The 60,948-nt window shown below is 48.2% G+C and overlaps 1 protein-coding gene and 1 long non-coding RNA gene across 3 annotated transcripts; one reads left to right on the plus strand and one right to left on the minus strand.

The window, feature by feature from the left end:
• Positions 1 to 23,925: 23,925 nt before the first annotated feature.
• On the minus strand, positions 23,926 to 48,751 carry LOC147341443 (uncharacterized). The gene is made up of 2 exons (XR_015158712.1): positions 48,611 to 48,751; positions 23,926 to 24,445 (listed from the first exon to the last, which is right to left on the minus strand). It is a non-coding gene; the product is annotated as an uncharacterized LOC147341443 (long non-coding RNA).
• Positions 47,845 to 57,078, plus strand: APLN (apelin). Of its 2 annotated transcripts, none has more exons than XM_086387205.1 (3): positions 47,845 to 48,245; positions 53,868 to 54,039; positions 54,636 to 57,078. In XM_086387205.1, the coding sequence occupies exons 1-2, from the start codon at positions 48,179 to 48,181 to the stop codon at positions 54,032 to 54,034; spliced, it is 234 nt and encodes a 77-aa protein (XP_086243331.1). In that variant the 5' UTR covers positions 47,845 to 48,178; the 3' UTR covers positions 54,035 to 54,039; positions 54,636 to 57,078. The 2 variants fall into 2 exon arrangements, with proteins under 2 accessions (XP_086243331.1, XP_086243332.1); XM_086387206.1 differs by having other exon boundaries at positions 53,868 to 54,054; positions 54,636 to 56,622.
• The last annotated feature ends 3,870 nt before the right edge of the window (positions 57,079 to 60,948 follow it).

The raw sequence follows: 60,948 nt of genomic DNA on the forward strand, positions 1-60,948 counted from the left end.
GCTTATCCTTATTGCTAAGGTATGATGTGTCTTGGGGTTTCTACTGAATGCCCTGGATTTTCAAAAGGTTTCTTTATGCTGGCTGGTGGGAAATTGAATGTCTTTCAAACCTGTGAGAACTCTGGGAATGTCAGCTTATAGCTTCGTGGTAGTTCTTTGCCTGACTTTTTGGCATTCTATCCTATGTGTGAATAGCTTAGTGTCAAGCAATCCAATCAAGTCCCCATGCAGAAATCTAGAACTCTTTCTCTGTGTTGCTCCCTCCTTTCCAGTAGTCTGCCTTGCAAATTCCAGATTCCTCAGTCTCCCAAACTCTAATGTCTTTCTCTTTAACTCACAGAGACCACTGTGCTCTTCGAGGGTTTTTCCTTCTCACTGCACGGTCCAGAAAGTGCCTCCAGACAGAAACCAAGGGCTGTCATAGACTTCATCTTATTTATTTTCCTTCTCTCAGGGATCACTGCCTGTTGTCCAATATCTAGAAACAGCTGTTTCATATAATTCAGTTTTCTAGGTGTTTTTTTTTAATGGCAGGAGAAAAAGTTTGATACGATTTGCTCCAACACGGTTGGCATCAGAAGTCACAGGAGAGATTTTTAAGCAGGGATATGATCGTATTTGTTTTGAAGGAAAACCTGGTGGCCATCTGAGAGTCTCTTGAATGGACAAGAGGTAAATACCTAGACAGAAAGACAGAAAAGGAGATTATTTAAGCTGTCTGTGAAGGAGCTGATGGTGGTCTGGATGGGAAGAGCAGCAGGGGAACTGGAGAGGTGTGAAGACATGTGAGAGCTCTTTAGGAGGTGGGACTGGCAAGAGTTGCTGATAGATTGCATGTACATGACAGGTGAAATAAGGGGTTCAAGATGACCCCCACTTATGGTAGTGCCATTTACTGAGACTGAGGAAGAAGCAGCTTTGTTTTTCTTTTTTTAAAGGAGTCTATTGTCTGTAGTGAGTTCAGTTGTGGACATATGGAATTTGAGTCGCTGGTGAGCTGCCCTACCAGAGGAGGCAGTTAGATATGTAAAGCTGGGATTCACAGGAGAGCTGGTGGCTAAAAAAAAATCAATTTGGGGTTTATGGCATATACATGACATGGTAAGTGAGGCCACGGGAATGGGTGAAATTGTCCAGGGAGAGGGTGTCCAGTGACCAGAGAGGGCAGCCCTAGACAGAGTGAATGTCTGCATTTCTACTGGAGAGCTGGATGCTGAGAGGACGGGCCACAGCTCAGAGAAGTTGTGATGGGGAGGAAATGGGATTAAGTGGGAGCCCTGCTCATCCTGTCCCTGGAGAAGAAGCCCTGGGGGTAGGGGGCTCAGGGCCCAAGGATGGGAGTAGGGGTGCTAGGGGAGAAGTCACCAGGTCCCAAGGCACATTCTGCTCACTTCAGTGTTCCTTTGGTTTCTGTCTGGCCCTGCCTGTCTCACCTCCAGGCACTACCATTAACAGTAGGACAAAGAAATGGAAAACTAGGGCAAAGAAATGCATAATAGAAATAGAAATAGTTTCTAAACCCCAAAGTAGGAGAAAACCTCAACTGGTACTTTGGAGGCGACAGGCAGCAGTTGCCACTCCGTCTCCACAGGCCAGCATTGTCAACTTGGCCCTGTGCCCTGCAGCTGGGCCCTGCGGGCTGGCCACACTCCAACCCACCCACATATCTTCCCCCCACTTCTGGCACTGGGAACCATGCCAGCGCCTCCCCAGGCAGCCCGCCGTGTGGCCAAGCCTAGGGAGCGAGTAGGAGGACTCCAGAGCGACCGGGACAGGGAGCAGCAGAAAGGCTGCCGCTCTGTGTGGTGCTGGCAGGGATGGTGAGCCCAATCCTGTGTGCCCACCCTCAGTGGTCTCCCTGACTCTTCTTTCCTAACCTCACTCATGCCTCCTGGAACTAAGGAACTAGCCATGGTGTCACCACCCAACTCTGACTTGAATTCATTCTCTGTTGGCCTATTCTTCCATTGGCTCTTGTCTGTCTCCTCAATGGGCTGGGGGGCCCTCCCAGACCCTGGACCTGCCAGCAGTTGCTGTTTCTTTGATTTCTCCACAGTACACCTAGCTTGGAAACACGCCAGGGCCACGCTGAAGGGACCCTTCTTCATCAGCTTTGCCGTCAACTTTGCAGTCAACTCAGATATGTGGCCTGCTGACTGACTTGTGATGAACGGCAGCGTTCCTTTAAACTTGGGAGCCTCTTGGGGCACGTACAATAGGACCTGGCTCCCCCTGGTTTCATTTGCATTCAACTTCTCAAGGGCATGGCTTTTGGGTAGAGCGAGGTACAGCTGGATTTCTTTTTTTTTTTTTTAGGTCCTGCTGTGGGTCATGTGGGATCTTAGTTCTCCAACCAGGGATTGAACCTGTGCCCCCTGCATTGGGAGCACAGAGTCTTAACCACTGGACTTCCAGGAAAGTCCCTGGATTTCTTTTTTTGAATTAAAATAAATAATTGGCATTGAAACATGTATATTACTATATGTGAAATAGATCGCCAGTCCAGGTTCAATGCATGAGACAGTGTGCTCAGGGCCAGTGTACTGGGATGACCCTGAGGGATGGGGAGGGAGGTGGGAGGGGGGTTCAGGATGTGGAACACATGTACACCCATGGCTGATTCACGTCAATGTATGGCAAAACCCACTACAATATTGTAAAGTAATTAGCCTCCAATTAAAATAAATAAATTAATTTAAATAAATAAATAAATAGTTGGGGGCCCTTCCAGACCATCAGCAGTAAGCCCATACTCATCCCCTCCCCCAGACCTGGGAAAACAATGCTCTCTCTCCAGTGGGTGCTGGACCTTCTGGGCTGCAGGGGGCATGTGTATCCACAAGGCTACTCATCTTGACCCACTGCATCTTTGACTTCTGTCAGTGGAGGTCCTTGGAGAAGCAGACATCAAGACAAGATTAAATGTGCAAGTGCTGTCTTGGGGGAGACCCCTATGAAGGATGCAGGGGAAGAAGTAGAAGCAGGCAGGGAGCATCTTCCCATCCCAGTGCAGGACTGATCCCTGAGAAAGGAGAGGAGGAAGGAAGGAAGCACCATGTGAGGCTGCTCACATCACAGCCTGGTTCTGAGAAAGTTTAGATTACTGGGAATTACCTTAGCAAGGCTTGCTTATTGGAGGAGTCTCGTCCCAGGGATGGGCTGGGATTGGCATCCTCACTGGACTTAGTCATTGGCTGGGAGCAGCCTGGGGGGAATTTGGCCTTGATATAAACACCACCGTGGATCCCAAAGTGGAATCCCTGGGGCTGTTGGTGACCTCTGCTTCCCACAGCAGCAGGTTTTCTTGAGGGAAACTCTGAGCAGCACATATCCATGCCCACCTCACCCTCCCTGCAGCCTCCTGGGCTTCTCCACTCTGCCACCTTGCCTGGGACCAGTCTTCACTGGTTTGTTCCCAAGGCAATCGTTTCTTCCCTTCCAGCCAGACTCGGGGCCAGACGATCTGCCTGGGCCTCCTCAAGCTCCTCAAGCAGGGCCCAGGCCCCCAATCCCTGCCTGGGTGGAGAGCTGCTTGGAGCAGGCTGGGAGCAGGGGCCAGCGGGAAGGGGCTGGGTGCTTTGGTTCACCCACCGGCCAGGTAGTCAGTGCAGAGACGTTAACAACAGCTCCCAAAGGAAGGCTGCTGCTACTTCTGTCCTTGGTCTGTGCCCTCTGTTTTCAGGTAGATCTGGAAACCCAATCCTTCTTCCCTAGGCCTTCAAGGAAGCCATGACCGGTTCCTCAGGGAAGTACAGATGAACAGCTCTCTGAGTGCTCTTGGCCCACCTGTGTTGCTTGTGGTGGAAAAGGGTAAAGGGATGGGCCAGTGGGCAGCGGCAGCTGACCAGAGCCAATGGAAGATCCAACCAGGATCCTGAGAGAAAATATTTCCTCTGGAAGGATGGCCATGACGCTAGCCCAGCTGGTGGTTTCTCCTGGCCCAAATACCAGTCTGCTTTGGTTGTAGGCCCCCAGGATCTGGTCTAATGCCTGGGACACAGTGGGTGCCCAGAACCTGTGGGTGGAACAAGTGTCTTCTCCTGGTTTGCCCTCCAGTGATCCCCTTTACCCTCCACTAGAACGTCAAGTTCATGAGAGCAGGAACTTCGTGTTTTCCCTGCAATATCCTAGCTCAGAGCTGGCACTCAACAAAGAGTGTCCATTGGGTGCCAGAGCCCTTCTTCCAGGGGCACAAGAAGAAGGAAAGTGTAGGCCCAGTCCATGAGAACTCACAGTCTTCTGGGGAAACACAGCCTTGCAGGCAGCAGATGGTGAGCCTGGATTTACTCTGAAGCAGCTAGACATAAGGACTGATTTAAAAGAAAGCTCTGAACAAGAACATAGCTGACCACAGCTGGTTGGCGGAGACTTTGGTGTGGAGGGGGACACTGGAATGACTGAGGTGAAAAGAGCTGGCTGAAGCCAGCTGCCGTACATTTCTTTTCTAGGCTTCTTATTTAAGGGGAACACATGTGCTGACCCAGAGCGCTGGACACATGGCTTGGATGTGGGAAAGTGGGACTGGCCTGGAAAATCAGATAGGATGCTTCCTAGTCTTGTGCTGGAACCGCTCATGGTAAAGAAGAGCCCAGAGGGAGGCCTGTCTCTCTGCTGGTGGCTAGGCCAAATTCCCAGGCAATGGGTCTCACCCGTAGGCCTGTCTATGGCTCTCTTGCTGGACGTTGGCAGAAGTCAAGTGTATTGAGGAAAGAGAAAGGCTTCTTGGACCCATGAGAGGGCAGCAATACAGTCTCTGCCCCTGCCACCCCTCAGAGGTGCATCCTCAACGTGACAGCACATCCCTTCAAGTCCTTCAGCCTTGATCCGTCAAGAGAGAACACCTTATTCATTCGCACATTGCCTTTGGACTCCAAATTGTCACTGCCAGCCTGAGACTGTAAAGTGCCCAGAGCGCAGGTTCCAATGTCCTGTCATTTGCTGGGAGATTATGCTATGCAACTTCAGATTCACTAAGGGCTCTAACTGAATGAGAAGGAATTAATGAACAAATGCCACTCCCCTGAGGTATCATAAGGCTTTTCTTCCTATGTTGGGAATGGTATGGACCTGAACCTTTCACACTCCATCTCAGCAGGCAGACTAGGGTTGGGGTTCAGGCTGACGTTAGGGTTATGGTTGGAATAGGGCTTAGTCCATGGCTAGGGCTAGAATAAAAGAAGTAGTCCCCACTGGGATGGAATCCAGTCTTTCCCCCTCCTCCCCACCCCACTGGGCCATATCACCCAAGGCTGCTTCATGAATCTTTGAGGAAAAGCTCAAAGTTCAAATTTTTAGCTGGAATTAAAGGTATGGCAGTCTCCATTAATGCAAGAGTTACAGGTTGAGCAAGATTCAACCAAGTCATGGGGTCACAAAGAGTCAGACACGACTGAGCGACTGAGCAACAACAGCAACGAAGATTCAGCCACGATTGGCTGTGAATGTGGCGGTGGTAGTTCTTTCAGGAGCTGAGGCTTGGCAGAGAGCAATGTTTGGAGGAGGGAATGGATTCGCCTGGAGCAGGCAGGTTCTGAGGGGGAGACCTACGGAGAGACACCTTGGTGAGGGCTCCAGCAGACAGTCTTTGGTTTCCTCCTCCTCTTCCTCTTGGCTGACACCATGTGATAAGAATTGTGCTTATTCCTTCGCAGACATCTTATTTTGTCCGCAGGACACTCTACAAGGAAAATCTGATATCATCCCATTTTACAGATGAGGAAACTGAGGCTGAAGAATGTTAGATAACTAGTCTACCAGTTCAAATGGGGCTAGGGGTGGGACCTGGCTCTGACTGACTCCAGAGACTTTATTACTGCCATCTGCTCACTCAAGTTTTTCTTGGGGTCTAGGCTTGCTGTGGGTGTTCATGGGACAGGTGATACTTCTGATGCAGAACTGTCCCAAGCCTGACTCATACATAACACCCTTCTGTCCAGTGTCCCTACAGCTCTATTCCCCTGGAGCCCTTTGGTCCTCCTGGGCCTCCTGGGAATTCCAGCAGGTCCACGTGAGCAGAAGCTTGCTCCCCAGGGTATGTGATATCTCTACAGACTCACCCCAAAACGACTGGGGTGGGACCAGCCTCCAACCCCTGCCCTATCCTGCTCCTCTGCCTCTCTTAGCCCTGCTGTTCTCGGCAGTCTTCCTGCCTCCTGATAACTGTGGGAGGATCTAGCAGCTTGTGCATGAGGTTAGCTGGCCCCCGTCCAGGCTGAATTTCACTTGGTTATTTCCTAACCATATTTCTAACCTCCTCTAGAGACTCAATCTCAGTCTTGGCTGATTCTGAGCAGTCCAGTTGTTAGCTTCTCTGTGGATTTCATTAGTATCTTGTTTATTGGCATCTTACAAAGTTTTTAACGAAGGTGTTCCTGGAGAGTGAGCCTGGAGTGGGTCACTCTGGTTGGTCAGAGTTTGGTGTTAATAAAGCCAAGCATGTGGGTTCAGGCACACCAGGCCTGCTGAGCTGAGTGGCGCTGGGCTGCTAACCATAGGCTGAGGCTGAGCCCACAGGCTGACTTTGGGGACCTGAACCCCGGGTGACAGTGGGTGTGGAAAGTCATACTAATAAACAAACCAGAGTACCTGTAGAGATGCTGCCTTAGAAGTGTGGCCCCAGGTGTCTGCCTCCTCCCTCAGCTCCCTGCCATCATCACACAGGCTTTAACGCAGGCCTGCACCCTCCTGCGTTGGGAAGATGGTGTAGTGATGGTGTGCAGAGGGGAACTGGTCTGGACCCTGCTCCCTGCCCTGGCACTGGCAAGGCCCTGTGGCTTCAGTGTCATAGTATCTCACAGGGGGAGGGCTTTGCTGCCAGACCTGCATGGGAACTTTCTTCTCTGCCCCTCCTTCTCCTTCTCCCCTCTGGACTGACCCAAACTGGACCCTCAAGGAGTACATATGGCTCACCTGTGGTGTTGATGGCTCCTCTGGTTGGAAAGGGCCACATCTGCCTCATTTCCAAGACGGTACAGAAAAGTGGGATGGGACCCTGGTGACCTTGTTGCCCTGTGTGCCCAGCCCTCTCTGCTCCAGTGGTGCAAATGGCTGGGCGGGCACTGAGGGGCCATGATCCCTCCCCAGGAGCCTCTGGGCCCATTTACAAGGCCCCACAGGGTAAAGCTTGTAGCTGGAAAACAGTGGCAAGCACCCTGGCTGCTGGGAGGCTGGGTCCACACTGTCACCCTTGTTAGCCTGGATTCTCCCCTAATAAAAGGGCCCCTGTATTCTGGGACAGTAAATTTATTTTGCAGCCTCTGTAAGTTTGTACACTATGGCTTCTATTCTGTTTATGATTTTTCTATTACTATTTCTCCCTGCCTCCTAGGGGCTGAGTATAAGGGAGACAGATAGCAGAGTCCAGGGGCCACTCCTCCAAAGGCTGCCAGCATCACCTTTGCTTCATCTGTGGTGCCAGGCTGCTGTGTCACCCAACTCCAGGGGTGGGGGGCATGATATGTGCAACATGATGGGTGCTATGGACTGTATGTTTGTGTCCCCCAGAAATTCATATGTTGAAACTCGAATCCCCAGTGTGATGTTATGAGGAGGTGGGACCTTTGGGAGGTGATTAGGTCATGAGGGTGGAATCCACATGAATGTGATTAGTGTCCTCATAGGAGACAGAAGAAGGGAGCTTGTTTCTTGTTTCTCTCTCTGTTCTCTGTTGTGTGAGGATATAATGAGAAGAAAGCCAACTGAAAATCAGGAACAGGACCTTTACGAAGAACTAGACCATGATGGCACTGTGACCTCGAACTTCTGGCCTCCAGGACTGTGAGGGAAAAAATTGTTGAAGTCACCTAGCCTCTGGTATGCTGTTATAGCATCCTGGGCTGATAAAATAGGAATCTTCACGAAGGAGGTGATTCCTGGCCAGGAAGCTGAAGGGTCCATCCTTTTTCCAGATGGCCAAAATCAGGAGGGTGATGCTGGGGGATAAATGCAGAGGGAGATGCTGGGGGATGCATGAACAGCACGAGCAAAGGTGCGCAAGCAAGAGCAGCTGGGTGGGCTTGGGGACCTGCAGTTATTTCAGCACAGCTCTTGACTTTGGCCTCCCGGTGCCTGGCGCTTGGCTGGTGCTCAGAAGACACTGGGTGAATGAATCCATCTCCATGACCAGGGGTACCACATGCATCTGTAGAACTCCTGAGGCTGTATCCCCCGCTAGACTGAAAGCTGGTCAAGGATGGGTCTGTGAGGGAGTAGATGCTTAGGGTGGCACAGAGGGTTGAACTGGGACTCTAGAACCCAGCTCTCCTGACTCTCACCTCGGTGCCCTTTTCATTTCGTCTAGTTTCCTTTCAGTCCACATCCATCTCTTCCTTCTGCAGCCCCTTCTGTACTCTCAGGAAGAGCCCCTTACACTCACATAACTCCTCAGCTCTTGTCTTGCACAAGAGCTATTTCTAGCTCATGTGTTCCACCTGTCTCTTCAACTAGACTGTCAGCAACTTCAAGGTAGAGATTGGGCCTCTTCTGTGTTCTCTTCTGTGAGCTACACACTTCCTACACCACACTCTCTTGCCTCCTTCCCCAAGAGCTTTGTGGGCTCATCTTTCAAGGGCTGGCTAACCCAAACTTAAGAGTTCCAGACCTTTCCATGTACACACCTGTGGCCCTGTCCATGCCATGTACAGGGAAACCACCTTAGTAAGGAACCTCCGCTGTCCCCTCCTTTCGGGAGTTTGCAGTCAGGACAGGGAGGGAAAATGGCCTCCAACATAGCAGAAAGGTGGACCTCTCTTATTTTGTGAATGTGTTCTTGAAATGTATGTGGGAGCTGACTCCGCCATTGGATGCGATGGGAAAAAACCACTAATTGAGGAAATCTGATGGTGAAATTTTTTAAGCTAATGACATTGAATTTATTTCACATTTCCATGGCATCGTTGGCTTATTAGGGTTTGAGTCTATTCATTTACCAGTTATCTAATAAAAATCCATCCATCCCAATAAATCTGTCCATCCCAGTGAATTCCAATATACAGGAATTCATTTTATCAAAAGGAATACTTGTATTTTACTTGCAGTAACTTCTTTTTCAAAGTGACAAATACCCTAACAGACCCACTCTGTGATATTATGACTAGAAGCTGAATACAAATGAAAGTGGGCCTTACTGTTCTTGTCCAATAGATGGTTATTGAAGTGTGTTTAGATTTGTATATAAATGTCACTGGGGCCTACAACCTAATTTCTCCAATGGACTCTACCCATAGAGTACAGGGAATCCGATAGGCTGTCCCTGCAACCACCTCTGCCTCTTACTTAGTGATGTCAGGCACATGAGCTAGCTTTTCCGGTCCTCAGTTTCCTTGGCTATAAAATGGGGACAATCAAAGCAACTGCCTTGTAGGGTTGTGATCCAGGTGAACATGGTGCTGAACGTCAAGGGCATGGAACACCTCAACTGGGCAAAGGTAGGGACTGAGAAAGGTAAGTAGCTCCCTCCTAAGGTGATCCTGAAGCATAAACACACTACCCTAAGGGCAGTTCTCCCCACCATGCCCCCACAGGGGAAATGATTGTACTCATTCTGAGGCAAGGTGGGAGTAGGGGGAGCAGTAAGGGCCAGATTCTTCTGTGACACCCTATGGGCAGGGTGTACACTGGCGCTGGATGCAACCATATAAACATAAGTATTAGCGAGAGCTTGCTTTCAGAGCTCATGCACTTAAAATAGAATGGTAGAGACACAGATGACATTCAGACCTGGAAAGCTTCTGGAGTCCATGAGGCCCTCCCCTATCCCGGGCTTGCTGAGGTCGCCAGCAGCGGTACCAGAAGGCTCTTCCCAGTGGGCCTGCCTTCCCACTTGCAGTGCCTGCAGCTTCTCTGATGGAGGGAGGGCTTTCTCCAGCACCCTGGTGCTTGCCCAGACCGACCCAGGGCACGCCCCCCTCCCCAACCCCAGGGCCAGCATCAACTGCTGGGGGATGGGAATCGGTGGGAAAATGCTCCACCCTCCTCCCATCTCAGCTATCAAGTGCAGCACTTCTCGGGAGGGTCCCCACTCTCTCTGTCAGTCCCCAGCTGGTTGTGCCTGAGGCCACTGGCTATTTAATGCCCCCCTTTGTGGCTTCTCTCCCTTTCTTACTTTCTCTGTTTCCAAATATGTACTTCCTGTGACCACCTCCCCAATCAACTCCCTCAGCCCTACTCTTTGTCTCTGGGTCCGCTTTGAGAGGGAATCCAAACTAAACCCCTTTTTCTGTCTTCTGCAATTCTTGAGTGAGCCAGATGGGCGGTGAGACAGGAACCTGAGGAAAGCTCCTTACAAAAGAAATAAAATCAGCCTACTGGACATTTGTTTTCCAAGCACTTTCTTTCACCTCCATCCTTCTTATCCAAAGTGCAGAGGAGCAGCCAGGGCATCACCTGGGAGCTCGAGAGAAATGCAGACCCACCCCAGGCTGGCTGAATCCGAACCTGCATTTTGAACAAGATCCCTAGGTGGTTCGCGTGCCCCTTAGTTGGAGAAGCCGTGTACTGCATCTTTCTCCAGTCACATGAAGATCCTGTGACAAAGCATTACCATTTGTAGTATGTAGTGTCCCCCCAAATTCATGTTCACCAGAACTTTAGGATGTGATCCTATTTGGGGCCTCCCTGGTGGCTCAGTGGTAAAGAATCTGCCTGCCAATGTAGGAGACACAGGTTCGTTCCCTGGTCCAGGAAAATTCCACATGCCCTGGAGCAACTAAGCCCATGGGCCACAACTACAGAGCCTGTGCTCTAGAGCCCACGCTCTGCAACAAGAGAAACCAGCGCAGTGAGAAGCCCACGCACCACTAGAAAGTAGCCCCTGCTCACTGAAACTAGAGAAAAACTTGCAAACCAAAGAAGACCTGGCACCGCCAAAAAGTAAAAATAAATACATAAAATTAAGAACATGATCTTATTTGAACTTGGGGTATTTGCAGATGTAATTAGTTAAGATGAGCTCATACTAGATGGGGTGGACCCTAAATTTGATGACTAGTGTCCATATGAGAAGAAGACAGGATGCACAGAGACACACACAGAAGCAGGGCACATTTCAGAGGCTGTTGTTACGGTTACGCTGCCATAAGCCACGGAACACCGGGAGCCACCGGGAGCTGGAAGAGGCAAGGAAGGCTATGCACTAGAATCTTCGGCCCAGAGGACAACTTGATTTTGGGCTTCTAGCCTTGAGAGCTGTAAGAGAAGAAGTTTCTGTTGTGGGAAGCCACCACATTTGTGGTGCTACATTACAGCAGCCCCAGGAAACTAATAGACTATTCTTTCCAATTTCACAGCCACAGAGGTGGTAAAGTCAGGACTTGACCGAGGCCCAGTTTATGTTGCTGAGTCAGTGTGCTGTGGTAGGTGCCAGGCCCGGGGGGCCCCAGGAGCACTTCCAGGGCCATGTTCTTAGACCGGGCCTGCTCCATGTGGTCGCCCAGGACTTGGAGGCAGCCACAGGGACATATGACTCAGGGGTGCAAATGACATGAGGTTGGGAGTGATGGCTGAACCAGGACTCAGAAAGATTTAGGCAGGTTGGAACAAGGGTCCCAACACTAGATGATGAAACCCCACCAAGATGAGAGGAAAGCTCAACGCTTAGGTGACAAAGAACAACCATACAGAAATAGGATAGGGAGAGCTAGCTTGACAGATGCTCTGATGGAAACAAAAACTAGAGCAGGAGTGTGGGTGGTTTATGTGACCTCAAGCTCAGCTGGAGCTGAGAGGGTGATGCAGTTAGTGGAGTGGGACCGAAGCCCTCAGCTGCATCAATGGAAGCGGGATGCCTGCCCCCAGCGGGTGGGGGCAGCATCTTCTGCTTCCGCTCTGTGTTGCTCTTGCCACCCCTGGAGGACCAGGTCAAGGCAGGGGCACCACTTTTAAAAAGGACTGCAAACTACAGTGTTTGTGGGGCAACCAGAATGGTGAAGATTCAAAAACAAAACAGTGATAAGAGCTGCCATTTATTGAATACTCCTTATGTGCCAGAAACTGGGCTAGGTGAGTGAGATAGGCACTGTCTTGGCCCCAGGGGATGCTTACAGCCTGCTGACCAAGAAACCTGGAAGCTGATAAATACATGTATTTATTTAGAAATGTATACATGCTACAGAGGAGTGCAGGGTGCTCCGAGAGCACTAACCCAGAGAACCTGACACAGACTGGGGATTCAGGTTTTCATCTTTGAGCCCGTTTATGAACGCTGACTAAGTGTTACCCAGGGGAGCATGGTACCTTTGAAACAAAACAGCAGGTTCAAAGGCCCTGGGGCACATTTGAAAACCAGAGAGAAGAGTTGTATTGAGGGATGTGGCTTGGTTAGATGAGGGTCTTGGAAACACTGTTTTGGCCATGTTGTGAGGAATGGATTGGAGAGAGGCAAGAGTGGAGACCAGTCAGGGAAGGGTTGGAGTCAGCCTGGGTTAGTGTCCTATCACTGCTGTAACAAATCATCACAAACTTAGTGGTTTAAAATAACACAAATGTCTCCTCTTACAGTTCTGGAGGTCAGAAGTCTGAAAGGAGTCTCACTGGGCTAAAATCAAGGTGTCAGCAGGGCTGTGTTCTTCTGGAGGTTCCAAGGAGAATGCATTTCCTCCACCTCTTCAGGCTTCAACAGGCTGGCCACATTCCCTGGCTCATGACGCCTTTCTATCTTCCCAGCCAGCAATGGCCAATGAAGACTTTTTCATCAGTTGGGAATCTGCCTCCCTCTTTTATGTCTAAGGACCCTCATTATAATGGACCCATCCACATAACCTGAGATAATTCCTTAATCTCCCTGTTTTAAAGGCAGCTGATTAGCAACTGTAATTCCTTCTTGCCATATAACATAGCACATTCATTGGTTCTGGGGATGGAGATGGAGATGTCTTCAGGAGGCCATTATTCAGCCAACCACACATTCTGATTTACATACATCACCTCATTTATTTCCCATGACTCCTCCCATGAAGTTGGTACTATTATTACACCCCTCCCCCATCAAAAAGAATTTTTTTTTTGAGGGAACCACACAGCATATGGGACCTTAGTTCCCCAGTCAGGCATTCGAAACAAGGAGTCTTAACCACTGGACCAACAGGAGAGTCCCCTATTAGTCCCTTTTTATGGACAGGATACCGAAGCTTACAGAGGTGACCTGCATAAGGTCACACAGTTGGGAAGTGGCAGAGTCCAGAGTCAGATGCCAGGCTGATGTTGCAGATCCTGTGACCTTAGTCCCTGCCCCACACTGCCTCTCTACGCAGAGGGCACAGGGGAGCTGACTTCTGGTGTGCAGTGGGCTAGCTCTTACCCAGAGTCAAGTTTTGGGTGACTCCAGAAGGCAGAGCCAGGCCAATACTTATAAGTTGTGTGTGTGTCAGTCACTCAGTCATGTTTGACTCTTTGCAACCCCACGGACTGTAGCCTGCCAGGCTTCTCTGTCCATGGGATTCTTCAGGCAAGAATATTGGAGTGGATTGCCATTCCCTTCTCCAGAGGATCTGGAGAAAGACTTTTTGTATTTCTAAAAAGTTCTTTGTGGTGATAAGCCTCAAAGAAGTTGGAAGTTGATCCTTTAGCAATGGAGAGTCACTGAAGACATGCTGAGAGAGGGTTCTAGAGACAAGAATGTGTGGGTGAAGTCTTTCTTCTTTCTCAGGTGAGAGGAAGGTGAGCATTGAGGTGACAAGAAACTCCCAGGCAGATAACCAATCAGAGGAGGAGGGAAATCAAAGGTAGCCTCATAACCAGATTCAGAGTCAGAATCTGCAAGAGTACCAAAGAGGCCCCCTCTCATTTGGGGAAAGGAGCACCCCACACCTTTCCCCCTCAGATCCATCCATCTCCATCTGCCTGAAGGACCATCTGTTCATGAAATCTCTCTGTCTCTTCCAGGTGGGATATTTTATGTTTTCCCACCTGTGGGAGAAACCTGCAAGGCTCACATTGCTCAAATGGAGCTGAGATTAGACTCTAACCTTGTGCCTATTGCTTGGATGTCAGGGCCCTGAGCAGTCATCACCACAGGTAGCCCAGTGCAGGGGAAGAACCAGGCCAAATGTTTTCAGTGACTTTGGGGGGCCCATTTGGGGTCTGCCCAACAACACTTGCCCTTGGGCCCTGTTCTAGAGTCTTGAGCTGTGGGGAGTCGGGTTATATGACACCCCCACTGCAACAGCCTCTCCAGGCTGCCACTTCTGTAAGGCGGAGGTAGCCCTGGCTCTTGGCTTGGGATGGTCTCTTAGGAGAACAATGGGCAGGCTGGTGCCAGTGGGGATGGGGAAGTTTTGCTTCTTAGCAACAAAGGGAGCATTGGAATGGAAAAGAAGCCCGGGGGCTGCTGGGACTCTCTAGTTGGTTATTTCTCTCTGCTCCTAGACAACTCCAGGCAGCATGGGGACCTGGACTCCCTCTGCCTAGCCTGTGGCTAACGTGCCTCCCCCGGAGTGAAGGGGGGTGGCCCGTGTGTCCACCACCCTGTGGCGAGGATCCAGCCCTTTCCACACCAGCGCGCTGCCGAAGGCTTGCAAGCTATTTGGGGAGTTGCACAAACTGGAAGAGGGCTGCTGGGGAGGGGTCGGAGGAAGGGTGTTGGGAGAACTTAGCTGTACTGCTGGCAGCTGCAGGGTGGGTGGCTGAGCACTGTCTTCTCTGGAGGGAGGTCAAGGACACAGCTGGAGCCTATTCTCAGCTCCCTCCCTCCTTCCTACAGCGCCGTGATAATAGCTCCTAACACTTACTGAGCCCTTAGAACAGGGTCTTAGCCAGACTCTGTTCTCAGCCTTTTCCATGGATCATCTCATTTAATCCTTCACAACAGTCGTGTGAGATAGGGCTATTATTATCTCTATTTTAGAGATTAAATAATAATACTTTTAAAACACCCTGAGGCACACAGAGGTTAAGTAAGCTATTAAGTGCCTCAGCCAGGATTATGAACTCAGAGTTTGGCTCCAGAGGGTGAAACTAACCAGGCCTTGCTGCCTGTCATGTGACAGGCTGGCTACATGGTCCCACCTTTTGGGGCTGCCCTGTGAAGTGTCCCTTCGAGGCCGGCCCTCTTCGGGCCTTCCTCATGCTTTGAACATTATAATAGCCACCAACGTACTGCGCGCTTACTATGCACCAAGGATTGTGCCCTTTACAGGACTGATTTTTATAATCTTCACCACAACCCTGTGGAACAGATATTGTTGCTGCCTCCATTCTACAAGGTGTGGAAACCGAGGATACCGAAGGTTTGATAACTTGTTCAAGGTCAAGTTAGGATGTAGCAGAACTAGGATTTAAATTTGAACCAAAGTCTGACTCTGCAGCTTTTTATTCATTCATTTATTCAACCAATCAGCCTTTCATAGACTGACATATGCCAGGCAGTGTGCTTGGCATCAGTGGGTATACACAAGAGCAACAGTTCTATATGTCTGATTCTATCTCTCTAGCTTAGACTGCTCTCTAGAACTGTGGATTTATGAATCCAACTGGCCACGTGACATCATTCTGAGACTAATGTACTCAAAACAGGACTCTTGACCCTTCCTCCAAAGTTGCTTGTGCAAAGCTTTCCTTAATTCTGCAAATAGCATCATTATCCAGGCAGTCGCTCAATCCAGGGCTTGAAAATTGAGACGCTATCATTTTTTTCCTCCCTTTTTGGCTATGCTGCACGGCACTACGATCTTAGTTCCCTGACCAGGGATCAAACCCATGACCCCTGCATCGGAAGCTCGGAGTCTTAACCAGTGTATACTGCCAGGGAAGTCCAAGAAGCCAACTTTGAATGCTTTCTTTCCTTGACCCCTGACATTTAATCTAGTGTCTGGTTGACTTGATCTCAAACATATCCTAAATCTTTTCATGTTTCTCCCTCCCTTCTCCCCTCACCAATCCATATCCAGAGGGAAGTCAGCATGAACATTAATACATCAATCACATCATTTCATTCCCCTGCAGATTGCCACGTGCTCTGACCTACATGGCACTGCCTGAACTGAGTACTCTGTTGCCACCCTGGTTCCCTGCCCTCTCCCTCCTCTAACAAGCTGAGCTCTTTCCTACCTTTGCCTTTGCTCACATACCCCTCTCTGCCTAGACTGTTCTCCCATTAGATCTCAAATTATTATTATTTTTTGGCCGCACCATGAGGCATGTGAGATGTTAGTTCACTGACCAGGGATCAAACCCGTAGCCCCTGCATTGAGAGTCTTAGCCACTGGACCACCAGGGAAGTCCCTAGGTCTCAATTTAAACGTCACCTCTTCAGAGAGGCCTTCCCTACCCAGTTTCTAAAAAGTAGTCACTCTCTTCTCTCTGCATGGCTCTTATTACTAAAGAATATTTTCTTTAAAAAAATTTTTTTTCTCCTTGCCTATCTCCCTCACCCACTACAATAAAAGCTCCATGAGAGCAAGGTTGGCCCTGAGCATCTGAAAGAGTATGTGGCAATAGCAGGTGCTCATTAAGTATGGTGGCAGAGTTGGGGGGTACAGCAAGGTGGGGGGCACACAGAGCGGTGGAAAATCCCTGGGAAATGACAGAGGAACAGCAGCCAAGAAGCAGCAGAAGGACTAAAGAACCTTCTGTGAGCCCGGGCTAGGGGGCAGGGAGGCCTGAGGCTTCTAAGTTTCCACTCTGCCAGTCACTAGCCAAAGGCACTGAGCTTCTCTGAGCCAAAGCTCCCCTAGTTGACAACAGGAATAATGGTATTGTCACCTAATAGGGTTGTTGGGGGGTGTGGGGGACTCTGCTCAAACCCTCCAGTGGCGTCCCAGCTCGCTCCGGGTAAAAGCCAAGGTCACTGTAATGGCCTCCACGTGCCACACACACCCTCCCCCCTCCTCCCTCTCCACTTCCCCTTTGCCCTCATCTCCTACTACGTCCTCTCACGCCTTTCTTCCAGCCCCAACGGCCCCTCCACTTCCCAGCTGCAGGGGCTTCAGCTTGATGTTCTCTCTGCCCAGAAAGCTCTTTCTCCAAATACCTGTGGAGACTCAGCCCTCACTTCCTCCAGGTCTAGTCTCAAAGGTTCACCTCCTCGGTGAGACCACCAAGGGTAACCCTGTTTGACACTGTGCCCTCTCTGCCTTCTCTCACTTCCCACAGGCTGGCATGATGTGAAAGTGAAAGTGAAAGTGAAAGTCAGTCAGTTGTGTCCGACTCTTTGCGACCCCATTGATTATACAGTCCATAGAATTCTCCTGGCAAGAATACTGGAGTGGGTAGGCTTTCCCTTCTCCAGGGGATCTTCCTGACCCAGGGATCGAACCCAGGTCTCCCGCATTGCAGGTGAATTCTTTACCAGCTGAGCCACAAGGGAAGCCCAAGAATACTGGAGTGGGTAGCCTATCCCTTCTGCAGGGGATCTTCCCGACCCAGGAATCAAACCGGGGTCTACTGCACTGCAGATGGATTTTTTTTACCAACTGAGCTATCACTTCTTTCCCTCATGTAACCATTTGTCCTCCCTGTTAGAATGTAAGCTTCATGAGAGCAGGGAGTTTAGCTGTCTTATTCACTGCATCCCCACAGCCCTCAGGATATAGTAGGCATCCAGTCAGTCTGGATTGAATGAATCAATGAAGAGCTGGCATAGTGCCCAGCATATAAAAAATGTGTGGTAAGTGGCAGTTATTATTACAAATGACTATGTGTGGTCCCCCTTCCTGTGTCCGTGGCTTAGCACAGAGCCCTGCACTCAGTTGGCATGAGTTGAAAGAAGAACTCTACTTGAGGTAGAAAGTCCTCTCTACTTGCCACAAGAGAAAATACATAGACACGTGCTCTAAGAGTGCAGAGGAGGGAGGGCAGGACCGCAGGCAGTTTCTAAAAACCTGATCTCCAGACTCATTCCTGCCCCCAAAAAGGAAACAGGGGACTTCAAGCAAAGGGCAAGTCCCACAAAGGAGCACCAGGGAGGCTGCATGGCTCCTCTACCTGGGCCCCTGGTCTTGGAAGGGGTCTGTCACTAGAATTCAGAGGGCTCATGAACTTGGATGGGGAAAGCTGCATCTTTATTTCTGCTCTCTCTCAACTCCATTTTAGCAGTTCCTTCAATCATGAATGCAGGCAAAAACCCACCATGATCTCAGAGGGCCTGTGACTCGGCCACCAACAGGAATCACATATATTTTCATATCATAGTGAGTGAATCTTAAAATATCAATATGCTCATCACTACTGTGAAATTATGATAATTGTAAGGCTCACTGCTGGATCTTGTTATTTAATCTGCTGAAAATGAGGCACATATATCACAAATTTTAAAAATATGTTGGCTGTATTTCAGTCTCATGGGTTTCCATTATAATCCTCTGTATTTTATTTTATGTATTTAAAAACATTATTCTGAGAAGGGAGGAGGGTTCAGGCTTCACCAGACTGCTAAGGGGTCTGTGGCACAAAAAAATGCCAAGAGCTCCGGGTTAGAGCATGAGCAGTGTGGTTGCAATTGGCCCCAGCTCTCTGGTGACTTCTTCCAATGGGAACCTACACACTCGAATGTGCTAAGTGGATTGGGGCAGACTCTTTCCATTCCTGGATGGGGGAATCCCCTTCCCCCACTGTCTCAGCTTCTGTCATTATGTCTGTGAACTGACTTGTCAAATGACTGGTAGGCCTAGGGTCTCAAACTCCTTCCTGGGAGTTTGATCAGGGCAGGCATTGGGTCTCTAACTGCTTCCTGGACACACTGTACCATCCAAACTAGATTGCTCACTGTTCCTTGGGAGAGCTTCACACATCCTACCGTCTTACCATCGCCTCTGCCATTCTCTCTGGCTAGAATGCTGGCCCAAGGTCATGCTACTCAAACAGCAGTTCTTCCAACCATACGGGCAAATAACATATTTTCATGCCCTCAAGGGGCTTCTCAGGTGGCTCAGTGGTAAAGAATCCGCCTGTCAATGCAGGAGATGCAGGTATGATCCCTGGGTCAGGAAGAGCCCCTAGAGAAGGAAATGGCAACCCACTCACTCCAGTATTCTTGTCTGGAGAATCTCATGGAAAGAGGAGCCTGGTGCCAGTCTTTGGGGGTGAACTGCAGTCCATGGAGTGGCAAAGAGTTGGACATGACTGAGCACGCAGCACTTTCACAGAATCATCTTTCAGGATTTGAAATAGCTCAACTGGAATTCCATCACCTCCACTAGCTTTGTTCGTAGTGACGCTTTCTAAGGCCCACTTGACTTCACATTCCAGGATGTCTGGCTCTAGGTGAGTGATCACACCATCGTGATTATCTGGGTCGTGCAGATCTTTTTTGTACAGTCCTTCTGTGTATTCTTGCCATCTCTTGTTAATATCTTCTGCTTCTGTTAGGTCCCTACCATTTTTGTCCTTTATCGAGCCCACCTTTGCGTGAAATATTCCCTCGGTATCTCTAATTTTCTTGAAGAGATCTCTAGTCTTTCCCATTCTGTTGTTTTCCTCTATTTCTTTGCATTGATCACTGAGGAAGGCTTTCATATCTCTTCTTGCTATTCTTTGGAACTCTGCATTCAGATGCTTATATCTTTCCTTTTCTCCTTTGCGAACAACAGACTGGTTCCAAATAGGAAAAGGAGTACGTCAAGGCTGTATATTGTCACCCTGCTTATTTAACTTCTATGCAGAGTACATCATGAGAAACGCTGGGCTGGATGAAGCACAAGCCAGAATCAAGAATGTTGGGAGAAATATCAATAACCTCAGATATGCAGATGACACTACCCTTATGGCAGAGAGTGAAGAGGAACTAAAAAGCCTCTTGATGAAAGTGAAAGTGGAGAGTGAAAAAGTTGGCTTAAAGCTCAACATTCAGAAAACGAAGATCATGGCATCTGGTCCCATCACTTCCTGGGAAATAGATGGGGAAACAGTGGAAACAGTGTCAGACTTTATTTTTTTGGGCTCCAAAATCACTGCAGATGGTGACTGCAGCCATGAAATCAAAAGATACTTACTCCTTGGAAGGAAAGTTATGACCAACCTAGACAGCATATTGAAAAGCAGAGACGTTACTTTGCCAAAAAAGGTCCATCTAGTCAAGGCTATGGTTTTTCTGGTAGTCATGTATGGATGTGAGAGTTGGACTGTGAAGAAAGCTGGGTGCTGAAGAATTGATGCTTTTGAACTGTGGTGCTGGAGAAGACTCTTGAGAGTCCCTTGGACTGCAAGGAGATCCAACCAGTCCATTCTGAAGGAGATCAGCCGTGGGATTTCTTTGGAAGGAATGATGCTAAAGCTGAAACTCTAGTACTTTGGCCACCTCATGCGAAGAGTTGACTCATTGGAAAAGACTCTGATGCTGGGAGGGATTGGGGGCAGGAGGAGAAGGGGACGACAGAGGATGAAATGGCTGGATGGCATCACTGACTCGATGGACGTGAGTCTGAGTGAACTCCGGTAGCTGGTGATGGACAGGGAGGCCTGGCGTGCTGTGATTCATGGGGTCGCAAAGAGTCGGACACGACTGAGTGACTGAACTGAACTGAACTGAGCATGCACTCATGCCCTCAAAACCCAATGTTCTGGAACCCCACTGAATACTTGCTCAAACACTTGAGGTGATCCTCAGCCACTTCTCTGAGGAACATATTGGTTTTGCCCTCAAGCATTTTAGCAGCTTGAGGTAGGCAGTGGCCTTCTGTCGAGGCAAGAATGAAAGGACAGCATATTCATTTTCAAAACAAAATGGCAACTCCTCTACCTGGGTCACCATTCCTGGTATGCATAGCACCCAGGTCTGAGTTTTAATCTGCAGCAAAGAAGCAAATACTCACCAAAGAGCTCAGCCTTGACCCCATGTACCCAGCATCTGGTTCCCAACACTAATCTTTGGAGAAAGCTCAGTCACCATGGTAATAAAATGACAGACCATAGACTCCAGGCTGGATAATAAAGAAGTGAAGAAAGCAGAGGGCTGATAAAGTAGGGGAAATAGAAGCATCAATGGATTGGACACCCAAAAAGATAGAAGAACAGTTCTGGTAACAAACAAGCAAACTGGAGGATGTGGAGGTAGCAGAGAGCTGAGGCTTGAAAGTGAATTTTATTTATTTTTTTAAAAAATTCTTGGAGTACAGTTGATTTACAATGTTGTGTTAGTTTCTGCTGTACAGCAAGGTGACTCAGTTATACACATACACAGATCCCCTCTTTTTTAGATTCTTTTCCTATACAGGTCATTACACAGCATTGAGTAGAGTTCCCTGTGCTATACAGTAGGTCCTTATTAGTTACCTATTTTTTATACGAAAGTCTTAGTCGCTCAGTCATGTCCAACTGTTTGCAACCCCATGGACCATAGCCCTCCCGGCTCCTCTGTCCATGGGATTTCCCAGGCAAGAATACTGGAATGGGTTGCCATTCCCTTCTCCAGGGGATCTTCCTGACCCAGGGATTGAACCCAGGTCTCCTGCCTTGCAGGCAGATTCTTTACCATCTGAGCCACCAGGGAAATGTGTACCTGCTAATCCTAAACTCCTAATTTATCCTTCCCTCACGTCTTTCCCCTTTGGTACCCATAAATTTGTTTCCTGTGTTTATGTATCTACATCTATGTGTTTTTTTTTTTTCTGTGAGTCTGTTTACGTTTTATAAATAGAGTCATTTGTACCATTGCTTTTACATTCCACATATAAGCAATATCATATATTTGTTATTCTCTGTATGACTTCACACAGTATGATAATATCTAGGTCCATTCACGTCGCTGCAAATGGCATTATTTCATTCTTTCTATGGCAGGGTAATATTACATCGTATATATGTATCACATCTTGGAAGAGTGATTTTTATTAAAGTGGCATAGTTGAGAGCAATGTCAGGGCTTAAGTGTGGCTGGGTAAGTGTAGCTTGAGAAGGAGTGCAGAAGAGATAAAGGTGAGGAAGTTAAGGAACGCAGAGATGGAGGCATTGAAAGGCATGTTCATATGGACATGTCATCCGTGATAGTGGGGGCGCTTCTGGAGGAGAAGAAAATCATGAACTGTTTTCCCAAAAGTCTTTAATGAATGAGAGGGAGTGGGGAGAGATGACAGGGATTGGGAAGGGGAAAGGTTAGTACAACCTTATAGTATGGATCTTGGGAGAGCAAGCCATTAAACATCCTTCAAGGTCTCTCCTAATTTTTGCCATTCTCTGATCTTTCCCCAGCTGACCAGGTAACTGCCCAGCTTCAAATACCTCTCCTGATGGCTCCCAAATGAATATCTCTAGCTCTGATCTCTCTTCTGAGCTTTAAACAGCCTATCCCACTGCCTACTTGATAGCTGCTCTGCTTGGACCAAATCTATGACCTTCCTTCCAAATGTGGTTCACTTCCCATCTTCTGCATGCTGCGTGTGTGTGTGTTCAGTCATGTCTGACTCTTTGCGACTCTATAGACTGTAGCTCGCCAGGATCATCTGTCTATGGGATTCTCCAGGCAGGAATAGTGGAGTGGGTTGTCATTTCTTTCTCCAGGGGATCCCCTATCTCCATGCTACCAATATCAATTGTCTAAGTCAGAAACTTGGAAATTATCCTTGACAGTTATTCCCCCTCTCCATTTCCCATGTCCAATAGATTATTGAGTCCTGCTGATTTCCCCTCCTAAGTAACTCTTGAGTTCATCCAATTCTTTCCAGTACCATCCTGGCCCCAGTTATCATCATTTCTTACCTGGTCTAATGTATTAGTTCTCCACACATCTGCCCCCTCTGGTCTGTTCACTCTGCAGCCAGAGTGTTTTGAATGCAAATCCAATCATGTTACCTGCCTGCTTAAACTTATCAATGCCTTTCCATGCTTCTTAAGATAAAGGTCAAAAGACTTATGGCTCTATGTTCATCATAAGATTCTTATCCTTAATTCAACATTAGAGCCACCTGTGGAGACTTTAAGCCATTGATACCTAGGAGAATTCCTGGTGGTCCAGTGGTTTGGGCTCTGTGCCATGGGTTCAATCCCTGGTAGGGGAACAAAGGGAACTAAGGTCCCACATGCTGCAGTACGGTCAAAAAAAAAAAAAAAAAAAAAGGATATTGATGCCTAGGTCCAAACCCAGACCACTAAATCTGAATTTTCAGGAAGCCAAACTTGGGTATATTTCTCTGAGGATTTTAATTTTCAGCCAGAACTGGGAACCTCTGCTCTACATAGGTACCTCCCTACCACTCCAGTTTCTTGATGGCACACATGGCCATCTTGACTCTGTTCCAGCCACACTGCCTTGCTATTAGTCTCTTGGACTGGAACATTCTTCTCCAGCCCACCCCTTTCACCTAGAGAGTGACAATTCATCTTTCAGATTAATGGGTAATTAACTGTCATTTTCTAGCCCCCTCCCCAGGTACACATTAAATCAGATTCTTTCTAGCAGTCATCCAATCATATATTTGCATTTTATTTCGGTGGTTACTTGATTACTAAACTGTCAGCTCCGTATCTGTCACTCACTGCTGAATTCTTATTAGCTAGCACAGTGGCCACCACAATATAATGGCTCAATAAATATTTGATGGTTGAATGAATGAGAGGTAAGATGAGGTATATGAAACCATATGAGCCAATTATATTCTTTGATCACAACTGAATTCTTAATCTAGGTCACATACTGAACCCCTGTGGTTGGGCCCAGTATGGAATCAATGTCCTTGATTACAGCCTAAGTCCCTTTTCACAGTTGCTTCCACCACTGGCTCTCAATCCTGGCTGCCCATTACCATCACCAGAGAAGCCTAATGAAAAACAAAAAAAAAGCTGGCCCCACCCCAGACTATTTAAATCAGAACATCTTGGGGTGGGGCCTGGCCTGATTAGTTTTTTTTTCTCCTAGCTTTACTGCGGTATGATCAACAAATTAAAAGTGTGTATTAACATATTTTGGTTGTACAATATGATGTTTTCTTAAAGGTGTGCCTCATGATGATTTGATCTATGTGTACATTGTGAAATGATTACACAGTGGAATTGACAAATCCATCACTTCACATAGTATCTTTTTATTTTTTTATGGCAAGAACACTTAAGATGACTCAACCAAATTCAAGTGTATTGGGCTCCCCAGGTTATTTGAACTGGCATAGCTGCAGTCAAGAGCAATGCTGTGCCCCTTGCCCCTCCAGGTGTGGTCTAGGGCAGCAGCTGGAAGCTTTCTAGGAATGCAGAGTCTCAGGCCCCACCCACCTAAATCAGAATCTTCACTTTAACAAGGACCCCGAGCGATCTGTCCAAGTGATAACGTTTGAAAAGCAAGGCCAAGGAGCCGGGCAGCAGAGTGTGGACTTCCAGGTGCCCCCAGTTTGCAGGGGAGTGTGTGGCTGCTTGATTGGGAGCCAGTCTCCACTCTTCCACAAGTCCCAACTTCACGGCTGCCTCGGCGTTTGGCTGGGCTGCTGGGTCGACATCCTAGCGTAGCAGCGTAAATAAAGTCTTCACGTGGACCAAAAATCCCGACCTGGATAGCGGCAGCAAAACCGAGCTCTGGATTTCATCGGGAGAGCTGGGAAGAGCAGAGTATGTTTGCTAGGAGCCCTCTCGGACGAGTGGGAACAACAGAAGAAAGCATCAACCCTCGCGGTCCCGTCACGTCCCTGCACCCAACTACCCGCGGGGCTGGGCCTCGCAACCCCTGCCCGCATTGCTGAGCAGGGATGCTTGTCAGGGAATGGCTCTCAGAGCTTCTGCTCCCTGCAACTCTCCCCCACCCCACCCCACCCCTCTCCCCTCCCCTCCCCAAAGCGATCAGACAGGTTCCGAATGTCTGCCTGGTTTTGGCCCGATTTTGGGGCTGGGCCGAGTAGGTGGAGCCGGGACCCCCTCGTTGCCCGACCCAGCCGGTTAGGGGAGACGTGAACCCGGGGCTGGCTGCAGGCCCCAGGGCGCCGGCGGGCTGCTCTGTCCCCCGGAGCTGACTGAGCGCGTGGCTTCCCGGGCTGGCTGGCACTGCCTGCGCCGCCGCCGGCCGGCTGGTCCGGTTGCCCGGCCAGGAAATGTCTTCTGACTGGAAAGGCGGCTGCTGTCTGCTGCGGCAGCGGGTGACAGAGTCTGAAACCAATTTGCACAAGCCCTGGGTGACCAAAAAACTTTGTGTTCGTTTCGAGGAGTGTTCCGCTAGAAGCAGCGTTTTTTTTTTTTAAGCCACTGTTCGGGTCCCAGTTCGTATATGAACCCACCCCAACCCCACCCGAGGAGGGTGACAGTGTAGGAAGCATTCCCACGGTGGCGGAGGCTTTCACATCACTGGAGGCGCCGAGTCTCAGCGCCCAGGACACAGCCCCTCCAGAGCCAGCTGTTTGCCATGTAACTGAGAGCTGAGTCCTCTGAGGACACTGGGACGGTTGGGTAAACACTCTCCTTGTCTCTCTAGCAGCTGAGGGAAGCCAGGGCACTCAGTTGTTGCTCAGCCAAAGAGCCAAGGTGCTTCCTTCTAAAAGCCGCAGGCACTGGGTCCTTCCCTGGAGGACACATAGCTTCTGAGAAAAGCAGACCGTGGCCCCTTTCGCGAGAAAACATCTATAAAATCCCGTGCCTGGATGCTCAGCACTGGCCCTGAGGCTTGTATCCACCTGCCTCCATCTTGGCGTTGGTTCCCTGGGCATGGGCCTGGTCACCACTAAGAAACTGGCTCCCTTGTCAGCTCACTCCCACTCCCTGCCTTCTTTCTCCTGTTTCCTTAAGTTTTTCTTACTCTTCTCTTGTTTTCTCCAGCTTTCTTCATCATCTCTCCCCATTCATTCCATCTCTCCTTCTCTTCCTTCCTCCTCCTTCCTTCCTTATTCATTCAAAAAAAAAATGCACTCATCAGGTATTAGGGCTTCCCTGGTGGCTCAGTGGTAAAGAATCTGTCTGCTAATGCAGGAGCTGCAGGAGACATGGGTTTGATCCTTAGGTGGGGAAGATCCCCTGAAGAAGGAAATGGCGGCCCCCTCTAGTAGTCTTGCCTGGGAAATTCCCATGGACAGAGGAGCCTGACAGGACACAGTCCATGGGGTTACAAAAGAGTCAGACACGACTTAGTGACTAAACAACATTAGCACTGTAGTAGTCGGCTCGGGTTGCCATAATTAACACACCGTGGATTGGGTGGCTTAAACAACAGAAATTTATTTGCACAGTCCTGGAGACTGGAAGTCTGAGATCAAAGTGCCCACATGGTAAGGTCTTGGTGAGACTCTCTCCCTGGCTTGCAGCCTTTTTCCGCTGTGTCCTCATGTGGCTGAGGGGAGGGGGATATTTCTCTCTCTTTCTTCCATTTCTTATCAGGCCACAGTACTATGGGATTAGGGCCCACCCTTATGACCTCATTTAACCAGATGAGAGCAATATTGTTAACAAAGTGTGGACAGAAGGCAAAAGGAGAATGGAGGGGCAGGAATGAATAGATGCCTCGAGAAACCAAGGAGGGTTTGACAGAATAGGTGACTTTTGAGCTGGCTCTTGAAGCATGAGAAAGAGTTTGCCAGACAAAGAAGGGAGGAACTCTATTCAGGCAAAGAGTGTCATGTGCAAAAGCATAAAGTTGTGGCCTGCTTGATGAGCAGTGAAAATTTTTGTAGTAGTAGAGATGAGAGTATATAAGGAGGTGTGGCAGGGGATGCTGGAGATGCAACATGGAACTCTCTTGTGAAGGGTTCAAGCAAGAAATGATGATGGCCTATGCTAAGGTAGGGACAGTGGGGATGGAAAGTAAGAACAGAATGCTGGAGACATTAGCGAGACCAAATTAGCTGGCTGAATGGTGGAGTGAAGAGGCAGCAGTGGAGAGCAACTCCTGGATTTCAAGCTTAGGAGACTGGCATAATGGACTGAGATATGGAAGGAAGAGTAGGTCTGAGGTGGGGGGTGAGAGTAGACATAGCGACTGTGAGGTATCTCCAGGATATCCTGCGGAGGTAAGCTGGATGTGGTGAGTGAAGTAGGAATGGAACAAACTCTATGTAGGTTCATGAACATGTGTGAGGAAAGTATTTGATGCTCGGGAGAGAACTATGCCAAATGATTAGAGGGACTGGAGCTTAGCATTCACACAGGGCTGGGAATAATGCTGGTTCCCATCCAGCGAAAACTGAGGCATTGGCGAAAGTACACAGAAGGGTCTTGCCTTGGTATTAGAGAGTAGTTAGTTCTACACTGAGCACTGCTCTGGTCTCATCTAACAAAGCTTAACAGCAAGACCCAAGAGGGATCAAACAATTTCCAAGAAACGTAGTTAAGTCCCAGAACAAAGTTCAAGAGTATATACAGCAAAGTTTCTCAACTTCAGAACAACTGACATTTTGAGCTAGATAATTCTTTGTTGTGGGGGCTGTCCTGTACATTGGAGGGTGTTTGCCATCATACCTGGCCCTACTTACTGGATGCCAAGACCAGAGAAACAAAGCCATCCCTGGTTGGGAATCACTGATTGTAGGAATACAGTCATAGTAAAGAATCCAACAAAGTAGAACTCACAATGTGTGGCTCCAAAAAAAAAAAAAAAAATTACCTGGCATTGACAGAGCAGGAAACTAAAGCCAATAAGAAGGTGGTAAATCATTAAGAAGCCAAACCAGAACTGACTTACAGTTAAAACTGGTAAACAAAGATACTAAAACAGTTATTGTAACTGTATTCCAGATGTTCAGAAAGTTAAGTAGAGCCATGGAAGGTATTTTTTAAATACCCAAATCAAACTTACAGAGGTGAAAACTACAACATGTGATGTGAAAAATACATTGGATAGACTTAATGGCAGATTAGACACTGTAAGAAAAAAAAAGGCTAGTGAACTTGAACACAAAGCAGTAGAAAGGATTCAAAATGAAATACACACAGAAAAGAGAATTTTAAAAAATGAACGGAACATCAGTGAGTTGTAGGAAAATTCAAGTGGCATAATCTAAATATAATTGGAGTCACTGAGGGAGAAAAAGAGACAAGAGGGAACAGAAAAATATTTGAAGAAATAATGGCCCAAAGTTTTCCAAATTTGATGAAGATTATAAACTGAGAGATCCAAGGAACTCAGCAAACTCCAAGTATAAGAAATATGAAGAAAATGACACCAAGACACATCATAATCAAATTTCTCAACATCAGTGATAAAGAGAACATTTTAACAGCAGCCAGAGAAAAAAGGCATTTTATGAACAGAGAAACAAAGATAAGACTTCTCATTGTAAACAATGCAAATGAGAAGACTATAAAGCAAAATCTTTTTAAAAACAAAGACAAAAACCCCTGTTAAGCAGGGATTCTACATCAGGCAAAAATATCTTTCAAAAAGGAAGGCCAGGGAATTCCCTGGTTGTCCAGTGGTTAGGGCTTGACCCATTCACTGCCAAGTCTGATCTCTGGTCAGGGAAATAAGATCCTGCAAGCTGCCTGGCAGGGTCAAAAAAAAAAAAGAAAGAAAGAAATACCAAACAGACACATACTACCAGAAATGGAAGGAAGATGATAGTAGATGAAAATATGGATCTATGAAAAGGAAGAAAGAAATATTAATAGTAACCATATGGGTAAATATATAAGATTTTGAAAAATTATTTAAATATCTTTGATAGTGGATTATTGAAGCAAAAATAATAATAATGCAGTGTGTGATTTATAATGCACATAAACAAAATGTATGACAACAGTGGGAGGGGAGAAAAGGGCATATATTTACTATTATAAATATGTTTTCATGGTTTAGGTTGTGTGGTATATACCATTTGAAGATCAACTGAGGTAAGTTAAAGATGTTTACTATAAACCTTAAAGTAACCACTAAAATAATAAAACAGAGTCATAGCTGATAAACAAATAAATGAGATACAATACAATAATAAAAGATATTCAATTAGTCCCAAAAAAGACAGAAATAAGAAAAAGAAAAAGGAAACAAAGAACAGATGGGACAAATAGAAAACAGATAACAATATGATAGACTTAAACCTAACTATATCAATAATTAATTGAAATGTAAATGATTTAAATACCCAAATAAAATGCAGAGATTGTAATTGGATATAAAAGCAAGAACAAATTATATGCTGCCTACAAGAACAGAACATTCAGAAAACCAAGATCATGGCATCTGGTCCCATCACTTCCTGGGAAATAGATGGGGAAACAGTGGAAACAGTGTCAGACTTTATTTTTCTGGGCTCCAAAATCACTGCAGATGGTGATTGCGGCCAAGAAATTAAAAGATTCTTACTCCTTGGAAGGAAAGTTATGACCAACCTAGACAGCATATTCAAAAGCAGAGACATTATTTTGTCAACAAAGGTCTATCTAGTCAAGGCTGTGGTTTTTCCAGTAGTTATGTATGGATGTGAGAGTTGGACTATAAAGAAGGCTGAGCACCGAAGAATTGATGCTTTTGAACTGTGGTGTTGGAGAAGACTCTTGAGAGTCCCTTGGACTGCAAGGAGATCCAACCAGTCCATCCTAAAGGAGATCAGTCCTGGGTGTTCATTGGAAGGACTGATGTTGAAGCTGAAACTCCAATATTTTGGCCACCTGATGTGAAGAGTTGACTCATTTGAAAAGACCCCAATGCTAGGAAAGATTGAAGGCAGGGGGAGAAGGGGACGACAGAAGATGAGATGGTTGGATGGCATCACCAACTCAATGGACATGAGTTTGGGTGGACTCCGGAGTTGGTGATGGACAAGGAGGCCTGGCGTGCTGCAGTTCATGGGGTCGCAAAGAGTCGGACACGACTGAGCGACTGAACTGAACAAGTACAGACCTTCCTCTACTCACTTTGGGGTTATGTTCCAACAAACCAATCATAAGTTGAAAATTCATTTAATACACCTAACTTATTGATGCTGGGAAAGATTGAAAGTAAAAGAAGGGGGTGGCAGAGGATGAGATGGCTAGATAGCATCACTGACTCAATGGATGTGAGTTTGAGCAAACTCCAGGAGAGAGTGAAGGATAGGGGAGACTGGTGTGCCGCAGCCCATGGTGTGGCAAAGAGTTGGACATGACTTAGTGACTGAACAACAACAACACTGAACATCATGGCTTAGGCAAACCTACCTTAAACATGGTCTGAACACTTACATTAGCCTACAGTTGGGCAAAAGTGATCTAACACAAAGTCTATTTTATATCAATAAAAAAGTGTTATATATCTCATGTAGTTCATTGAATACTGAAAGTTACAAACAGAATAGTTGTCTGGATACAGAATAGTTCTAAGTGTATTGATTATTTACCCTCATGATCACTTGGCTGACTGGGAGCTGTGACTCGGTGCCACCATCCAGCACCACAAGAGAGATGGTACCATATGTTGCTAGCCTAGGGAAAAAAAATCAAAAATCAAAATTTGAATTATGGTTTCTATTGAATATGTATTGCTTTACACCATCATAAGGTCGAAAATTACAAGTTAAACCACTGTAAGTCAGGGGCTGTCTGTAAAGCATTTTAGCTATAAAGTTTAAAATAGGTTAAAAAAGTTAAAGTATGGGAAAATGATATACCATGGTAACACTAATAAAAAGAAATTTGGAACAGCAATATTAAATGATATTAAGCAAAACTTAATATCAGAGATAAAGGTGATTTCATAGTGATAAGTGGATCAATCCATTAAGAGGACATGACAATCCTAAGCATTTATGCACCACATAACAGAACTTCAAAATACATGATGCAAAAGCCGACAGAACTACAGGTAGAAACAGAAAAGTTCAAAATCACAGTAGAAAATTTCACCTCTCATCTTTCGTTAATAGAATAAGTAGGCAGGAAATCAACAGCAAGGATCTAGAAGATAAGTATAACACCATCATCCAACTTGATCTAATTGACACTTATAGAACATTTCATGAAACAACAGCAGAATACATACTCTTTTCAAGAGCATACAGTACATTTACCAAGCTAGATAGATAATATTCTGGGCCACAAGTCTCAAAAATTCAAAATAATTAAGTCATACAAAGTATATTCTCTGACTACAATGAATTTAAATTAGAAACCAATAACAGAAAAATCTCTGGAAATTTCCCAAATATCTGAAAACTAAATCACAAACTTCTAAATAATCCACAAGGCAAAGAAGAAATAAAAATGTAGAGACTATTATGAAATGGATAAAAATGAAAACATGAAAGAGATGGGAATACCAGACCACCTGACCTGCCTCTTGAGAAATCTGTATGCAGGTCAGGAAGCAACAGTTAGAACTGGACACGGAACAACAGACTGGTTCCAAATAGGAAAAGGAGTACATCAAGGCTGTATATTGTCATCCTGCTTATTTAACTTATATGCAGAGTACATCATGAGAAATGCTGGGCTGGAAGAAACACAAGCTGGAATCAAGATTGCCGGGAGACATATCAATAACCTCAAATATGCAGATGACACCACCCTTATGGCAGAAAGTGAAGAGGAACTAAAAAGCCTCTTGATGAAAGTGAAAGAGGTGAGTGAAAAAGTTGGCTTAAAGCTCAACATTCAGAAAATGAAGATCATGGCATCCGGTCCCATCACTTCATGGGAAATAGATGGGGAAACAGTGGAAACAGTGGCAGACTTTATTTTGGGGGGCTCCAAAATCACTGCAGATGGTGACTGCAGCCATGAAATTAGAAGACGCTTACTCCTTGAAAGGAAAGTTATGTCCAACCTAGACAGCATATTCAAAAGCAGAGACATTACTTTGCCAACAAAGGTCCGTCTAGTCAAGGCTATGGTTTTTCCTGTGGTCATGTATGGATGTGAGAGTTGGACTGTGAAGAAGGCTGAGCACTGAAGAATTGATGCTTTTGAACTGTGGTGCTGGAGAAGACTCTTGAGAGTCCCATGGACTGCAAGGAGATCCAACCAGTCCATTCTGAAGGAGATCAGCCATGGGATTTCTTTGGAAGGAATGATGCTAAAGCTGAAACTCCAGTACTTTGGCCACCTCATGCGAAGAGGTGACTCATTGGAAAAGACTCTGATGCTGGGAGGGATTGAGGGCAGGAGGAGAAGGTGATGACAGAGGATGAGATGGCTGGATGGCATCACTCACTCGATGGACGTGAGTCTGAGTGAACTCCGGGAGTTGGTGATGGACAGGGAGGCCTGGTGTGCTGTGATTCATGGGGTCGCAAAGAGTCGGACACGACTGAGCAACTGAACTGAACTGAACTGAACATAATGTGAGATGCCACTAAATGTCTATAGTAGAAAAGAAGAAAGGTCTCAAATCAATGATTTTCAGCTTCCATAATAAAAATCTAGAGAAAGATGAACAAATTAAACCCAAAGTAAGTAGACAAAAGGAAATAATAAAGATCAGAATAGAAACTGAGGAAATAGAAAAGAAATAAAAAATAGAGAAGATAAATGAAACCAAAAGCTTTGAGAAGATCAATAAAATTGTTAATCTCTAGCCAGACTGATCAGAAAAAGAAGAAAGAAGACACAAATTGCCAATATGAGGAATGACAGAGGTGATATAACTACTGATTCTACAGATATTAAAAGGATACTAAGGGAGTATTATAAACAATAAATTTGACAACTTAGATGAAATGGACAGGTCTCTTGGAAAACACAAAAGCTCACCCAAGAGGAAATGGGTACTGTGAATAGCCCTCCATTAGGGAAAGTGAGTTTATAGTTAAACACATGCTACAAAGACATCTTCTTGGCCAAATGGCTTCACTAATGAATTTTATAAAACATTTAAAGAAGTAATACCAATTCTATACGAAGTCTTCCAGAAAGTTGAAAAGGAAAACATAGTTGCCCATTAATTCTATTTGTGTTTATTATTAGCATTACCACAATAACAAAACCAGAAAAAGACATAACAAGAAAACTACAGACCAATATCTCTCATAAATACAGATGTAAAATTTAACAAATCAATGTAACTAAATATATAAAAAGAATATAGCCACATCAAGTGTGGTTTTTGCCAGCAAGGCAAATTTGGTTTACCATTTGAAAATCAAGCAGTTGTAATTCACCATATTGATGAACAAAAAAACTCTAAGCATATGATTATTTCAATAGATGGAGAAAAAGAATTTGACAAAATCCAACATCTATTCCTAAGGAAAACTCTCAGCAAGCTAGAAATAGAAGGAAACTTCCTCAACTTGATGAAGGGTATTATAAAAAACCTACAGTTAACATAACATTTAATGGTCAACTACCAAATTCTTTCCCTCTAAGATCAGGAGCAAGACAAGGATGTCTGCCCTTATTCAACATTTACTGGAAGTTCTAGCCAATGCAAATTGTTAAGAAAATGAAACAAAAAGCATCTAAATAAGAAAGGAAGACGTAAAACTTTATTTGCAGATAACATGATCATCTATGTAGAAAATCTACTGAGATCTACAAGAAAGCTACTAGAACTATGAAGTGATGTTAGCAAGGTTTCAGAATACTAGATCACTTTTTATTTCTATATGCTAGCAACAAAAATAATTGGAAATTGAAGGGTTTTTTTTTCCTGTTTTTATTTTCATTTTTTTAATTTTTATTTTATTTTTAAACTTTACATAATTGTATTAGTTTTGCCAAATATCAAAATGAATCCACCACAGGTCTTGGCTGCAGCCCACAGCATGTGGGACCAGGGATTGAACCCATTGGAAGGTGGAGTCTGAACCACTGGACTGCCAAGGAAGTTCCAGAAACTGAAGTTTTCAAACAATGCTGTTTACAATTCAGTGGGGAAAAAATAGCCTTTTCAACAAATGTTGCTGGAACAAATGGATATCCACATGCAAAAGAATGAAGTTGGTCTCCTTCCTAGCACCATACATAAAAGTTAACTCAAAATAGATCCTAGGCCTAAATGTAAGAGAGGTGAAACTGTAAAATTCTTAGAAGAAAACATAGCTGTAAATCCGTATGCCCTTGGATTAGGCAATTGTTTTTTAGATATGACACCACAAGCAAAAGCAACCAAACAAAATATAGACACATTGGGTTTAATCAACATTAAAAACTTTTGTGCATCAAAGGACACTATGAAGAAAGTGAAAAAGTGCACAGAATGGGAGAAAATATTTGCAAATCATACATTTGATAAAGGTCTAGTATCCCACAATATAAAAGAATTCTTACAACTCAACAATAAAAAGATAAAAACTCAAGTAAAGACTGGGCAAAAGGGACTTTGCTGATGGTACAGTGGTTGAGAATCTGCCATGCAATGCAGGTGGCCTGGGTTTGATCCCTGGTGGGAGAACAAAGATCACATATGCCAAGGATCAACTAAACCCACGTGTCACAGCTACTGAAGCCAGCAACCTCTGGAGCCTGTGAGACACAACTAGAGAGTCCGTGCATGGCCATGAAAGGATCTCACATGATGCAACGAAGATCCTGTCTGCTACAACTGAGACCCGATGCAACCAAATAAAATAATAAATAAATAAATACACGAAAAAACAGTAGCAAAAGATCTAAACAGACACTTCTCCAAAGAAATCTCTAAATGGTTACACATGAAACATTATTAGTCATTCAGTTCAGTTCAGTTCAGTCACTCAGTCGTGTCTGACTCTTTGTGACCCCATGAATCGCAGCACTCCAGGCCTCCCTGTCCATCACCAACTCCCGGAGTTTACCCAAACCCACGTCCATCAAGTCGGTGATGCCATACAGCCATCTCATCCTCTGTTGTCTCCTTTTCTTCCTGCCCCCAATCCCTCCCAGCATCAGAGTCTTGTCCAATGAGTCAACTCTTTGCATGAGGTGGCCAAAGTACTGGAGTTTCAGCTTTAGCATCATTCCTTCCAAAGAACACCCAGGACTGATCTCCTTTAGAATGGACTAGTTGGATCTCCTTGCAGTCCATGGGACTCTCAGAGTCTTCTCCAACACCACAGTTCAAAAGCATCAATTCTTCGGTGCTCAGCTTTCTTCACAGTCCAACTCTCACATCCCTACATGACCACTGGAAAAACCATAGCCTTGACTAGATGGACCTTTGTTGGCAAAGTAATGTCTCTGATTTTTAATATGCTATCTAGGTTGGTCATAACTTTCCTTCCAAGGAGTAAGTGTCTTTTAATTTCATGGCTGCAGTCACCATCTGCAGTGATTTTGGAGCCCCCCAAAATAAAGTCTGCCACTGTTTCCACTGTTTCCCCATCTATTTCCCATGAAGTGATGGGACCAGATGCCATGATCTTCGTTTTCTGAATGTTGAGCTTTAAGCCAACTTTTTCACTCTCCTCTTTCACTTTCATCAGTGGTCATTAGGAAAATCAAATCAAAACCACAGTGAGATATCAGTTTACATTGCTAGGATGGCTTGAATAAAAAAAAAAGTAGAACAATAAGATGGTAAGATGAGTAAAAATAGGAACCTCATGCCTTGCTGGTGGGATTGTAAAATGGGACAACTGCATTGGAAAATAGTTTGGTAGTTCCTCAAAAGGTTAAATATAGTTACCATATGAAGGTAAAAGCTCATAGGCACATACCTAAGTGAGCTGAAGATACACATATATACAAAAATGAGTACATGAGTGCTCATAGAAGCATTTATCACAACAGTCAAAAAGCAGAAACAACTAACTGATGCATATGACACTATTAATACAGACAACATAAAGGAATCTCAAAATAATTCTGCCGAGGGAAAGAAACCAGCCCCAAAAATGCATACTGTGCTATTCCATTTATATAAAATTCTGAAAATGCAAACTATACAGTAACAGAAAGAAGATCAGTGGTTGCCTGGGGATGGGGGACTGCAGAGGGGATGAAGTAAAGGATTACAACAGGGCAGAAGGAAACTTTAGGGAGTGATGGAAATGTGATGGTGGTGATGGCTTCATGGAGATACACATATGTCAAAACTTGGCAAATTGTACACTTTTTGTACAGCAGGCAAATGTGAAGGTTACTTTATGTTGATTATTTCTCAAGTAAAACTATAATACAAAATTTAAAAAGGAGCAGGTTTGTTTACTTTTTTATTTGCCCATGCTGGGTCTTAGTTGCAGCAGGCGAGATCTTTGATCTTCCTTGTGAGATTTTTAGCTGCGGCATGCGAACTCATAGTTGCAGCATGTTGGATCTAGTTCCCTGACCAGGGATCGAACCCAGGCCCCCTGCATTGGGAGCTTGGAGTCTTAGCCACGGGACCACCAGGGAAGTCCCAGAAGCAGGTTTTTTGAACAGATGAACTGCCAGGTCCTTTCCAGCTCTGATTCTGTGATAGCTATTAGAGGGGATTATCCCAAATCCTTGCACCGCAATGGTGCTTTGTAATAGGATGCCCAAATCATTGAGATTAAACAAGATTTTGTTTGAATTATTCAGAAACAGGCCTTGTTCTTTACTTTCTGGGACTGTGTAGACAGAGCCCCAAAGCCCAGTTGAACGACGCAGTAGGGAAGCACACCCTCCAGGCAGTGGGAAAACATCCAGGTCAGAGGAGGAAACTGGGGAAACGACAGCCTAATGAGCTCTGCTCTTTCCAACTTCTTTAAGTCTATGATTCAGAGGATCGGCTCGTCATGGACATTCCAGACCAATGAGGCATCTCAGGACCATGAATGCATAGACATCCCAGGGGAAAAACAATGGAAGACAAGGTGGAAATGAGAAATGGCCTTTTTAGGTCTCTTGACCCAAATGCAAGGGGCTGAGAGGATATGGAGGAAGAGGTGGAAGTGTCCCTTCCCTGCAGGAAAGGAGATTATGACTTGACAGGGTCTGGGGAAATCAAATGCAAGACACTGAAGAACTGGAATGTCAGGCCTCCAGGGATGCCTTCTAGATGGACGTGCCAGAGGAGCAGGAGGAAGGAGGTGATCCCCTCCCCACCTGTTGGCAGTGAAAGCCAAGAAGGCAAGGAAGGGAAAGAATGAAAAGCCCAGAGGCACGCTTCAAAGTCATTTGTCAGCTGGGCAGCGCCTTAAGCCAGTGCCAAGGTTGATGGAAAGCACGAGCGGAGATGGACCCAGCCTGAGAGGCTGTCACCCTCCCCTCAGCCCGCAGCTGGAGCAGATGCTTTAAAGGAAGACGATTAAAACCCTCGATGCCCAGGGTGACTCAGGGCAATCTTTATACCTGAGGAGAGTGGCATTTTCTTTTGATCCCAGAGGATGATAAGTTAGGAGCTGCAAGTCTGAAGCAGGGGAATGGAGTGTCCATGTAATCTTATCCTACCCAGCAGAACTCCTACAGAAACTCTTCTTCTAAAGGGTCCTTTCTTGCTTCCACCCTCGAATCTCCTGCTGCCCCAGACCCTGGGCAGGGCGCCTCCCTGGCTTCCAAAAAGCTGATGACATTGGTCAATGTTATCACGATTCCTTAAATGAGTAAGGCATCTCATGGTTTATAGAGCCCCTTTCCCTCCATGATCTCATTTTTCTCATCATTCAACCCTGTGAGATAGGCATTGTTTCTCTCGTTTTTAGGAGAGGAACACAAGCGATGAGAACACAGATGTTTGGATGAATTAATTAATTCATATATTCGTTCAAATAATGGCTGAACACCTCCTATGTGTTGGACACCGGTTAGGTTCTGAGGACAGTGATGAAACCAGACAGCCACAGGCCCTCGTGGAGCTCAATAAATTGGGGCTGGCGGGGAAGGTAGGTGAGGAGAGTTATTGATACAATACAAATCTAATTGCAAACTATGAGAGATATGATGATTTCTCAGCTGGTCTGGAGGCTAAGGCAAGCATCGCTTAAGGAAGCGGTATTTGACATTAGAGCTGAGCTGATGCTTGATAGCTGTTAGCCAGGAGAAGGTGGGGTGGAGTAGAGAGTTCTCCAAGAGGAAAGGACATGGCACTGCAGATTGAAAGAGGGAGAGAGGCAAGACAGGTGGCTGGCACCTTGCAGGCCATGGCCAAGAGTTGGGTCTCAACCCTCAGAGCCACTGGGAACCACAGAAGACTGGCAAGCTGAGCAGGCCAGCCTAACTATTCTGGTTGGTTTGGAGAATGATGTGCAAGGACTGATGGGGCTTAAATGAGGATGGGGCACAGAAACATAGAGAAGTATACAGACTTGAGAGATATTGGGAAGCAACATGGACAGAAAGTTCATGCTCTTACGATTCCAGCATGCTAGGGATACGAGCGGAGGTAGTGGGGTGCAGTGGGTTGAATGGGAGTGCGCAAAAGATATGTGCATCTCTAAACCCCTAGAAACTGTGAATGTAACCTTATTTGGATAAAGGTCTTTGCAGATGTAACTAAGTTATGGATTCCAAGAAGAGGTCAGCCTGCAACATGCAGGTGGGCACTAAATCCAATGGTAAGTGTCCTTATGAGAGAGAAGCAGGGACTTCCCTGGTGGTCCAGTGGCTAAACCTCTGAGCTCCCAATGCAGGGGGCCCGGGTTCCATCCCTGGTCAGGGAACTAGATCCCACATGCCATAGCTAAAGATCCCATGTGCCAAAACAAAGACTGAGGATCCTGCATGCTGCAAGTAAGACCTGGAGCAGCCAAATACATAAATATTTTAGAAAAGAGAGAGGCTGAAGGAGGTTACACAGACAGACAGAAGGCCATGTGAAGATGTTGCAGCCCCAAACCAAGGGATGCCTGGAATCATCACAAGTTGAAAGAAGCAAGGAAGGAATCTCACCTAGAACCTTCTTGATTTCAGACTTCAAGCCTCCAGAGCTGGAATAGAATAAGTTTCTGCTGTTTTAAGCCACCCAGTTTGTGGTAATTTGTTACAGCCACCTTCAGAAACTAATATGTGAGATTTTGCTGTAAAATGGCTACCTTTATTTTTTTCCCCCCAAATGTTACCTTTTTAAAGTTAATACATTACTGGGCTCTCTCTTTCTGTGTTCCAGAAATGTATGGATGACGAAGTGAGACATCAAGAGGCTCTCAGTCTGTGATCTGGGTTAAGACCCATGCGGTGACGATGACACCTCTGATCACCGTAGGGGTAGAAACTCGCATCTGGGATGGAGCAAAGCTGACCGAGATTATCTCGCTAGCTTAGCCTCATTATTTCAGAGCTCTAAGCGCACAGCCAAACTGGTCATAGACTTAACACCTAGTTCCCATCCATCTTTCCTCTGTCTCAGCACACAAAGGTACCAGATTTGAGGTGGTATAATACCCCACCTTATGTAAGTCTGGTTAAGATTAGCCAGCAAAGCAAGAAGAAGAAAGGTTCAATGGCCCACTGGACCTTGGAGATAAACCTGCTCATTTGGGAGTGGCCATCCTAGTTCACAGGGCCTTGCTGCTTGAGGAAGGAATTCATAGGCCCCCCTCGGGGGACCAGTGTATTTATAGATCCGGGAGGAGAGGAAGGATGGAGGCTCCTGGGAGACGTCATAGAGGATGTGCAGAGGAAATGAAACTGCTCTGAAAGACCAGCGGGAGGAACGGGGACCTGCGTGGCTCTGGGCGAGGCTGAAGGATCAGAAGGAATGGGCAGGATGCAGGGAAAAGGGGCAACTCTGTGGGGCTGGGGTGGCGGTGGGGGTGGAAGAGCAGTTCTTTACCTTCTTGGAGGCTCCCGCTTGGGACTGGATCCTGCTAGTGAGCAGTCAGTCCGTTGAAAATATTTGATATATTGCCAGTGATCTGAATTCCATTGCCATAATACCTTTCAGAAACATAGTTGTGTCATGTGAGGCGTATCTGTGAGGGAACCCTTGATCTGTTAAATATATAAGAGAAACTGGGAATGTATGTTGTTTGCAAAGAAGTTGGAAGAAATGTAAACGTTGAATGAACATTTCTGGGACATTTGGAACCCATTTGCAACTGGCAGAAACATGCCCTGTGAAAGGATTTAGCACGCAAGGGGACTGAGTTATGGAATTAAAGCCAGGGATGTTAATAGAGGTAGTGTGGTTATGCTGCAAAATGGCTACTTCTCCAAGTTTTGCAAAAGTGATAACTTATAATGTTTAGTATTTGACGCTGCATGCTTGGGGCAAGGGCAAGTGTGAGAGGCAAGACATTTAATCTGTTGCCAGGGTTAGGATCCAGTTGATGATAAAGACTGGGAGGGATTGGATACCAAGGTGAGGGGAGAATCATACAGCTAGCTGAAGAAGAAATCCTGGCAATGTCCCAAAATCCCAACAACTGGCTTTTTTCCCCCAATTGGTCATTAGGATCTTTTGATTTATAGAGTAAGTTTCAGGCTAGTTTCCATGTAATTAACATCATGGTTTCACACTCAAAGTGGGAAAGTTAATCCCTGAAGATGTATTAAGTTTCTACTGTATGGCAAACATTGTGTTGGTTGCTCTGGGGCATATAGATCAGTTAGAAAACTCAATTCTAGCCAATATAATTGGAAAGACAAATACTTAGTAATGAGACAGTGAAAATTCATGTTCTCTGCTGGTGCTGAGCCAAGCAAAGATCATTTGTCAAGGAGCTAGTTAGTGAGGCATCAACCAGCAGCTGGCCTTTTCTGCTGTTTTTCAAGTTCCTGTTAAGTAGCTACAGAGACAGCGGAAGCTTTGAGGCTCTTCTTACAGACTTTTCACCAAGGTTGCTGCTACTGAACTTCTCTGATCATTAATTTAGCTTACGTCTTAGGGAACAAATTGGATGAGTGATATTGGGAAGATTCATTATTATGATGTGCTCCAGAAGGCCTGACTGTGAATGAGAGTCCGTGACTAACCACAGCCGTTCTGAGTGGCTTCACAGTCAGCCGGGGCACTGCTCAGCCAGTGAGTGAGTGACAGCTGTATTCAGGGAAGGCACCGAGGGAAAAGCAAGAGACAGGAGTCAATGAGATCTAGGTCTCCGTCCTAACTTTGCCACCCGCTTTCTGTGTAACCCTGGGCAAGTCACTATTCCTTTCTGGACCTCAGTTTCTCTATCTGCATAGTGAGGGGGTTGGGACTCTTTCTGTTAGGGAGATTTCTCTGAGTACTGGCTAGGCTTATCACTCTCCGGATGTGTACTTGTCACTCCACTTTTTATATTACTCCTGTTAAAATAGCCACTACCAATTGGGGGTGGGGGGAGTTCACATCTTTGTGTTATTTCTGCTAACTCTTGCTGTTGACCCATCTCAGAACCTGTTGGACAGGCTGTAATGACTTTGCCCAAATAAGGATACCTGATATTTATCATAAACTCAGATTGATTATTAACATGACTGTACTGCCTGGAGAATCCCATGGACAAAGGAGCCTGATGGGCTACAGTCCATGGGGTTGCAAAGAGTCAGACACGACTGAGTGACTAACACACATACAGTTCCTTCCCGCGTTCAATGAATATTTATTGAGTATTTGCTTTGGGCATTAGCACTGCTGGTAAGAACACAAAAATGAGTAAGACATAGCCTTACTGTCTCATACTGTTGTTAAGATATAAACAAATACCTATGAGAATATATAAAATTTATATAATGCTTGCCTTACTAGAAGAGTCAAGCAGTGTACCAAGTACTTCCTAGGTATTGTTGGGTTTAATCCTTTCAATTTTCCGGGGAGCTAAGCGCCCCCCCCTTTTTTTCAGATGAGGAACCTAAAATTCAGAAAGCTTAAATAATTTGTTCTAAGTTACCTATTTAGGGACAGTGGCGTTATTTCAGAACCCAGAAGCTTAACCACTATGCTTCACTGCTTCCTAATTTGATTCAAGACAGTGCGAGTGTAGTGTTAGAAGTGTGAATAGTGCTTCTTGGTGGTTCAGGAGTTAAGAATCCACCTGCCAGTGCAGGGGACACAGGTTTGACCTCTGGTCTGGGAAGATCCCATATGCCATGGAACAACCAAGCCCATGTGCCACAACTACTGAGCCTGCATGCCTGGAGCCCACGCTCTCTGTACCAAGAGCCTGCACACTGCAATGAAGGGCACCCCTGCTCACCACAGCGAGAGAAACCCCATACGCAGCAATCAACACCCAGTGCGGCCATAAATAAGTAAATCTTAAAAAAAGAAGTGCAAATAAAGTGATATATTAGGCTCAGAGAAGTGAGAATTTGCTTCTCAAAGTTCAGTGAGGGAAGTGTGTGGTCTTCCAGGTTCAGCAGACCTGGGAAATTTTCTTAACTTCTGTTAGCCTCAGTTGCCTCATCTGTAAAATGGGAATGGTAAGAAGTAGGACTACTTCATGGGCATGAGGATTAAATGAGTTAACATACGTGAAGCATTTAGAACAGTGCTTCACACGCAGCAGATGCTCAATAAATTTTAGCTACATCCTCCTCCTCTGTGGGGACAGAAAGAGAGGAATGGGCTACAACAGGAATGCATTCTGAGGTTTCAGTGTATGAAACTATGAGTTGAAACTTGGGTTGTTACAAAAACACTACTTTGAAGAATTACATGCACCCCTCTACTGTTCACCGCAGTGTTATTTACAAATGCCAAGATGGAAGTAACCTGTGTCCATCAACAGATGAATGGATAAAGAAGCTGTGGTATATATTCAATGGAATATTATTTAGCCACAAAAGGAGTGAAATCTTGCCATTTGCAACAATATGGATGAAGCTGGAGGGTTTTACACTTAGTGAAATAAGTCAGACAAAGAAAGACAAATGGTGTATGATATCACTTATATGTGGAATCTAAAAATAAAACAAACTAGTGAATATAACAAAACAGAAACAGACTCACAGATACAGAGAACAAACTAGTGGTTACCATTGGGGAGATTAGGGAGGAGTGGCAAGGTGAGAGTAGGGGATGAAGAGGCACCAACTACTGAGTATATAATAAACTGACTACAAGGATATATTAGATTGTACAGCACAGGGAATATGGCCAATATTTTATAACTTTAAATGGAGTATAGGCTTCCCTGGTGGCTCAGATGGTAAAGCGTCTGCCTGCAATGCGGGAGACCCGGGTTTGATCCCTGGGTCGGGAAGATCCTCTGGAGAAGGAAATGGCAACCCACTCCAGTACTATTGCCTGGAAAATTCCATGAATGGAGGAACCTGATAGGCTACAGTCCGTGGATCTCAAAGAGTCGGACACGACTGAGCGACTTCACTTTCACTTTCGTAGTCCATAGAAATGTTGAATCACTATGTTGTACACCTGAAACTAATGTAATATTGTAAATTAACTCTATCCCAACGAAAATTTTTTTAAAAAAGAAGGTTGGGTTGTAAGTTGTCAGAGGGGATCCCTTTTTGAGTTGGCTCTGAAGCAAGGTGAGCTCTGTGTGGTGGTGGTGGTTTAGTTGCTAAGTCGTGTCTAACTCTTGCAACCCCATGGACTGTAGCCTGCCAGGCTCTTCTGTCCATGGGATTCTCCAGGAAAAAAATACTGGGGTGGGTTGCCATTTCCTTCTCCAGGGGATCTTCCCCACCCAGGGATTGAACCTGGGTCTCCTGCATTGCAGGCAGACTCTTTACCAGCTGAGCTACGAGGGAAGCTGGAGCTCTATATAGAGCAGTCAAATGAAACAACTAAGCCCATATGCCACAACTATTGAGCCTGCATGCCTAGAGCCCACACTCTGCAACGAGAGAAGCCCCGCACACCACAAGGATGTACAGTGTCTTTTTTGAGCCAAAGTCACGAGAATGTCTCCTTGCTTGAAAGGGTGGAGCTTGATACTACTCTGGGGAATAGGACATACTTCATCATAATACTATCATAATACCATACCTGGGAGGCAAACCTCAAATTCCTATCATGCATTAACTTCCTGGATCAAGTGTATTCATCAGATTAACTCCAGTAGAGATGGGTGCTTTGGGGGAATAAGATAGTGAACAGTTCCGATGGCTACTAAGAAGAGAGGTATGGATGGAACAGGGCAAAGATAGAGCTGTTCTTTCCTGATCAGTTCCAAGAGATCAGAGGCCAGAACCCAAAGGTAAGTGGGTGGGTGGGGGGATCTTATCAGTAAAAGGAGAAAACTAACATTGACTGAGCAACTACTGTGGCTGGGGCCTGTGCTAAGTACTTTACAGGCATTATTTTGTTTAATCTCCTAACATAACGAGGTAGGTACTATTATTACCCCCATTTACTAACTGAAGACACTTAGGCTCAGAGAGGTTAAATAACTTGCCCAAAGTCACACAACTAAGGGTTGATGCTGAGAATCAGGATTTGAATTCAGGTATTTGAAATTCCAGAAACTGAGTTCTTTCTGATATACACACTGCTCACTGCAACCCAGAGGAAAGGGAGTCAACCAAGCAGCAGAGGCTGGCGGTGAAGGCATACAGAGGTCACCAAGCAGAATGGAATAGCTTGTGCACAGCGCCCATGAGGGCAACGAGTCACAGGCTGGCTTCACAGGGGTCTGATATCTCATCTCTGTCTTCAACAGTACACTGGATCTACCCTGGTCCTCAGAATTGCCTCTGAACTTGATTGGAAACCGACTCTTGCCCCTCCTTACAGGTTCCAATTGCAAGAATGCTGCTGCCTCAGGGCAGGAAGGTGGGGACAGCAGCTTGCACCTCCTCCCCACCCTTGGAGAAAAGAAAGAAAGTGAAGTAGCTCAGTCGTGTCTGACTCTCTGTGACCCCATGGACTGTAGCCTACCAGGCTCCTCCATCCGTGGGATTTTCCAGGCAAGAATACTGGAGTGGGTTGCCGTTTCCTTCTCCAGGAGATCTTCCCGACCCAGGGATTGAACCTGGATCTCCTGCATTGTAGGCAGACGCTTTACCGCCTGAGCCACCAGGGAAGATAGCAAAGACCTTTAAACATTTATTCTGCTAATATGAACTCAACAGTGTCCTCTTCCAAACAAAAGACAGTGCATAATTCTACCAACAGTCAGTTATTTCTTCAACAAGTTGCCTCCAAGTGCCAACTTTGTGCCACACACTGCATGAGTTGCTATCATTCTGATGACCTTCAAGTCTAGTGGGTGGAGACAAGTATGCAAACTAGTTATTTGACTAAGCTACTGAGATATACAGGAACATACAGGGGTTTCAGTATGACTAAGCTGAGTTGTATCCCTTACCTCACAGGCCTTGGTTCTGAAATGGGTATCCTGGTGGTGGACCCTCTCCACAGGCCCACAGAACATGGCATGCAGATACAAAAGTGCAGGCTGAAATAACTGCCAATGAAAGTTATAGCCATAGCTGTTAAGAAGAAGATAAAGTTACTGTTGGCAAGAGTAGACTGAGAAAGGAAAAAGATGAGATCTAGAAGACTAAGAAAGGAAAAAGATGTGATCTTGGATCCAGGACTGGAAAAATGGATGCAGTTCAGTGAAGTGGAGAGAAGAATTAGATTAAAACATAATTCTCCCACATGGTCAGCTCTTTAAATCTTGCTTTTGATGCATGCCTTGGGAATTCCCTGGTGCTCCAGTGGTTAGGACTCCAAGCTTTCACTGCTGATGGTCTGAGATCAATCCCTAGTCAGGGAACTGAAATCCCACGAGCTGCACAGCGCAGCTTCTATTCACTGAGAGTTGTTTGCCTTAAATTTGTATTTGGCTTTGCTTTTGTATGTTGTTCCCTTGAGCATTTTGAAGACAAAGTAAGGTGGGGAAAAGGATTATATAAGAAAGAATGAGGGACTTCCCTGGTGGTCCAGTGGCTGGGACTCCATGCTCCCAACACTGGGGACTCTGGTCCGATCCCCAGGCAGGGAAGTAGATCCCGCATACCTCAATTAACACTCAGCACAGCCAAATAAATAAATAAAGTAAGAAGAAGAAAGAATGATTGGGCTACTCTAGCCCAACACTGTCCAATAGAACTTTCTGCAATGGTTGAAAGGTTCTATTCTGTGCCGTCCAATTCAGTAGCCTCTAGCCATAGGTGGCAGAGAAGGCAATGGCACCCCACTCCAGTACTCTTGCCTGGAAAATCCCATGGACGGAGGAGCCTGGTAGGCTGCAGTCCATGGGGTCGCTACGAGTCGGACACGACTGAGTGACTTCACTTTCACTTTTCACTTTCATGCATTGGAGAAGGAAATGGCAACCCACTCTAGTGTTCTTGCCTGGAGAATCCCAGGGACAGGGGAGCCTGGTGGGTTGCTGTCTATGGGGTCACACAGAGTCGGACACGACTGAAGCGACTTAGCAGCAGCAGCAGCAGCCATAGGTGGATACTGTCATTGGGGCCAATCGCATTAGAGAGAGCAGCTCTTAACCACTTAGCAAATAGCCCATCCACACCCTGGTTAAGGAGCAATTAAATATGAACGCTTCCATGAACGGACTTATGGGGGCGCTCATTCGCAAATGCCCGGGCTAGTTCCATCAGCAGTTAGAGGATCATGGTTCCTAAAAAGCATCCCGCAAGGGTTGATTTACGATTTGCACGGGTATGCGATTTGCACGGGTACCTTCAGGTACATTATCTCATTCAATCCCCTAACAACCCTGAAGGGGGTAGCACGGAGATGATCATCCCCGCGAGATGCAGTAAATCTAGGTGACAACAACAAGGCCCTGCAGCCGTTGAGGGTGAAAACTAGAGGTCCCCTGTTTCTCCTCCTGGAGGGGGAAGACTCTTTCCAGGGGGCAGCACAAGGAGAATGATCTCACGTTGCTAATGCCCACTGCTCACCGCCTGGGCTTCACGGATGAAGAGGTGAAGACACCTCTACCTCTCCTGTCTCTGCCTTTTTCCTACTGAACTGGGGCCAATCTGGCCGTAGCCTATGAACAAGAACCTTATATTATCCCCTTCCCACTACCTTGATTTAGGCAATAGAAAGCGTTTTGAAAAGATCGTTTATATATTCAAAATTATGTAGGGAGCACCAACCATGCCCCAGCCATTGTTCTAGGCCTGGGGATTCAGCTGTGAACAAAGCAGAGACCCGCACTTCGGAGTTGACAATTACCGTGGACCGAGACTCCTAAAAAGTTGGGCGTACACTGCATTGTCTTAACATTTCAAAAAATATGTTAAATCTATGGTGGTCTCTTACATCTTCAGTGTCACACACACACACCATTCAAGGTGTTTTTTGTGTAAATCTGGACTTGCCCTTCAAGCAAACTGCTTGGCCAACTGAAATGTGGAAACACCTTTCAATTTAGTCTTTTAACATGTGTTGAGTGCCACCTATGTGCAGAGCCCGATATTGGGGACTTTGAAGAGAGGCAGAAGGATGAGAAGACAAGGTCCTATCTTAGGGGGTTCCCAGGGCGCTGAAAGGCAGTTCCTTGCCTTGGGAGCTCCCAGGCTGTAGGAAGGGACAGTCTAGACTGGGAAGGCAAACAACTTCAGGACCCACTTTCAGAGGGGAGTCCCAAGTACATGCAAAATGAATCCAGCCTAGGCTGTCTGGAATCGGTAAATGGTCCCTTGTTGTGATAATGGGGAACAAGAGAGCAGATGCCGTCTCTTAGGAACTGTCACATGTCCCAAGGACGAGGAGGAACCGGGGCAGCCTCTTCTGGATTACGCTTTATCTTGGCAAGTCTTCTGAATGAGAAGTGGAAGGATGGGGTGGGGGCATTCCAGTTAGAGGGTGCCTCCTGGAGGGATAGTAGGAAAAATGGGGGCACCGGGCACAATTCAAACCCAGTTGAAGACAGAGGAGAGAGGCGGGCCAGTGCCTGAGGGTCTCGGCTAAGTCCTTACAGCTGCGGGGTGGCCCTGCGGATGGACCGAGTCAGGGGTAGAGGGGGCGAGTGGGGGCAGTGCCTCGGTTCCTTGACAGCTGTTAAGGAAGCGTGGCGACAAAGGGTTAAGTGTGCCCCGGACTGCCCCAAACGCTTCCTGTGTTTGAAATCCTTCAGGTCTCCAGAACCCTCTAGCCCCCGGCCAGGCGGGCTTTGTCCGGGGAGCCGCTTGTGGGCTGTCAGAGCGGCCGCGCCGCCTTTGTTGTGGGGCCACCTCGAGGTTCCTTCTCGCTCCCTGGCTGGGGCTGCCGAGTGCGTGCCGGGAGGGGGGCGGTGTGGGAGGCTCGCTCCCTCTCCCTCTTCCTGGCCCCCCCTCCAGCCCTCCCGATGACCACATGACCAAGTGGGCTCGCGGCCAAGCCACAGGCTACAAAATGCAGCCCCTGGAGTGAGCGGGGCGCATTCCCGCTGGCAGCCTGAGCCCCGGGCCGTTGGAGCCACAGCCGAGCCGCCAGCCATTTGGAACGGGCTCGCCGCCGCCCCCGGAGCCGCCGAGACCAGCTGGGCGGCGCTGCCCCGCGGCGGGAGAGGGAGGCTGCGGGAGACAGGAGGCGGCGGCCGGCCAGCCCGCGGCGCGGCTCGGGGCGCACGGTCTCGCGGCCGGGAGCCACGCGAGTTCCGCGTCCTGCAGCCCGCCCGAGCCGCGGCTCGCGCCTCCCTCGGCCCCCGGCCTCTCCGCCCCCACCCCCGCCCCCTGGCCCGGGCCGCGCGGCGGCGGCCGGCGGAGCAGCATGAATCTGCGGCGCTGCGTGCAGGCGCTCCTGCTGCTCTGGCTCTGCCTGAGCGCGGTGTGCGGAGGTGAGTGCGCGCCCTCCCGCTAGACCGCGCTGCAGACCCCGCGCTCCCCGCCCTCCGCCCCGACGCTCGCTCCCTCTCCGCCTCCCGGGAGCCGCGCGCGAGCCGTACCGGAGCCGCCACGCGCCGGGCCGCCCACTGACAGGGCGCCCGGGGTCAGGGGCCCGCCGGCCGCGGACACCGCTCCCTCCGGGGCAGTGGGGGGCTCGGCTTGGCCTGGGGCCTCACCCGCCCGGAGCCTGGCCCCTCCCGGTCGCCCCTCGCAGTCTGAGGAGCTCAGGGCCGCAGGAGTGCGCCCCGGGTCCCGCGCCCCGCGCCCCGCGCCCCGCGCGTCCCGCTCCCCTCGTGGATCATTGGAGGGAGCTGACCTGAGCCGGGTGGGCAGGGCTCCCGCGTGGAAAGTTAGGGGCAGCCGGCCGGTCCAGGGGCGCGGGCCACTGGGGATGATGTGCCAAGATGCAGACGTGACACTTGTTGCATAGGCAGGAGCGCGCGGCGGGGGCGGCGGCGTGGAGCCCAGCTGTTGCTCCTTGCAGCCTGCATGTGAGCTGAGGCAACCTACCCTGGGCCGGGCCGGGCAGGGCCGGGCCGGGCTGGTCTCCTCCCTTACCCCCAAGTCCTGTTTGGTCTGCTCTCCTGCTCCCTTACGGGAAGGCTCTCCCCAAGGCCTCGGTCCCACCGCAGGGACTCAGTTCTTCGAGATCCTGGCTCCCTCCCTCCTCCCCTCCACCCCGGGCATGGTCATGCTGCACTTCAGTCCCCCTGTCTGCAGGCACCAAACAAGGCAAGAGCGCCTGACCCGGTCGACACCTCCAGGTAGCTGGCCCCCACCTGCACCACAGCCCCACCTGGCATACTTGGCAATCATCTCTAAGCCCGGTCTCCACCCACAGCCCAGCCTCCCGGTCCAGGCTGCCTGTCTGTGCGTCAGTGTCTCCTGGGGCTGCCAGCTCCCACCTCCAGCTGCCACAGTCCTGTGATCTGGCTGTCACTGCTGCCTGACTGGCACCAGAGAATAGAAAGCCCAAGACCAGGTGGACTAACGCCAGTGCCAGGGTTGGAGTTTCCGGGAGGTAGGAGCTGAGGGAGGCAGAGAGCAGGGCAGCACGTTTCCTAGAGGCAGGCTCCGGTCCTCCTTGGTTCTAGGCCCTCCAGAACACAATGCAATCTTGGAGGCTCTGAGGGGCCTGGCGGGGCTCCACCTCTCTCTTTGTAGGTCACCTGCTTTCTCAGCTCTTTCTTGCCTTTGGCATCGCTCTGGCCCCAGGGAGTCCTGCCTGGCTTCTTAGGAAGGTGACTTGGTTGGCTCTGGTACCACCTGCCTTCAGCTAGCTATCTAGTGGTCTCTCTTTTCAGGGCCTGAGCCCTGGGTCAACCACCTCCTTGAGAAGAAGGGGAGCAGGCTTTTTCCTGACAAACTCCTGTCAGGTGGACAGTGGCAGAAAGTGAGCAAAGGATACAAATGAAGGAGCCCGCAGGGACCTGCCCTCCGGGAGCCTGCCGCCCAGAGAACTTGGCAAGACAAGACACCCAGGGGACACCACCACTGGCAAATGGCCCCAGGTGGTGCCTTCAGGGAGAGTGGGTGCAGAGAGGGCATCCCAGAGGAAGCTGGGCCTGCCTGATCGGCACACTTGGGGCTCCCCCAGAGCCTCCAGGGAGACTGTTCACTGACCGACCAGCACTTGGACCCTTTAGATGTCCAGCTGTTGGGGTAGCACTGAGGTAAAGGCAGAGCTGGTTTCAACAGGAGGGAAGGCGCTGTCTGTTTCAGACCCTGCCACGTCCTCCTTCAATTCACCTTTTTTCATTAGGTCGCCTTATCTCCACAACCTGCTTTGGGTAAATTCGTTGCCCTCACGTTTTGCTTAAGCCAAGCACTGGAAACTTCCCAGGCTCCCCCTGCCTCTTCACCCTGCCCCCCCCGCCCCAGCCTCTCTTGGAGCCAAGGAGGCCACCTCCGTGCAGGTGGCCACCAGCCCAGGGTCCAAGGACACAGGTCCTGCTGTTTCGTGCCTCCTGTCCTGGGTCAGAGAAAGAGCTTTTCTGAAGCACCTCACCCCTGGCGCAGACTCACATGCTGTCCGCAGCCCGAGTCCCCAGTCAGAGTTCCAGGCCTGAAATCCTTGCTTCCTCCACAACATTGTGCCCTGACTTGGAATGCACCCCCACTAACACACACAGACTCCTCCGCTGCCTCCTGACCTGGGATACACTTTGCTCTTCTGAGTCTGCAAACTGCTGAGCCAGGGCCAAGCAGCCCTTGGTCTTTGTCTGAGCACCTCTCTCTCTCTCCTGCCTCTCCCCAGCCCCAGCTGAGGCCTGGCCACCATGACAGCGTGAGGACAGACTCTGACCTCTCTGACTCAGGGAGGGGGCATCTCCATTCCATCCCCAATGCCTCAGAGCTAAGCCCCCAGGTAACCTGAGTCAGTAAGGGACTAATGCAGGTGAAGCAGACGAGCAGGGCTGCCAGGGCAGGTGTCTTCAGTGGCTTGGCTGGCATGGGAAGACGGCTCAGGGCATGGGGCTGGGCAGACAGAGGAGGGGCACCTCATCCCGGAGACACATGCAGGACCCCAGAGCAGTGGAGGGGACACAGCCAGTGCCACTTGTGTGGACTTTTAAAGCCATCATAAGACAGGCTGGATGGCAATAAGAAAAAAAAATGATACTTCATTCCAAGTGAGGATGGCATGTTCCTGAAAAGTGGCACACACCTCATTGTGTGCTGGCAGGGTTGGAGTTCATGTGGTGTGAAAAGCAAGCCCTGTTTACCCCTGACTGTGGTTCACAGTGGAGATGCTGATGGCACTTAGGTCCCTGTAGGCTTGCGACTCCTGGCTGGATTGCCCTAGCCTTCCTTTAAGTAGCAGATGAGTTAGAGGAAAATATTTAAGTTCACTGGGGATGACCCAATTTCTACAGGGGAATTCTCTTGTGTAGCCAGGACCTCTGCAGTGATGAGAATCGGAAGCCTCTGATTGGCCCCTTTAGACAGGACAAAGCCTGAGTTTCAGGTGTCAGCTTATCTTAGGGTGAACCAGACTCAGAATCAAAAGTAGGAAACAGGTGGGTGATAGGATCAGGGTGGGAGAGGAACTGCAAACTTCTGGCTATGAGGAGAACAGTGAGCCCCCTGCCCAGTGGGGTGCAAGATGCCTGGGGCTTCTCGGTGACTGCTTTCCAGGGTCCGGCTGAGAGCTCAGTCAGCCTAGGTAGTTCTTCTCTGCAGCCCCAGTGTCTAGACATCTCCCTGGCTAGAGTCTGAGCCCAGCAGCCATGCCCCTCATCCTGGCTCTGGGCCTCCCTCCCTCTTAGGGGCCTCCCCCACCAGGCCTCCCTCCCTGATTGCCACCACCACTTACAGCCCTGGGTCTGAGCATTTGCAGATGATACCCTTCCCAGCTGGGCACTGTGACTCTCTTCTCATGGCCTGCTGTTCCTGGGACCATAGCCTGTGCCATTGGTCACCCTTCAGACTCAAGAATCAAGACCTCATTGAGACCTTTATGGTCTTTAGGGTGCTTCTGTGTGCCTGGCCACACCCTCAGCACAAAAAGGACCTCAGCACAGTCCTTTTTGCCCCGAGAGTTTCTCTGGTACTAACTTTTCGTTAGCATCATTCCTATCCTCTTGCAGAGGGCAGGACAGCCTTGAGGGGGCTCCAAAACACAGGGCAGAAGCTGAAGCAGCTGGGGTGGGGGGCTGAGTGAAGGGGCTTCCCTCCTGTCCCTATACACGTTCCAGCCCCTTTGCAGAAGGTAGCCCCACGACGGGAGGAAGCAGCCTCCTGGTCCCTACTGCCCCAAAGCACAATTTGTGTTTGAATTTACATTAGGTGCTGGGTTTAGGGGACCACATTAACCCAGTCCCAACCAGAAGCATGAAGAGTGGCTGGTAAACAGAGAGGTCCTAATGGGCTTGTGACTCTTCTGCGGGAGGGAGGGTGAAGGGCTAGAGAGTGTGCGCGTGCGTGTCTGGGCCAGCACTGGAGAGCGGTAGGCCCCAGGGGCCTGGGCAGGGAGGGCCCTAAGGACAGACCTCGCCTGCTTCTGGCCTAAGAGGAGGAGAAATGCCTGGAAATTGTGTGCAAGTGGAGGAGGAATCACAAAAGCCAACTAGCCAAGGAAGGAACTGGAGCATGGGGATGCTGGAGGCAGGGAGGAAGGAAAGGAAGAGCTGCCAGGGGTATAATGGGGGAACTGGCAGCCAAGGGGCGGTTATATGGAAACTGTGAGCTAGTGGTGGAGACTCCTGGATGGATAGAAACAGGTCTCGAGAGAGAGGGCTATAGCTGGAGGCGAACCTGCTGGTGTGGGAAGAGGGAGACTGGGATTCACGATCACTGGCCTCAGAAGCTGTATTTGCCTGGAGCAGCCCCATCCTGGGCATTGCCTAACACTCTGCTGGTCTGTCTCTCACCCAGCACCATCACCACTCCCCGCTCTGCTGGCCTCTGGTAGCTGGCTTGTCTGTGGCGTGCCAGCTCGCCTGCCCTGGCTGTACGTCAGCCTCCATGTGAGGTGGCCCATGAGTCTCGTCCCTCATCGCACCCAGGAACACCCAGCACCACTTGGATTCTATCGGCAGGGCTTGCTCTGGCATCAGGAGGTTTCTACTCTGTGCACAGATGTAGAGGGGAGCCCCTAGAGCAGAAAAGAAGCCAACTGGGATCAGAATAGAGGGAATGTGCATCAGACACAGGATGGGGGTATGATCTGGGGATGAAAAGAGGTGTGGTAAGGGGGGCAACTTTAGCAGCCCAGCCCCCTTCCCGATGCACTTGCTGCTTCAGGTGACGTTCACTCATTTGTTTACTCATTCATTTGTACAATATTTATTGGCCTCTGAATCTGGTCACAACCTGAATAGAATCCAGCATAAGGCAGAGTCAGAGACCACCCTGTCCCCCTGACACAGAGAATCAGAGACTGCCCCCCCAGAAGTCCCCTAGTCACCCACCAGGAGGCCATGGGAGCAAGTGAGCCCCAAGATGGCTAGACACTGATGACATGCCCGGGGGGGGGAGAGGTCTGAGAGCTCTAGGACTCAAAAGTGGGTCACCTGCATATCAAAGGATGTACAATGACATCATGTTTCAGATTTGCTTTAGAATACCTCCGCAAAGAAAGAAACAGGAGAACCAAAGCATATGTAACTCCATCTGGATCACTGTTGAATCTAGGTGATGGCCACGTGATGGGGGGAGTTCATTTCATTGAAATATTGTGTCTGAAATGTTTTCAGTGTATCAGTTGCCAGGGTGCAGTGGGAGGTATACTGTCTGCCATGCCCCAGGCTCAGTACAGGCCTGATACCCCAAACTGCACCTCTTGATGACGTTCTGAACACAGAACGTGTATTTGTGCCCATCAGAAACATGATAAAACTCTCAAAAGGACATAAAGTCAGGTGTATAATTCGCAAAATGTGAGTCATGGGTTCCATTTGCCCCAGAACAGTGTAACTGTTGCAAAAAGTTCATTGGTTCATGGATTGAAAAAGAAAAACTATGAGAGCGCCACCTCATGGGGAAACTGCCCCTCCTGGCCGGCTGTGAGGCCGGGCCTCTGCATCAGCCTTTGGGGATGACTGGCTTGACTGGCTTTCTTCTTCCTACAGGACCCCTGCTGCAGACTTCTGACGGGAAGGAGATGGAAGAAGGCACCATCCGATACCTGGTGCAGCCCAGGGGGCCGAGGAGCGGCCCAGGCCCCTGGCAGGGAGGTCGGAGGAAGTTCCGGCGCCAGCGGCCACGCCTCTCCCACAAGGGTCCCATGCCTTTCTGAAGCAGGTACTTGAGCCTCTGGTGAGTGGGTGGCACAGAGAGGGCAGGGGAGGAACAGTCTGGAAGCTGGGTGGGCCTGCTGCTGATTGCTGGCCAGAGACCTGCACCCGGCAGTCCCAGCCCCACACAGAACCCTGGGGCTCACAGATGGGAGGCCGAGGCTCGAGAGGGGCTTGGCGCTCCCCCAGGAGTCAGGTGCTGGCTCCCGTCCGCCCGGCTGCCTAGAGTTGGGCTGGCTGGCCCAGGTGGAGTGTTCTGGAAGACCAAGGGGGGAACGCGCTTTGATAAGCTGGGGAGGGGTGCCCCAGGGTATGTGTGTGAGTGTGGATCCTCACCAGAGGCGGAGAAGGAGGCAGGGAGTTTTGGGGGTAGCCGCAGGCAGAAGACAGGAAGAGAGCTGCCTGGAGCTATGGGAGGAGAGTTAGAGGTGACCTGCTGTCCTTCCCACTGTCTCCGGGACAGGGGCACCAGCTCAGGGGCCTGAGGCTTTAGGTTCAGGCTTGCGCGGAGCAGGGTGAAGGTGGTCTTCTGTCCTGCCCTGGGCGGTTCCTTTGACCTAGGACACATCAATGACTCCTCTCTGGTCATTTTTGTCTCTTTAGGACCGAAGGGGCCACCACACGCCCACCCCCTGTGATTTCTCTCTACTCCTCCATAGATCGGCCTGCTTCTCTGGAGCCCTCACAGCCGTTCGCCTCACCTGGCCCCTCTTCTAGCTGCTCACCGGCTGGCTCTCCTCCCCCACTTGCCTTCCCATCAAGGATCCATTCAGCCCCTGATTCCTGACTTGGGAGACCTCGCACTGGAATACCAGCCCTCCCCCTGCTCTAAGCCCTACCTCTTCTGTCTGATACCCTAATGCCTAACCCTTCTCTGGCCCTTCCTGCCTCAGGTATGCCCTGCGGGCTGGGTGGAACCCTCCCTTCTTCAACTAGGGCATCAGCCTTCCCCTGGCTGCCAGAGGGGCACAGGGAGCTGAGCAATGAGAGACTCTAGTGAGAGGGGAGAGGGATGGGGTGTTGGCATGCAGACAGGGTGCCTTGGGGGACACGGGAATGGGGGCTTGGCTCTCTGGTCAAGGAGGAGGTGAAGCACCAGAGAAGAGAGGAATAGCTACTGTGGTGTCTTCCTCCTCCCTGAGTTTGGCCCAGTTAAGGAAAGAGGTGAAGGAGAGGGGCCATGCTGTACTGGGTTGGCCAAGAAGTTCATTTGGGCTTTCCATAAAGCTGTTATGGATACTTCGTCACTTCTCTCACCACCTTGCTGTGCTGCCTGACCATCCCTCTCCCCCTACCCCGGCTAGTTTCAGCTCCAGCTTTGGAGGGGAGGAGATGGGCCTGAGGCGGCTCTGTACCCTCCCAGGAACGAAAGCCAAGCAGGACACTTGGTTTTGCCAAGAATCACAGACTATCAGAGCCAAAAGGCACCTTGGAGATCACTTAGCTCCACCTCCTTATGCAAACTCCTGCAAAAAGCAGAGGCCTGGAGGGGGATGGTGACCTGCTCAGTGTCACCAGAGCCAGAATGAGGGCTCAGGTCTCCCGCTCCCACATGAGGACATCCTCTTCCTTCTTGATGAGGCTTTCCAAAGCCATGAAGTGCCTTTCTCCCGGGGTTGGGGCTCAGGGTGCCTAGGAAGGGGGAGGGAACTGGCTGTGAGCTGCCCCATGGTGGGACGGAGCTGTCCCAGCCTCCCTGGCCTCGGGTCCATTCCCCAACCTGGCCTGGAAAGTTCTATGACTGGCCAGCCACTCCCATTCCTGTGACACTCGCAGACCCCAGGTATTTTCATAGCGGCAGCTCAGGCACCAAGACTCCCAGGAGCCAGGAGGTGGCCTTAAGCAACTGGACTCAATAGCCGTCCCTTCATGTTGACAGGACTTTCTCTCCCAGTGGCCTTTCCTTGGGGAGGGGGGAGACAGAAAGGAGAGAGGAAAGAAAGGGAGGGAGGGAGGAAGGAAAGATGGGAGGAAGTGTGGATCTCAGCAGGCTTTCTTCTGAGAGGCCTGGGAAGGAGAAAAGGGAAGACAGGAGCCTGATGGCCACCCATGTATGTGTGGGAGCAGGGGGAGTCAGGGCCCCCCGAGTCCCACAACAGATCCCTTTCACCTATGCCCGAACCCTTCCCCTTCTCTCCACTGCTGCTAACGCTACTGCTGCTGCTGCTGCTGCTTCAAGGCCCACCCTGGGGAACCAGGCTGGGCACCCGCTGACCCCCCAATGCCTCTCAGCCCGGAGTGGGGGCTGACCAGTGTCCAGAAAGCCTCTTCTGCCATGGATGCCCCCACCAGGGACTGGGCCGTTTTCCCCTCTTCCTCTCTGCTTCTCCTGTCGCATCAGTTGCCCAGCCCTGTGGGGAACGAGATGGAAAGGGATGGCTGGGAAAGTCTGGGGACACGAGAAGTGGGGATGCTGAGGGGCTGTCTTATTTAAAGTGGTTGTGTGTGATTCTTAGACTAATTTATACAAAGTTATTAAGGCCCTTTTCATTAAGAAAGCCTTCCCTTTCCCTAGTTGTGTTCACTGTGTTTGTAAAGATTGTTCAGTGTAAATATGTCTTATAATAAAGAATGAAAAGCTGACAATTCACCCTTACTCTTGGAGGTCACTTTCAGGAGGGGCACACCTCTCCCCTGAAGTCCCCAGTCCCTCCCCACCCCCAATGCCCATGAACTTCACGCACAGGGAAGGAAGTACCTGCCTTCTATATCAGTTCCAGGTCTGATGGCTTCTAACTAATTTGCCAAAAACTCACAAAAAGAATTGCTATGCTTAATGACCAGTTCACATAACATACAGTCCAGTTTTAAGTGTGTTGGCATTTGTTTGAGTGTCCTAATTGTTATATGCAGTGTCCTTTAAAGGATTAAAAAAAAATTAAGAACATTCTGATTAAAGGTGGGATTTCTACTAAAAATTGTTTTATATCCTTGGTGCGTGCCTTCTTCTATTTTTATCTACTTTTGAACACTCCTGGGACTTTTTAGCCAGTTTGCCTTTCTTGAGAAATGTTCTGTTTCCTGCAATAAATACATTTGATAATGACTTTGTATGTATCATTTTATGTCTCACAAAGTAGAGTTGCTTGATGCACAAGATAGCCTGAGAAATAAAATGCAAGGAGTTCGATGCAATTCTGCCCCATCTGTCTCACTTCTTCACGATTGTTGTCAAAATGCCAATATCTTGGAGAACAGAAAGGAATGCTGGGTACATGCTAATTTGGTTAATCAACTCATTAGGTGCACACAGGCATACACAATCCAGAGTAAAACCCAGCAAAGAGGAGACAGGAGTGATCCAAAAGGTACCTTCAAGTTTTGTGGGAAATTTTACAGATTTGACAGGTATTTAGTTCTAGAAATATACAATTTGAAGAAAGGGTCTTGAGACACTTGCTAAAAGTCATAAAGCTGCTCAATGAAAGGTCAAATAGAAAACACCACCCACAGCACACACAGCAATCTCATCATTGACAAAAATGTTGCAGATTGTGACAGTGATTTTAGAAAACGACATTATGTTGGAAGTGCCTCTTAGGAAAATTGGTACAAAATGCCGTCTTTCAAAATTACTACTTTGACTTTTAGGCAAACTGGTCGTCAAAGGAACTGGTTTTAGGCAAGGAGGTTTGGGGTGGGCTAGCTTCATGCTGATTGGTCTGTTACCTCCCCTAATCACCCCCAAAGCTCTAATTTCACATGAAACCAAGGAGGGGGTGGGCGGTGGCAGGACAGAACAACTTAATACTGACCCGTAAGTGTGTAGCCCTGTAACAGTTTACAGAGCTCTTTGAAAAAATATCAAATCTTTGTATTATCCTAACAACTGTACAACACAGATCCCCCATTTTACAAATGAGAAAACAGGCTAAGAGAACTTGCCCAAAGGCTCAGAGCCTGTAAGTGAATCTAGAATCTGGACTTTGAATTCTAGAATGTAAATTCTTTCTATAGTACTATGAAAGATCCCCTAATTAGAGAGAAGACTTAAGTACAAAATGTACTTAAACACCAGTAAGTGCACTTGAAATAGATGGTGTGGTGTGGACTGGTGGAATCAAAGAAAGGCTAATGGAGACTGACCAGCTAACACTGGCCCCAGAAGACCCAGTTGCGTTTGGTAAAGTTGGCAGGAGGATGGTGGACAGTGGAGGAGGGGACAAGGAAGGGGAGTAGCTACCGGGCTCCTCCAGGCATGGTTCGTCACTGGATGCTAGTGGGTGGTGGTAAGTCTGATCTCCTTGGACCAGACGATGAGGAGAAGTAAAGCTGGTGGCTTTCTGTAAAGATAGGCGTGCATGTGTGCTAAGTCACTTCAGTCATGTCCGACTCTGTGCAACCCTATGGACTGTAGCCTGCCAGGCTCCTCTGTCCATGAGACTCTCCAGGCAAGAATACTGGAGTGAGTTGCCATGCCCTCCTCCAGGGGATCTTCCCAACCCAGGGATTGAACCTGTGTCTCTTGCTTCTCCTGCATTGGCAGACAGGTTCTTTTTATCTACCTGGGAAGTATAATTAGACATCAAACCCAAAGAAGGTGGGACATAAGGGTTGCCACCCTTTGGAGATATCTTGACCAAGTAAATACAATAGAACCAGAGTAGGGGGGTTGGAGAAGGCAATGGCACCCCACTCCAGTACTTTTGCCTGGAAAATCCCATGGACCGAGGAGCCTGGTAGGCTGCAGTCCATGGGGTTGCTAAGAGTCGGACACGACTGAGCGACTTCACTTTCACTTTTCACTTTCATGCACTGGAGAAGGAAATGGCAACCCACTCCAGTGTTCTTGCCTGGAGAATCCAAGGGACGGGGGAGCCTGGTGGGCTGCTGTCTATGGTGTCGCACAGAGTCGGACACGACTAAAGCGACTTAGCAGCAGCAGCAGCAGGGGGGTTGTTTTTGAAAAAGAGAAAAAAAAGAAAAAGGAATTCACTTTTTGTTCACTGATTACTACTGGACCAAGATGTGGAAGGGCACGGGGGGAGGCAGATAAACCTGAAAAACAACAGTTCTTCAAATCCACCTGGAAATCGGACAGTCCCCAAAAGGCAGAGAATAGGGAGGTAAACAGACTCAGGCTATACAAGGCTTCTCAGGACCCCAGGTGTAATATAAAATGAGCCATAGCCACTTAGATGTGTAATATTTCAGATTCTCCCACAAGCCCTGGCTGACTCGATACTGCTAACTGGGGCTAGTCATTCCGAGGTGCTTATAGAATTCTATTTTTCAGGCCTGAAGTTTATTCAACTGAAATTTCTCAACTCCAAATTTCTAAATAGAGTGAATCTCAGCTGACTGCCAAAGGGCATGGTGGAGAAGACTTACTACCTTCTTTTGTGATCCTAGAAGGGGCTGCTGACTGAGCCAGCATTTTTCTGGAACCCCTGAAATGGAAGGTCTCTCCAGGGTTCTTTGAAAAACCAATTTTCCCTACATACTGGCCAGTGCTCAGAGAAGGACACTCCTGACTGCTGCCTTGGACATCAGTCGAAGGCCAGAGGGGCATCTAGGACATATCCTTGAATGTTTCAAATCAGGGATCAGTGAACTTTTCCTGTAAATTGACTTTGCAGGCCATGAGGTCTCTGTCCCAAGTCTTCAAGTCAGCTATTGCCCTTCAAAAGTGGCCATAGACAAAATGTGAATGAACCACAGTGGCTGTGCTACAAAACTGTATTTATAAAAACAGATGGTGGGCCATAGAAGCCTTTCTCATGTGGAGCATCAGCAAGCCCTCCAACAGAGCCCTTGAACCCTTTTCTGGGGCCCAAAGGGAGGACTCCCATTCTGCAGCAAGGTCTAGAATTAAAAGCAGTTAATCAACTTGTTAGGAGCTGGCTCCTGTTCCATGCTATCTGACCATAGATATACTAGCAGAGGGCTGTCTGTGGAAGGGGAAGTCTGAAGTCAGATCAGGGCTCAACTCCCAGCACCACCACTCACTTCTCTGTGAGACCTGAAAGCTGGTGTCTCAGTGAGCCCCATTTCCTCTGTGGACAGGATCCTCTGGCTTCTTCTGAGCACTATGGCCAGGATGGAATGCCACGATGCAGGTCAAGTGTTGGGCACCGTGCCTGTCTCATGTATGAGCTCCCTAGTGGGAGGTAATATTATCCTTACTAAGCCTTAGTCTAACCTTGAGAAGTGGACAGGGCAGCCATCATTGTCCCCAATTTATAGACGGAATAACAGGCTCAGGGAGGTCAAGTCACTTGTTCAGACTCAGAGAGCCACTAACTGGCCAGGGCAGTCTCAAAGTTGGCTCTGTTCTCAGCTCAGGTTAGCTGCCTACAAAACCCATGGGATTCCCAAGTGGTGCTAGTGGTAAAGAACCCACCTACCAGTGCAGGAGACAGAAGAGACGCTGGTCAATCCCTGGGTCAGGAAGATCCCCTGGAGAAGGAAATGGCAACCCCCTCTAGTATTCTTGCCTGGAGAATCCCATGGGCAGAGGAGACTGGTGGGCTACAGTCCATAGGATCACAAAGAGTCAGACACGACTGAAGCGACTTGACACACATGTGCACACGCAGACAATCCACAGGGCCTACCCGAGCATGGATGGCCCTCAGCACTCTCCCCTGTGGCAGTGTTACCTTGGGCAGCACTTTATCCGGAATTTCGGAGTTGGGCACTTGCTCAAGAAGAACTGCCTGGCCCCTAGGTTACTTTCTACCAGAGGCCAGGGACCCGGAAACCTGACTTCCAGTCCCGAATCTGCTTTTGCCCAGGGCTGGCTGGGCAGCTTGGCAAAGTCTCCCCTCAGCCCCTTCTGGGTCTCAGCCTCCTCACCTGCCTTGGCTGCCTGGAAAGAGGCGGGTGGTAGGAAGCTTTGTTGTGGTCCCAGCAAACAGCGAAGATGCTCCAGAGGGAATCAGTGCTCTGGGAGAAGAAACTGAAGAAATGATGG

Source organism: Bos grunniens, chromosome X, assembly GCF_055505025.1.
Source record: "Bos grunniens cultivar Pamir isolate PY7600 chromosome X, Bosgru_T2T1.0, whole genome shotgun sequence".
NCBI lineage: Eukaryota > Metazoa > Chordata > Mammalia > Artiodactyla > Bovidae > Bos > Bos grunniens.

Bases quoted from the DNA above. Each gene is read 5' to 3' on its own strand.
- APLN (XM_086387205.1), top strand. From the start codon at position 48,179: ATGAATCTGCGGCGCTGCGTGCAGGCGCTCCTGCTGCTCTGGCTCTGC. The intron at 48,246-53,867 runs GTGAGTGCGCGC...TTCTTCCTACAG, and splicing joins CCTGAGCGCGGTGTGCGGAG to GACCCCTGCTGCAGACTTCT.